At 43.0% G+C, this 70,844-nt stretch overlaps 4 protein-coding genes across 9 annotated transcripts in view; 1 reads left to right on the top strand and 3 right to left on the bottom strand.

The window, feature by feature from the left end:
• Positions 1–9,970, bottom strand: part of LOC124251413 (V-set and transmembrane domain-containing protein 1-like) — a 15,801-nt gene extending 5,831 nt beyond the window's left edge. The window contains exons 1-3 of one of the 2 annotated variants that reach the window (XM_046684184.1): positions 9,859–9,964; positions 2,570–2,605; positions 2,160–2,444 (exon numbers count right to left, since the gene is read on the bottom strand). In XM_046684184.1, coding sequence (XP_046540140.1) covers positions 2,160–2,444; positions 2,570–2,605; positions 9,859–9,892 — 355 coding nt within the window. In that variant the 5' untranslated portion in view covers positions 9,893–9,964. Of the gene's footprint in view, positions 1–2,159; positions 2,445–2,569; positions 2,606–9,858 lie in introns of both variants that reach the window. The other variant, XM_046684185.1, reaches the window with a different exon arrangement.
• Positions 9,971–14,401: 4,431 nt separating this feature from the next.
• LOC124251476 (T-cell-interacting, activating receptor on myeloid cells protein 1-like) lies at positions 14,402–20,273 on the top strand. The gene is made up of 7 exons (XM_046684300.1): positions 14,402–14,435; positions 16,438–16,473; positions 16,608–16,898; positions 17,224–17,520; positions 19,315–19,444; positions 19,840–19,938; positions 20,117–20,273. Exons 1-6 carry the CDS (start codon positions 14,402–14,404, stop codon positions 19,889–19,891), a joined length of 840 nt encoding a protein of 279 aa, XP_046540256.1. The 3' UTR covers positions 19,892–19,938; positions 20,117–20,273.
• Positions 20,274–28,628: 8,355 nt separating this feature from the next.
• On the bottom strand, positions 28,629–37,613 carry LOC124251009 (T-cell-interacting, activating receptor on myeloid cells protein 1-like). Of its 3 annotated transcripts, XM_046683407.1 has the most exons (7): positions 33,228–33,324; positions 32,108–32,143; positions 31,682–31,972; positions 31,059–31,355; positions 29,703–29,832; positions 29,464–29,504; positions 29,178–29,312 (listed from the first exon to the last, which is right to left on the bottom strand). In XM_046683407.1, exons 1-6 carry the CDS (start codon positions 33,277–33,279, stop codon positions 29,498–29,500), a joined length of 813 nt encoding a protein of 270 aa, XP_046539363.1. In that variant the 5' UTR covers positions 33,280–33,324; the 3' UTR covers positions 29,178–29,312; positions 29,464–29,497. The 3 variants fall into 3 exon arrangements, with proteins under 3 accessions (XP_046539362.1, XP_046539361.1, XP_046539363.1); XM_046683406.1 differs by lacking the exons at positions 29,464–29,504; positions 33,228–33,324 and adding an exon at positions 37,499–37,613 and having other exon boundaries at positions 28,629–29,312; XM_046683405.1 differs by lacking the exon at positions 29,464–29,504 and having other exon boundaries at positions 28,629–29,312.
• Positions 37,614–39,605: 1,992 nt separating this feature from the next.
• LOC124249550 (T-cell-interacting, activating receptor on myeloid cells protein 1-like) lies at positions 39,606–64,277 on the bottom strand. Of its 3 annotated transcripts, none has more exons than XM_046680569.1 (10): positions 63,955–64,273; positions 59,120–59,155; positions 58,695–58,985; positions 58,074–58,370; positions 50,478–50,537; positions 49,768–49,851; positions 49,631–49,658; positions 49,140–49,204; positions 48,598–48,635; positions 39,606–40,322 (listed from the first exon to the last, which is right to left on the bottom strand). In XM_046680569.1, exons 1-10 carry the CDS (start codon positions 63,986–63,988, stop codon positions 40,179–40,181), a joined length of 1,077 nt encoding a protein of 358 aa, XP_046536525.1. In that variant the 5' UTR covers positions 63,989–64,273; the 3' UTR covers positions 39,606–40,178. The 3 variants fall into 3 exon arrangements, with proteins under 3 accessions (XP_046536525.1, XP_046536526.1, XP_046536527.1); XM_046680570.1 differs by having other exon boundaries at positions 50,478–50,522; positions 63,955–64,271; XM_046680571.1 differs by lacking the exon at positions 49,140–49,204 and having other exon boundaries at positions 40,194–40,322; positions 63,955–64,277.
• Between the last annotated feature and the right edge of the window lie 6,567 nt (positions 64,278–70,844).

Below are 70,844 nucleotides of genomic sequence, written 5' to 3'. Positions count from 1 at the left end.
ATATGTTGATTTTATATCCTGAAACTTTACTGAATTTGTTGGTTAGTTCTCACAGTTTTTTGGTTGAGTCTTGAGGATTTTTTTATATGTAAGGTCATATCATCTGCAAAGGCAGCTTTACTTCTTTCTTTCCAATTTGGATGGCTTGTATTTCTTTGTCCTGCCTGACTGCTTTGGTTAGGAATTCCGGTATTATGTTTATTAGGAGTGGTGGAGAGTGGGTATCCTTGTCTTCTTCCTGATCTTAGAGGAAAAGCTTTTAGCTATTCACCATCAAGTATGATTATAACATTGGGCTTGTTGTATATGGCCTTTGTTGTGTTAAGGTATGTTCCCTCTTTACCCAATTTGTTAAGAGTTTTTATGTTGAAAGGATGTTGTATTTCATCAAATGCTTTTTCTGCATCTGTTGAGATAATCACACGATTTTTATTTTTCATTCTATTGATATGATGTATCATATTTTTTGATTTGTGTATATTGAACCATACTTTCATCCCAAAGATAAATCTGAGTTGATCATGTTGTATGATTCTTTTAAGGTATCGTTGAATTTGGCTTGCTAACATTTTGTTGAGGATTTTTGCATCTATTTTCATCAAGATATTGGCTGTAGTTTTCTTTCCTTTTAGTATCCTTATCTGGGCTTGGTGTCAGGGTAGTACTGGCCTTGTAAGATGAGTATGGGAGTGTTCCCTCCTCATCAGTTTTTTGGAAGAATTTGAGAAGGATTGGATTTATTTCTTCTTGAAACATTTGGTAGAATTCACCAGTGAAACCATCTAGTCTTGGGCTTTTCTTTCTTGGGAGGTTTTTGATTACTGATTTGATCTCCTTATCCATCATTGATCTGGTCAGATTTTCTATTTCTTCCTGATCCAGTCTTGGTTTGTAGACTTCCACAAAGGCTTTCTCATCCATAGATGATTACCCAAGTCCGTGTTCTCCAGATGCTTGTGGACCACAGCCAAGAGAGGCCAGAACTGGTTTACGGTCTCCTACAGGTTCCACAGCCGACGTCTGTTGCCCATTACCCAGTGCACAGCTGGGCAAGACTCCTAGTTGCCTTGGTGTATGGTGCTGGATCCCACAACTCCCAAAGAGGCACTTTTGTTCGTGGATGGATGCCGAATTTTTGTTGCTGGAGTGGAGGACAAAAACAAGGGATGTCTTATGCTGCCATGATGCTCAGTTTGGTTTCTTCCTATGTTCTTGACTTGTAATGGTTCTGGGATCCCCATTTTCAGCAGAGCAATAATGATGCATTCAGTTCCATTGTGTGGAATCAGACATCAGAGTGTGATACTGCAAACTGGAGTCATCTCAGCCTCTACGTTGACTGAGAGGGAAGGTTTTCGGACTGATCCTGAAGAGGAAAAGGCACTAAGGATAAAGGGAAGGGCAGAGCTTCTAGTATTCCACTGCACCTGGGGAAGTTCTCACCCACCTCTCTGTATTAACCCTGTCTTTTATTTTCTGCATTCGATGCTTTGATATCTTGGAACTTTGCTGAGCTTGAAGGGATTCCCCTTCCGGGGTTATCCAATTCCCAGAGATGGGAAATAATTCTCCCTGGAGCACACCTTTCAAATGCAGACCAACCCATCCAGAGCCCACACTCCCAACCACCTCCTTCACTGGGCTCTCACACTCAGGGCCACTATTCCCCTGGCCTAATCACTCCAGGGTCATGTTCTGGACAACCAGGGACAGCCTCTATAGCCAAGAGCCAATCTTAAGCCTCTTTCTTCTCACAGAAACCACAATAAAGGCTTCTTGCCCCCTGCCTTCTGCTTCCTGACCGACCCTGGTGCTTCTCTGTGTGGTCCTGCGTGGCACAGCATGTCCCCTCTTCTTGGAAACTGTAACAAACTATCTTTTCAATGACAAGCATCTCTCCATCTTTGGCCGTACTGTATGTCAAATTTTCTATTAATGCCTCTCTTCTAAAACATTCTCCCACATCTACATCATTGAGACCTACTCAGAATCCCCAATAAGAGCCTTATCCCCACACTCGGTCTCTATTCCCCAGTTCCCTACACTGAAAGTGTTGCGTCTGTCCTTTTGTTTCCTGAATTCCTTCTTCCCCAGCCAGATCTCGTCACAAGAAAAGAAACATGTGCATCAAAGAGTAAACCTGAGTCTGCCCTTCTCACCTGTGACCATCAGCTGCAGGTGTTCACTCTTCTCTGAACACTCATGGGAGGCCATTGTTTTGTAGGAACAAAAGTAAGTTCCAGCATCCTTAAGCTTCAGGTCAGTGAGGAGGAATTCAACATGGTGTCCTGCTGATCTCTGCTCCCGCTTGTACCCAGAATCCTGCAACTTCTCCAATATGAATGTCACATTCTGGATGCGAGACTGGCACTTCAGGGTCACGTTACTACTGCGTTCAACCATTGAGCTGGGCAAGGCGATGAGGGAGGGTTTAGGAAGCTTCTCTGGAAAGAATTCAGAGTTAGTTTGACTCTTCACCACGCCCTCCTAGAATTCAATGGTTTAAAGGGAATAGGTCATGAAACTTGGGATGCGGAAACAAATAGAGTTTACGTAGGAGACAACTCACCATTCTTTTTCTCATCTTCATGGCCCAGACAAAGTCCTGGAAGAGAAAACCTCATGACAGATGAATGATGTGCTTGTCTTTGAGTACAAGTCAGCAGAGAACACATGACAAATTTGTTAAAGATCTGTCCTAATCCTTCTAGCTATTTCCCTGGGTTTATTTTTTACCTTTGATTTTCGTCCCATTGTATGTCCTTCAGAAGTCATGTTTATGTAGAAAAAAAACAGCAATCTTTTCTGATTTATTGCGTTGCTTTCATGATTAGTCCTTCTTTTGCCATCTAGCAATTGTTGAATGTTTACCTATATTTTCCTCGAATGCAGTTTTTACTCTTATCACTTAAATAATGCAAGGGTTATTTTACTGTGGAGAGTCGAGGGAATATTTCCTCCCTCATTGAAACAGAGAGAACTTGCTCTCCCTGACCAGGTCATTCTCTTCACAAAGAATTCAAGACGTTTTCTCGTCTCAAAGGCTCTCCTCACGTGTGGCTTAGCTCTTTACATATTTTATCCCCTATGTCTTCTGTGCTCTGTTCTATATATTTCTTTCTATGGGATGAGAACATCATCCCATAGATGGGAATATGGGATCCCAGCCTCATTTTGTGGGGGAAATGGGACACTGGTCTCGGAGTCTGTTTATAAGTGAAGTTAGAATTTCTTTAGACACAAGAAATTTGATTCAGGAATCAACTCACAGCACAGACCCCTAAGCTTCACTGAGAAGGAAAGAGTGGAGGCTTGACAATGGACCGAGGCTGCATTGACAGTGAGAATGGTTGGGATGAACAGGTAAGGAATTGGCCTCTGAGTGGTCAAAGGGTCTTAGGTCTCATGGTCTCTTTTCAGTCCCTTCCCAAATCCTGCCCTCAGACTCATGTCATCTCAGCTCTGTGATCAGTCAATCTTCTGTTCAAATAGTGATTCCTATTTCTTTTTTTTTTTAAATAAGCACACAGTTGCCTTTAGCTCGTTTTACATCATGAAACCCTATGGGGCCATAGGCTGTAAGAATTGGGGGAGTGGTTCTATTTTTTGACAAATAAAATTGTAATATATTTAAAGTGTACAACGTGATGATTTGATATACATATACGTGGTGAAATGATTATTGCAATCAAGCTGTTTAACACATCCATCGCCTCGCATAGTTACCTTTTTTGTGTGTGAGAATGCTGAAAATCTACTCTCTTAGCATATTTCAAGTGTACGATACAGAATTATTAACTCTAGTCACCATGCTGTACACTGTGCTGATCCTCAGAACTTATTCACCTTTCTTAGTAAGGGGCCACACTTGATTAAGACAGAGAATTGGCTGCAATGGAGAAGTCTGTCATTAATGAGAAGAGATCCATTGTCATCCAGGATAACTTGAAAAAGTGAAGAATAAAGGTAGGTGTATGGATAGTTTTTGGAGTATTACTAGAATTCCCAGGAAGGGAGGAATGGGCAACATCAGAAAGCACATTTTTCGGGAGATAATTACAATAAAAAATTACCAAAGCGGAGGTCAAGATGGCCACATGGGAAGATCCTGAGTTCACCTCCTCCCCCGGACACAACAAATCTACAACTACATTTGGAATAATTCCCTCTGAAAGGGACCTAAAAATTGGAAGAACAGAGCTTCTATGACAAATAGTAAAAGGACAGCACTGAGAAGGGTCCAGAGGCAGAGTCATGGGCTCACCAAGAAAAAAACCACCCCTCAGCCACAGTGATCCACAGTTGGGAGTGATCTCAAAGGAACGAAACCCTTCCCTGAGGAGCGAAAGATTCGAGCTCCACATCAGGTACCCAGACCCTTAGATTCTGCACAGGAAAGATGAGCCCTCAAAACACAGTTGGAGGCATCACACTTCTTGAATTCAAAATATACTACAAAGCTCTAGTAACCAAAGCAGTATGGTACTGGCACAAAAACAGACTCCCAGATCAATGGAACAGAATTGAGAGGCCAGAAATAAACCCACACATCTGCGGACAGCTAATTTTCGACAAAGGAGCCAAGAACACACAACGGAGAAAGGAATGTCTCTTCAATAAATAGTGTTGGGAAAACTGGACAGCCATACCCAAAAGAATGAAAGTAGACCAATATCTTACAACATACACAAAAATTAATTCAAATTGGATTAAAAACTTGGATGTAAGACCTGAAACCATAAAACTCCTAGAAGAACAGATAAGCAGTACACTCTTTGACACCAGTCTTAGCAGCATCTTTTTGAGTATCACGTCTCATCAAGCACAGGAAACAGAAGAAAAAATAAACAAATGGAACTACATCAGACTAAAAAGCATTTGCACAGTGAAGGAAACCAGCAAAATGAAACGGCAATCTACTGAATGAGAGAAGATATTTTCAAATCATATATCCAATAAGGGGTCAATATCCAAAGTATATAAAGAACCCATACAACTCAATATAAAAAAATAAACAATCTGATTAAAAAGTGGACAGAGGATCTGAACAGACATATTTCCAAAGAAGACATATGGATGGCCAATAGGCACATGATAAGATGCTCAACATCACTAATCACCAGGGAAATGAAAATTAAAACCACAATGAAATATCACCTCCCACTTGTTAGAATGGTTATTACCAAAGAGGCAAAAAATAAGTGTTGGTAAGGGTGTGGAGAAAAGAGAATTCTCACACACTGTTGGTAGGAATGTAAATTTGTACAGCCACCATGGAAAACAGTATGGAGGCTGCTCAAAAAAATTAAAAATAGAAATACTACATGATCCAGCAATTCTACTTCTGCATATTTACCTGAAGAAAATGAAAACACTAATTTGAACAGATATCTGCATCCCTGTGTTCATTGCAGCATTATTTACAAAAGTCAAGCTATGGAAGCAACCTAAGTGTCCGTCTGTAGACGAATGGATAAAAAGATTGTGGTATACTGTATATATACAATGGAATATTACTCAGCCATAAAAGAGAATGAAATATTGCTGTTTGCTACAACATGGATGGACCTAGAGGGTATATAATGCTAAGTGAAATAATCAGACAGAGAAAGACAAATACTGTCTGATTTCACTTATATGTAGAATCTAAAAAATGAAACAAACAAAACAAAGCAGAAACAGACTCATAGATACAGAGAACAAACTGGTGGTTGCCAGATGGAAGAGGAGTGGGGGGTTGGGTGAAATAGGTGAAGGGGATTAGAGGTGCCAGTTATAAAATAAATAAGCCATAAAGATGTGATATACAGCATAGGAAATATAGTCAATAATATTGTAACAATTTTATAGGGAGACAGATGGTATCTAGGTTTATCATGGTGATCACTTCATAACGTTTATAAATATTGAAATGTTGTACACCTGAAACTAACATAATGTATGGGAATAATGTAACAGCAGGCCCTCCAGGACCGGTTCAACTAACCCCATCTCTTATCAGCAGAGTGGCTAAGAATTGCCTTTCAGAAAATCTGCAAAGTCACGTAGCCAGAGCATGCGCAAATGAAGAAATCTTGACTTGAAATGACCGTGGAACCAAAGATCCTCCTTCCCATAGAACCCAAGGACTGGACGTGACCAGAACTTGAGAGTTGGACTCTGATCAGAAGGAAGGAGTCCCTCAGTCAGGGAGACCTGGTGTTAAAATTCCTTCCTTCCCTCATCAGAAATGTTTAGAACTCTACTATAAAAGTTTAGAATCTCATCATCAATGTTTAGAACCCTGTCATAAATGTTTAAAACCTTGTCATAAATGCTTGAAGCCCACCAATTAAAACGTGTCTCACCAGCATCTCTCCATGTCAGCCTGTTCTCCCTAACCTCTTAAATTTAACCTCAAATCCCGAATCAGGGAGACAGATCTGAGGGTGCATGCCCCCTGTTCTCCATGCAGATTGATCTCACAGAATAAAGCTGATCTCTTTTCCCAAAGGCTGATGCTGTACTTGTTTATGCACGTCAAGCAGAGCACCCCAATTTTCTGCAGTAGCAGTAGTAGTTCAATTGGAAAAAGTAAAAAGAAAAAAAATACCAGATATCCAGTATCTATTATTTGGCAGACTCTTTATGTACATCCACCATTTGCACGCACATTATTTAGCAGGTCCTTTACAGACAGCTATCATTTATGGTGCAGCTACCATCTTTGCTTTTCTCTGCCACTTGTCATACATCTAACATTTAGTAAGGTCTTTACATGCATCAAATGGAGATGTGTACAATCTCCATGCTGGTTAGATGCTATTACCTTCAACTGAGATAGGGAGGAGTGGGAGAGAACAGAAATCACATTCCCCTAGAAAAGATGACAATAAAAACTGCTGTGATATTGTGATTTGTAATAAGAAATATATATTTGGTGTTAGTCCCCATTCCTGGCACAGAGCTCCTAAAACCCTCGGAAATTCCTAAGAGATGAGAGCAGTAAAGGTGTGTTTTGCTATGTTAATGAGTTGACTGTTGGAAAGCACCTAAGGATGGGGCCTGGTTGACATTGGAGCCAATCACGTGATTAGCGGCTGTAAACTTTCAGTCCCACCACCTCATCCTAGGTGGCGAGAGCGGCTGGAAATTGAGTTCAATTACCAACGGCCAATGATTTAATCAATTATGCCTATGTAATGAAGCCTCCATAAAAACCCAAAAGGACGGCTTTTCGGTTGGTGAACATGTGGAGATTTGGGGAGAGTGGTACTCCCAGAGAGGGCGTGGAAGCTCCTTGCCCTTCCCCCATGCCTTGTCCTATGCATTGCTTCCTTTTGGCTGTTCCCTGAGTTATACCCTTTTATGATAAACTGATAACCTGGTAAGTAAAATGTTTCTCTGAGTTCTGAGAACTGCTCTAGCAAATTAATTAAACCCAAGGAGAGGGTCAGTGGAACCTTCCATCTGTAGCCAGTTGGTCAGAAACACAGATGACAACCTGGGCTTGAGATTGGTGTTAGAAGGGAGAGTAGTCTGGTGGGACTGAGCCCTCAACCTGTGGGATCTGACACTATCTTCAGGTAAATATTGTCAGAATTGAGCTGAACTGTAAGATACCCAGTTTGTCTCAGACAATTGCTTGGTGGTGTGGGAATGCCCCTCTCTCTCCACATCAGAATTGGGTGCAGAACCCTGCTTGATGTCAAGATTGGAACTACTAATAACTGGATACCTACAATTTCACAGATCCTTTGAATACTTTATCAGAAAGCTTAAAATTTTTGTGTAGAATATTATTCAGCCATGGAAAAGAACATAGCACTGATAAGTGCTACATCAGGGGTGAACCTTGAAAGCATTATGCTAAGGGAAAGAAGTCAGACACAAAAGGTCACATATTATACAATTCCATTCATAGGACATATCCAGAATAGATAAATCTAGAGAGACAGAAAGCAGAGGAGTGGTTTCCAGGGGAGGGGGGAAGGGGGCATGGAGAGTGACTGCTTAGTGGGTACAGCGTTTCCTTTAGGGGGGATGAAAACATTTTAGGACTATGTAGTGGTGATGGTTGCACAACATTGTGAATGTACTAAATGCCTCTGAATTGTATACTTTAAAATTGTTAATCTTATGTGAAGTTTACCTCAATACATTTTTTAAATTTTATGTAAGCTGGGTATTTTTACCATCTCTAATAAAGATTCATACAAATTCAAATATCATAAGTCCACCCAAAATAAGATTAAGTCTAAGAATAATTAGTTGTTTTAGTTCATGCAAGCAACCTCAATAAGGACAGTGGTGGATGTGGTGTCCAGAACAGCCTGATCCAGAGGTTCGATTCTGTTAGGCTCTTTTCTCTTAGCTCTCATCTCTAGCTCCCTCTGGATATTGTCTGGATAGGACCAAGAGCCTGGAAGCAGGACCATGGGCTGCTACAGTCTTGCATCTTTGGAAAGTTGCTCTTGTAGAGGAAAGAAGTTCAAATCTCAATGCCAATTTGAGAAATTCCTGACAGAATTGGACTGGCTTGTCTTGCATCATAGACCCATCCCTGGAAAGTGATTATAGCCAGAAGGAAGGTGTTATGGGTTGATTTGTGCCCCTTCAAAAGATCTGTTCAAGTCCTAACCCCCAGTACCTGTGAATATGATCTTATTTGGAAATAGCATTATTTGATCTTCATAGATGTAATTAGTTAAGTTAACATGAGGTCACAGTGGAGTAGGCTGGGCATCTAATCCAATATGACTGATGTCCTTATATAAAGAGGAGAAGAGACATGGAGAGAGAACACACAGAGGGAAGATGGGCATGTGAAGATGTGAGGGACTGGAGTGATGCATCTACAAGCCAAGGAACGCCAAGGATTGCCTACTGTCCCCTAGAATTGAGGAGAAAGGCTTGGAACAGACTCTCCGTCAGAGACCTCTGGAGGAACCAATCCTGCTGGCACCTTAATTTTGGATTTGTGGCCTCCAGAACTGTGAGAGAATAGATTTCTGTTGTTTTAAGCATCCCAGTTTGTGGTAATTTTTTACCGCAGCCCTCAGAAATGACTACGGCAAGGATGAAGTCAGTCTCTTCACTTCCTGGCTTATACTCCCTTGAAGCTGGAGGTTTGGGGTATGGTGACCGACAGCCACCTCTAAAGCTCAAATGTGTGTGGAAGAGGTGCATACCCCAAAGAGAAGGGCTGTACCCAGAAGAAGGAGGAAGGAACTGGGGCAGATGGTGAGTCCTGATGTCCTCCACAACCCCCACTCATGAAGGAGGAACTGGGGGCTTAGTGAGGTGGAACTGAGTCAACCCTGGAGCTCTTATGAGACTGAGCCAAGAATATAATCCAGGTCTTCCTTTTTACAGGCTGAGGTCTGTTTGATTACATGACGTTCAAGTTGAGGATGGTAAAAATTAGGCTAAGGATAGCGCTGGCCAGAAAATTTTCTTCTTACTTATCATCCCCATGCATAGGACTCTTCTATATTCTTCATTTATACCTAAACTCACAGCTTTTCACACCCTGTAGACCCCGCCCCCTTATATGCCAATGGAACATGCATGACAAGACTGAGGTATTTAGACGATACAGACGAGGAGATCCCATCTGAGCTCTGCATTTCTCAGCCGAGTAAACGGAGGGTATTATTACACATCTCTGAACTTCAGGTTCCTCATCTCTTATGCGCCAGCACCAGAAGGGAGGCATGTTGATACAATAGCCCACAAAACTCTGACAGTTAGCATGTATCCAACAAACAAAGCCATCATATCTGTATTTTCCATGTTTCCCCTGTTCACCCCCACTCCACCGTGAATTTTTCTCACCCATCCTAACCCATCTGCCACAGTCCCAGTCTGGAGACTCACCGAGGCAAAACAGGGACAGAAATTCTACGATCATAGCGTCCCTTCTGCCAGGACCAAGATCCCGTCTTCAGTTTTACAGTTCAGAGGAAGAAGTGAGCCGGGGACAATTGCAGCTCCCTCCTGCCTGCTTTGTCCCCAAGATGTGTGAGGTGAGGTTTTGTCCTGACACTTTGGTTCACCATCACCTGGTGTAATTTCCTTCTTGCAACCGACTCAGGAAACAAGAAGTCATCAATGATGACATCTTCCCCACAAATCCGGTGTGTGTGGCTCTGGCTCCAACCACCCTGAGATCCATCCTATCCCATCTGAAGTCTGGCCCAAGATATTTTCTTTGAAAAAGCTACTTTGAAATAGTTTTAGAGTCACAAAAAATAGTACAGAGTTCCCACGTACCCCTGAACCAACTTCCCCCAATGGTAATATAACTACAGTACATTATCAAAACCAAAAAATTGGCATTGGCACAACACAATGGCTGGGCAAGAACACAGTAACATCTAAAGTGCAGGGATCTCTGGTAAAAGCTGGACACTCATTGCCCCTGAGAGCGGGTAGGTCAACAAGGAAACAGAAATGGATGTTTCTGCCTTTGAGACTGAGTAAACTTGTCCCCCAGTAAACCTTGAAAAATAGGTCACAAAACAGTCAGATTTTTAATGTGCTTTCTTTTACAGGGGAGAAAGTGGTTAAGGGAAATTGGAAAGCTTCCACTCAACTATCTTCCCAAGTAGCCAGAGAGTAATCTCATCTTCTAGGAGCTAAGGAAGAAACATTGATGAATTAAGGGAGGAGATTCCTCTCTCAAACTACAACATCCATTCATCTTTCCTTCCCAGCTACTGATTGCTTCCTAAGTTAGTTGAGGCTTTTGTTGACTGATGATTGCCCCTCATAACTGAAAACACTAGAGTTGTATTGAGTTCAAGCATGGGTGGGCCCAGATGCTCAAATTATGGCATTGAGGATCTGTCTTTCTCCATGTCTAGGTGCCACTTTCTACTGTGTAGACTTTGTTCTCAAGTAGGTTCTCTTCCTGTGCTGGGAGGATACCCATCGGTATCTCCAGGAAGAAATAGTGTGCTTTTTCCAGACGCTTGCAACAAAATTCCTGAAGCCGATTCACATTGCTTGAGCTTGGTTTATGTGTCCATTCCTACATGGACAGATGTAGCCGGAGTGATGGATTACAGTGGGGTGCCTCTCTGGGGCACATGAGCACACTTGGAACTAGGAAGCTGGATCAGTCCCAGTTAGCCACAGAGAGTGGATGACAGATAGTTGGTTAATGTCCCAATCAAGATAGTCTTCCCAGGATACATGGGGTATTAGTAGGTGGATATACAAAAATCAATAGTGTTCACTATGTGCCTTTTTCTGCCCATATCGGGCTGTGGCCCAGCCAAGAGTTGTGCCTCATTTCAAGAACTAGTCTACAATTCTTCTATCCTTTAACCACAAGGGCACTGAAATCATGTGCAGGTGCCATCATGTTATAATACCTACACATGAATTTCCTAGAATTATTAGATCCCATGCCTGAAGATTTGAGGGGAGGAAATATGGTTCTCTACTGATACACAATGTTATAAGGCTTGAAAATCTTACAGCACATCTCAAAGCAGATGCCAACACTTCAGATGCACAATACCCTAAAAGAGGCAACACACAGCTGAGGAACAAGATTCTCATACACTCGATAAGAGCAAAATTGACTGAGTCCCCCTGATTGGAATGAAATTATTGAGGAGATTGAGATTGAAAGAGAAGACAGATAAGTGGATAAAATCCCCTATTCTAGGTCACTCCATGCCTATAAAAGACACTTTATTTGAGGCTCATATAGCCTCGTCACTCTCTGATTCAACCTCAACTTTGTCCTGCAATTGACATTTTTTTAAGTGCAATTTCTCTAGAGTTAAGCTTCCAATAAATTACCAATGAAAAATGAGTTCTGATTTTTACGAAGATTTGAAGTCACAAAGGTTCAGTCCTAACTAGTAATAGGAGTGTGAGAATGCACATATGCACCCATGCCCTCCATCTCTCTCAGATCAGCTTATTTCTGTCCAGCTCTACCTGCGTTTAGTTGGCACAACTTGGCTCTTGCTCACATGTCCCTCATCTTCCTCCTGGGAACAGTGTGCTAGCCCTTACATGTTCTTCTCATGGAAATGGAAGACGAACAAGAGGGTGAATCAAAATATTCGATGCATCTAAAGACCTACATGGGAACTAATATATTGCCGCTTGCACCTTATCCTATTGACTAAGGCAAATAACATGGATGAATCTATAGTCAAGGGCTATTAATGCAATCTATTGTACTATGACTTCTTGACCACAATTATTCATATCTGCCTCATGTACAAAATATGCTCATCCCCATCCCAGGACCCCCAAAATTTTTCACCCAATAATGGCATCAGTCTCTAAATTCAGGATCTAGTGATCATTATCAAGTCTGGCTGGGGGTCCTTTTGATCCAAGACTCATGAACTAAAAGGACAAGTTGGCTGCCCCATGCATCTGCCATGTCATGGTGAAACAGAGACAGGATAACCACAATACTCCCATTTGAAAGGGGGAAGAATGGGAGGCACAGAGCAATCACTGGTTCACAGCAATCTTGAAATCACGCTGTCTTAAATCTGAAGTGAGTGTCTTGTAGGTAGCATATATATGGTTCTTGTTTTTTTTATCTGTTCAGACACCCTATGTCTTTTGATTGGAACATTTACTCCTTTTACATTTAAAGTAATTACTGATGGGTAAGTACTTTTTGCCATTTTGTTAACTTTTCTGGTTGTTTTCATGGTTCTTCTCTGTTCCTTTCTTCTCTTGCTCTCTTCCCTTGTGGTTTGATGACTTTCCTCAGTGTTATGTTTGGATTCCTTTCCCTTTATTTTTTGTGCATCTGTTATAGGTTTTCATTTTGTGGTTACCTTGAGGTTCATAGATATCTACCTATGAATATAACAGTCTATTTTAAGTTGATGGTCTCTTAAGTTTGAGGGTGTCCTAAAAGCTCTACATTTTTACGCCCTCCCCCCAATGTTTTACATTTTTGACGTCATATTTTACATCTTTTTACTTTGTGTATCCCTTAACTAATTCTTGTAGATATAGATGACTTTGTTACTTTTGTATTTTAACCTTCAAACTAGCTGGATAGATGCTTGGCTCAGTACCTTGACTATATGTTTGCCATTGCCAGTGAGATTTTTTCTTTCATAATTTTATTTCAAGTTATAGCCTTTTCTTTTCCACTTAAAGATGGAACGTTAGTATTTCTTGTAAGGTCAGCTTAGTGGTAATCAACTCCTTTAGTTTTTCCTTGTCTGGGAAACTCTTTTATCTCTCCTTCCATTCTGAATGATAACCTTGCTGGCTGGAGTACTCTTGATTGTGAAATTTTTCCTTTCAGCACTTTGAATATATTGTTCCACTCCCTTCTGGCCTGTAAGGTTTCTGCTGAAATATCCACTGATGGTCTTATGGGGCTCCCTTGTATGTAACTAGCTGTTTTTCTCTTTCTGCTTTTAAGATTCTCTCTTTATCTTTCACTTTTGACATTTTAATCATAATGTGTTTTGGTGTAGGCCTGTTTGGGTTCATCTTATTACGGAATCTCTCTCTTCTCTGAACTTGGATGTCCCTTTTCTGCCCCAGGTTGGAGAAGTTTTCAGCCATTGTTTCTTCAAATCGTTTTTCTGTCCCTTTCACTCTGTCTTTTCCTTCTGGGACCCCTATAATGAGAATGTTAGTATGCTTGATGTCTTCCCAGAGGCTCCTTAAGCTACCCTCATGTTTTTTATTAAGATTATGATAGTTAACAACCTTGTGAAATTACAGTTGTATATCATTATTAGTCATATTGCAGTACCCTCATTTTTTTTATTAGCTTTCTTTCCGCTGTTCCAACTGGGGGATTTCTACCATCCTGTCTTCCACATGACTGATCCATTCTTGCGCATCATCTAGCCTGCTGTTGATTCCCTCTAGTGTATTTGTCACTCCAATTATTGTATTCTTCGTTTTTAATGAATTTTATTTTATTTTTTAATGATTTTTGGTGGGGAATATTGGCCCTCACTCACCTATGGCTGAGTGGTTAAGTTTGTGCACTCTACTTTGGCAGCCTGGGGTTCACCAGTTCGGATCCTGGGTGCGGACCTATGCACCGCTCATCAAACCATGCAGGGGCGGCATCTCATGTAGAAGATCTAGAATGACCTACAACTGGCATATACAACTATGTAGTGGGACTTTGAGGAGAAAAAAACAAAGAGGAAGACTGGCAACAGATGTTAGCTCAGGGGCAATCGTCCTCACCAAAAAGTGTAAAAAAAAAAAAAAAAGACTTAGTGGAACATTTTACGGCTTCTTGTTTCCTAAATGTAGTTGTGAGAAAAACCCCGTGGGTCACATATGAGGAAGGAAGGGAAGGGCTAGAGGAAAGACGTCATGGCTTACATCGAGTTTTCTTCCCTTCTGTGGTTGAAAATTGAAGAAGGTTCCTAGAGCAAGCTACAGGGCCGGTATGATCCTTGAACTCCTTTCCTTCATCTGCTTTGGTAAGTTTCTTGGGCCTGTATGTTAGGATTAGAGGTGAGGGTAGGTTGAGAGAAATGTGACTAATATAATTGGAAAGAGATATGACAGCATCAGCTTTTCATAATGACTGTTTCATGGGTGTTAGGGACCCTGCAGGAAGCTTTAGATACATCTTACCAATCAAGGGTTTTTCAGCATGCCAATATTTCCTTTCCATATCCATGATCTGTCCTACATGCCTGTACTCTATTTATTTCAATTTTCATTTTTATTGACTCAATATCTTTATTTTAAATAAGTATATTCATTTGAAGATAGAAACTGTATGCCAATAGCTTAAATAAAAAATAAACTTTAAAAGAAAATCCAATGTCGCTTACCAAAAATAGGAGGTTAATGTAAACATACATACAATGAAAAGGAAGAAAACATGACATTCTAATCAGGCACTGTTGCCCGTCAAGTTCCTGAGCCCTTGGCTGGCTGCTTCCTTATTACAAAGGGTGATAAGACAGACATAGCTGTGTGCAAACGCTGATCTTTAGTTTGAAAAATTCTCCTCGTTGTGATCAAAGAGATGAAAGTGATTTGAAAGGACAATAACTTGCTGATCCCTTGATCAATCCTATAGGATACTGGGTCACGGCATCATCTAAAATGATCCCATATAACACCTGTGGTTCATGTTCCACACTGTGAGAAATAGGACTCTGATCCTTCCAAACAACCCTGCCTGATGAGAATTAGGTCCAAATGGATAAATGAAGACTCTGACATGGAGAGCTGAGGATTTCTGCCCTGGGTCATACAGAGAATGAACAGAAAAGTCAAAATTCAAACCCATGCCTGCCTGGCTTCAAAGTCGTTGCTATTTCCACTTGGTCATAATAGTATATGAAGAGTGACACATGCACGGGATCTTCTGAATGGAAAGGTTGTGGGGGATAAGTGAGCAGATGCCAGGTTGGAGAAATTCTAAGGTGATAAATGAGGAAAGATTCAAAACGTCCCTGAGTGTGGAGCTGGGGGCATCTCAGGATGTCTGTTTGCAGGAGCCAAGAAAACCTGTTTTCCACACACAGGGACAGTGTGTGGGTCTTAGCTTGATGAGGTCACAGTGCTATAATTTAGTCTTCACCATATTTTCTAATCTCTAGATTCTAGGATATTCCATGGGGCTCTCAACCTCTTCATGCTGGTCTATCTGATGGGATGAAGAAAGGACATTATTATAAGTTTGCATCTTTTTTTCATCCTTGAAAATCTCTCTGAGTGATGCTTAAACCAGGGCATCTCATCAATTAGTCAAGGTGCATTTGTTGAATCTTACAATGTGCCAGGATATGTGTAGACACTGGAGATGCTGGGATGAATAACGCAGAGTAGCTCCTCCAAGATGTTCACAGGCTAGTGACATCTTGTGTGTCCCACGGCATGAGGTACATAAACTCTCTTAAGATTTTACAACCAAATGATTTGGTCTTAATTTATGTTATCCAGAGCACCAAGTAGCTTTTACTATGGGGGATGGTTCCTGGTTGCTCTATCCCAGATGACACTCTCAGGGGAAACTAACGGTCACTTAGGAGCTTAGACAACTTCAAGAGATAAGATAGGGTTACACCCAGTCACGGGCTTCCCCAATTCCCTCATGGTTAGTGCCTCCCACCCAAGATTGAGAGATCCAGAAAACACCACAGACTCTAATAGAAATGGTAAGACTGAATGGTTCAGGATGGAGGCTGAGAATGAGAGGGCCTGCGGGTTTTTCTGAAACCAAGAAAGGTCCTGGAGCCTTGGGAGGTGATAGCTGCACAGGAGAACCTCTGTGAAAAGTGACAGAGGAGCTGAGTGCAGAGCTGAAGCCAGAGTCTTGCATAGAGACAATGAGAACTCCCAAATGCATGACCTCCAAGGGTTCCTTCTCAGCAAGAGCCCCTGGGAGGGTCCCTCAGGGATGAGGGCAAGTGATGGTGTGGGCTCCAGGCTGATGCCTACGTGTCATGGACCGTTCTTTTGCAGGGCTTTGTGTTGGCCAAGGATACAGGAGAAGGGATGGTGAGTGTTTCTTCAATTAAACCCTCCTTGATCCTTCATCCCCAAAGGCCCCATTTTCCTTTCCCTTCTTTAAATGGGCTCCCTGAGAGCAGGTGAGAGAACCAAACCCAACCCTCCACTCTGCTTCCTTCCAGGCTCACTTCCCAAGCCCTCTCTCAGTGCCTGGCCTAGCTCAGTGGTACCGGCCAAAAGTAATGTGATGCTGCGATGCAGGACTCCTACCAAGGATGTAAACTTTGATCTCAGAAAGGGAGGACACCTCATTGAGTCCTCACAATCACCTGATTCTGCAGAGGGCCTGGCTGAATTTCACCTCACTGATCTGAAAATCAGTCACGCTGGAGAGTACACGTGTGAATACTACAGAAGATGGAGACCCTACATAAGTTCACAGCCCAGTGATGTCCTTCTGCTGCTGGTGACAGGTGAGGAGGGGGCCTCAGCATGGCACGTGGTCTTCCTAGAGACAGGGAATGGTGGAGGAACCAGAGCAAGAGAGGGCGGGGTGTCTCACCTCCAGTGCCGTTGGGGACGGGGAGATGGAGAAAGACAGGCAGGGAGCTGACAAACTTGGCTTTATTCAGGGCTGACAGGAGGGAGAATCTCCTTCCTGGAGTCAGAGCAGAAAGAGGGTGAGATGAGGCATCTGTCATTCTCCACACTCCATGGGAACCCCCAGTCAGAAGAACACAAGTGAGCGGGGGACCCCGGGCTTCTCCCCATGACCTCAGAGCCTCCCTTCTCTTACAGGAGGTTTACCTAAACCTTCCCTCCAAACCCACCAAAGGAGTAATGTGACCACAGGAGAAAAGGTGACCCTGCAGTGTCGGCTGCCAGGCATTTTTCAGGGGTCTGTAAAGTTTGCTCTGCTGAAGGCAGGAACTTCAATGCCCGTCCAGACCCGGGGTCCAAAATGGAAGGAGACAGACTTCTCCCTTCAGAATGTGACAGTCAACGACACTGGAAACTACAGCTGTGTGTACTACCGGACAGCGGGTCCTTTCCACGCCTCAGACCCCAGTGATCACCTTGTGATCTGGGTGACAGGTGAGGTTTTGCACAATTTTTAAGTGTTTTTTTTTAAATGAAAGAGTATTTGTTCTATTACTTTCTCTTTTTCTAAATTGTGACAGGTAAGGTTTTGCACAATTTTTAAGAAGTGTTTTTTTAAAATCAAAGAGTATTTGTTCTATTACTTTCTCTTTTTTTAAATAATTTTATTTATTTATTTATTTATTTATTTATTTATTTATTTATTTGAGGAAGATTAGCCCTGAGCTAACATCTGCCACCAATCCTCCTCTTTTTTTTTTAAAGATTTTATTTTTTTTATTTTTTCTCCCCAAAGCCCCCAAGTACACAGTTGTATATTCTTCATTGTGGGTCCTTGTAGTTGTAGCATGTGGGACGCTGCCTCAGCGTGGTTTGATGAGCAGTGCCATGTCCGCGCCCAGGATTCGAACTGACGAAACACTGGGCTGCCTGCAGTGGAGCACGCGAACTTAACCACTCGGCCACGGGGCCAGCCCCGCCAATCCTCCTCTTTTTGCAGAGGAAGACTGGCTCTGAGCTAACATCCATGCCCATCTTCGTCTGCTTTGTATGTGGGACACTTGGCAGGGCATGGCTTGACAAGCAGTGTGTAGGTCCTCACCCGGGATCTGAACCGGCGAGCCCCGGGCTGCCAAAGTGGAACGTGTGAACTTAACCACTGTGCCACCTGTTCCATTACTTTCTGAATCTTGTTTCTCCATCAATTTCACTACCACCTCCTTTTTAAATCTTTCGTTTCATAATTTCTACTCCTTTGCCTTTTTTGTTCTACACTCTAGGATAATTTCTCTAGCTGTTCTTCAAAATCATTAATCCTGCTGTCATCAGAATCCTTTCTACCATTCTCTGCATCTCCTAAAGTGTTGGTTTATCTTGGCGATATTGATTTCATTCCTAGTGGCTCTTTTTCTTCAACCGCGGTGTTTCCACAGCCTCTTGCTCTTGTGTCACAGATGCAGTTTCTTCTAAAATTATCTTCTGTTTTCTGCCAGAATTCTGCTTCATTGGATGCTATACCCTCTGCTTCCGCAGCGTTGTGAGTTTTCTTTAATGCTCTTCAGTCTTACTATGTAGTCAGCAAACGTTTTATAATTAGAATCAATGTCTGTATAGTCAGTGTTGAGAAGTGGAGAGAGCATCCTGGTCTGGGAGCATCCTTATAAAACTCTCCCTGTGGCTTTTGTCTCCAAGGAACATGGTTGGGTTCAGAGAGGATCTTTGCAGTAATTGGGATGCAAGAGGTAGGATGATGCAAATACGGGCTTCTCTTCAGGAACCAGGGCCAATGCCAAGCTTGAGCCCTTCTTGAGTGAAGCTGAAATGCACAGTGGCCCAAATGCTTAGCTGAGAAGCTCAAACTTTTGAAAAACTCACTGCCTGCATAAAATTAAGGTTTCCTTCGAGGATGCTAAGCCAGCCATTGAATTTCACCATTCTGTGGTGTTCCTTAGGTCTTTAATGTTGCTCCTAAGCCTGATTCCTAATATGCATTGGGAGACAGAGAAGAAGAAATACAGGAACGTGGAAATGAGATAAAGGGCAAATAAATGAAAGAAGAGCGATAAGGCAGAGTGAATACGAAGGGAAGAAGATGCAGGAAATCCCACTAGAACTCTCATGAAATCCCGTCTTATTTTCAGTGATTAAAACTTCAAGGAAGGTACAACTGACCACCAGCCAGGAAATACAAGTGGGAGTGTGAGAGTCGCATTTGGAAGATCCATTTGAGAAGGAGAGAGACTCTTTTATGGCTGGTGCTGACCCTCTTCTCTCTCTTATTTTCCCCAGATGCCACATCAAGAGACTATACCACGGGGAACCTCATCCGACTGGGCCTGGGTGCCATAATTATGGCTACTATGGGGGTTTTCCTGGTTGAAGCCTGGTATAGCCAGAAGGAGTCTCCAAGTGGATCCAGGTGAAACAACTGAGCACTCCTTCTTTTCGTGGGATGTTGTAGTGATGGGGTTCTTTAAACGCCAGGCTCTACCATGCGGACTTCTTATGCCTCTCAAAATGGGCACAAACGGCATTTTAGGTGGGATATTTCTTTCCCATATGGGACTGTCCTGTTCATTGCAGGGGCATTTAGCATCAATTTCCCTTTCCCATTAAATAGCCATCGAAGGCTCAATCATTGCGGAACAAGAAAAAAAGGAAGTACTATCATACTTTCTCAAACATGCCCTGATATAGAGGATGGGGCATGGGGGTGGTATTCTTCTGGGGGAGAACCTGTGTTTGGCAGCCAGCAGAAATATTCCTCCTCTTCCCCCCTCCCTTGATCTCAAGTCAGTCCTTCTCTACCCACAGGCCCACAGCTGCCCAAAGGAACGAGTCCTTGATTGAGTTAACAGCGTGTTAGATTTTCTGGTTCTCTTCCACCCCGGGAGTGAAGGTACCAAACATGGGGTAAGTTTGGGAGGCCTGGAGATGGAACGTGATCTCATTTATTTTCTTTAATTTTTGAGGAAGATTAGCCCTGAGCTAACTACTGCCAATCCTCCTCTTTTTGCTGAGGAAGACTGGCCCTGAGCTAACATGCATGCCCATCTTCCTCTACTTTTTATATGTGGGATGCCTACCACAGCATGGCTTGCCATGGACCCGGGATCCCAACCGACGAACCCCAGGCTGCCGAGAAGCAGAACGTGCCAACTTAAACGCTGCGCCACCGGGCCGGCCCCTCATTTATTTTCTGACGTTATCTAAGACCCAAAGTGGCCACTGAGGTCTCCTAAGAGAGTCATCTGGGATCAAGTGACCAGGAACTGCCCCCCATATTAAAGGCTTCTAGGTGATCTGGATGACAAAGTAAAATAGAATAAATTAAAATACAATCATTTGCTTGCAAAATCTTCTTTTTTGTCAAAATCAAAACTCATCAAACATATGGCACCAGCTATCCTTTACTGGTACTAGGATATGGAAAAGGGACTTTAACCCTCAGATTTTAGAATTAGTTAAGTGTGATATAGCATTATTTCACAGCGTTTTACGAAAAGCATCATGACTTGCAGGTGTTTCATTACCTGACAAGTTCAAAAATTAATACCTTTTACTTAACTATAATCTTATTTTCTGAAAGCAAAAAGTAGGCACAAGTGGGCTGACAAAGGATTTTCTGATCTTTGAATTTATATGAGACATATATATGTCTTACATGAAGACATATATGAAGTCGCATATGAAGACATATATTGAGGTCATATATATGTCTTTGAAAAGCATCAAACCGTCCAGTGCTCTCAGGACTAAGCCCCAAAGCATCATAACCTGCTCCTGTAGGTCAAGAAAATTGGAGTTCACTTCTCGTGAGACTTCTGCTTCATAAAAACTGAATAAGTGTAAAAACAGTTTAGAAAAACTGTAGTATGTTTTGAAAGTTTGTGTCTAACACATACACAATGCAATGTAATCGCGCTACTCACAAGTTAATTACAAGATTTACAAAAATGGATTCATGTAGCAACACAGGCCATGAGGTCCAGATACTGGACACAAGGAAGTCCTGTGATGTCTTTTATTTCTATCTGAAGATGTGTCTCCACACCTGTACTTATAGTTTCCATTGGAGAAAAACTCAAAACAGAGGCCCTTCTGAAACTGAGGCCAAAAGACCCTCGGGTCCACTTCCCCACCTGAGCCCTGCTCACCACGCTCCAACATAAACCTGCCACTGTAGCCAGATCAGACTCTTTATACTCCCTGCCACTTCCAATCCTTTCACTTTTGCAGTTTCCATCTAATCTAAGCATTTCACATTTCAAAGCCTGATTCAAGCCCCACATCTTCCAGGAAGTTTTTTCTGACCTCCAATAGTACATGTAATTCATAATTTTTGTTCACCACATTCTATCTTGCAAGTTCATCTGATTTTTTTTTTATTGAGGTCATATTGGTGTATAACATTGTGTCTATTGCAAGTTTACATTATTATATTTTGGCTTCTATATAGACTGCATCGTGTACAACATCAAAAGTCTAGTTTCCATCCATCACCATACATATGTGCTCCTTTCCTCCTTTCACCCTGCCCCCACTCCCATCCCCTCTGGTAACCACCCATCCATTCTCCATATCCACGTGTTATCTTCCACATATGAGTGAAATTATACCATAATTATGTTTCTCCATCTGACTTAGTTTACTTACCGTAACACCCTCAAGGTCCATCTATGTTGTCACAAATGGCACAATTTTGTCTTTTTTATGGCTGAGTAGTATTCCATTGTATATGTATATACACCACATCTTCTTTATCCAATCATCTGTTGATGGGCACTTGGGTTGCTTCCACATCTTGGTTATTGTGAATAACACTGCAAAGAACATAGGGGTGAATAAGTCACTTTGAGTTGTTGATTTCAAGTTCTTTGGATACACACACAGTAGTGGGATAGCTGGGTCATATAGTATTTGTATTTTTAGTTTTTTGAGAACTCTCCATACTGTTTTCTATAGTGGCTGCACCTGTTTGCATTCCCACCAGCAGTGTATAAGGGTTCCCTTTTCTCCATATCTTCTCCAACATTTGTTATTTTTCGTCCCAGTGACTATAGCCATTTTAACAGGTGTAAGGTAGTATCTTAGTATACTTTTGATTTGCATTTCCCTTTGATTAGTGATGTTGAGCCTCTTTTCATGTGTCTATTGGCCATCTGTATATCTTCTTTGGAGAAATGTCTGTTATTAACCCCTGCCCAGTTTTTGATCAGATTGTTTGTTTTTTTGTTGTTCAGTTCTGTGAGTTCTTTACATATAATGGAAATTAACCCCTTGTTGGATATCTGATTTGCAAATATTTTCTCCCAACTAGTGGGTTGTCTGTTTATTTTGATCCTGGTTTCCTTTGCGTTGCAGAAGCTCCTTAGTCTGATAACATCCCACTTGTTTATTTTTTCTTTTGTATCCCTTGTCTGAGTCGCCTCTTTCACATAAATTTCCATCTCCTTCTCCAGGATTGGGAAGTTCTCCACTATTATTTCTTTGGACATGCTTTCTGCTCCATTTTCCCTCCTTTCTTTCTCTGGAATACCTATAATCCTTATGTTGCATTTCCTAACTGAGTAGGATAATTTTCAGAGACTTTCTCCATTTCTTTTCAGTCTTACTTCTTTCTCCTCCTCCATCTGAAGCATTTCTATATTTCTGTCCTCAATCATGCTGATTCGTTCCTCTATATCAGCTCTACTGTTCAGAGAATCTATATTCTACTTTACCTCATCTATTGTGGTTTTCATCTCCAATATTTCTGATTGGTTCTTCTTTATAGTTTCAATCTCTTTTGTGAAGTACCTCCTGAACTCATTGTCTATCTGCATTCTCTTTTAACTTAGCGAGTTTTTTAATGACAGCTATTTCAAATTCTCTGTCATTTAGATTATAGATTTCCGTGTCTTCAGGATTGATTTCCGGGTACTTGCCATTTTCCTTCTGGTCTGGAGATTTAATATATTTTTTCATACTGTGATATAGCATGGATTTGTACTTCCGCATTGTGGTAGTATTTGATTGCCGCTTCTACCTTTCGCCACTGGGTGGGGGTCAAGAGCTCTGTATTCTGAGCCTGCTGCAAATCACTGGGACAGCTCCAAGGTGCTGGGCTGGGGCTGAGTCTGGGGCACCAGATGGTGGGGTGGGGCACTTTCTTCTCCTGTGCAATCTCAGAGGCTTCTCGCTCTGCCCTTGCTATCCGCTTTCCTGGTGTTGGCTTGAAGGAGACACCCCTGAGACAGCTGGTCCCCTCTGTGAGGGGCTTTCTCCTGGTCTGTGAGGGACCTCAGAGATCTATGGTGTTCCCTCCAAGGGCTGCTACTCCCTCTCTGCTTTCCTCCCTGAGGCTGCAGGTAATCCCTGGGTCGCTCCCCTTCAGGGAGGAAGAGAAACATTCTCTTATCTCGTTCCACCTACTGGGGTGGGAGGGGCGTACTCCAGCACCTCCACCTCCTGACCTATGTCTGTGTGGGTCTCTTAGACATCTTTTGTGTTGTGTGGACATCCTCTGTTGGAATATGAATGTCCTTTTCCTTGTATTTTTGGGGGGAGAGTTTACTGGGAGAGCTCACTCTGCCTTGCTGCTGACGTCACCAGCAAAGTTCATCTCATTCATGGTCATTACATTCTATCTTGCAAGTTCACCTTTCTGCTCAACCTGAAGTGAAGCTGACGATTGGAGCATGAACTCATCTACTGTCCCCAATCCTAGCAAGGTGTTCAGCATGCAGAAGGCACTCAATAAATAATGTGAACCTGGATTTGATGCAAATCAAGCACCGCTCTCCAATCCTGTAAAATGGAGTGTTTCTCAACCCTGTTAATTCACAAAGGGGATGACTAATAGGTCAACCAGGCCCTGGGGACTACAAGTCCCAGTGGCCCCTGCGGGTCTGGCCCTGGTTACTGGGGGGCGAGGGGACACGGGGGCTGGGGTACTGGATTTTTGCACAGAGCAGGGCTCCAACCAGCTCAAATACTGGGGTGCCTGAGAGGGACAGGTTGGGGGACCTTAACGGGCAGGACAACAGTCACCTGGATGGACAGTGCACTTTTGCTGTCTCTGGGCAGTGAAGGCAGGACGCATCATTTACTGTGCACTAGGAGAGGTCACCAACCAGCCCGCACTGATCCAGATGCTTGCACCCCACAACTGCCGCCTGCCTCATGCTCTCTCCCCAGGCTTGACCGCCAGGTGGTCCACAGGCCCGCACAATGTGCGCCTCAGCCAGTGGGTTCTGAGCATGCTCAGTGTGTGCCTTCGGGAAGCCGTGGGTTCCATCTGTATACTCGCAGCCTGGGTGAGCATCCCAGTGGCTGCAGTTGCCATGGCGTCTGTTCCGTATGAGGCTTTAGAGCAGAGTTCCTGGGTCATGGGATCCCCACGCCTCTCGTGTCACAGAAAGGAAGAACAGTATTCCCAATGGGTGAGTATCGGCTGCAAGCTCCCGGCTGGCGCGACCCCACGGCAACAACCACAGTCTCCAAATGACCACGTGTTCCGGGGGGAGATGCTCCCGTGGGCAGCCGCCTGGCGCAGAGGGGCGCGCAGGCCAGGGGGGCTGGAGGGGCTGGCAGTGTGGGTTGGGGCACTTGGTGCAACTGCTGGACCTGCCTCCGCTTTTCCACCACCTCTGCCTTGCCAGGAGGAGAGGGGATCTTTGATTTCTGGTGCTTTGGGTGTGGCATCCCAAAGAAGAGTCTAAATGTGCAAGGAGTTGTTTTTCTTTTCAGAGCTTGCTATTAGTTTAACCAATTTAATATTTTTTTTTTGAGGAAGATTAGCTGTGGCCTAACATCTGCTGCCAATCCTCCTCTTTTTGCTGAGGAAGACTGGCCCTGAGCTAACATCTGTGCCCGTCTTCCTCTACTTTATGTGTGAGACACCTGCCACAGCATGGCTTGCCAAGCAGTGCCGTGTCCGCACCTGGGATCTGAACTGGCGAACCCAGGGCTGCTGAAGCAGAATGTGGGAGCTTAACCACCATGCCACCCCAATTTAATACTTTTTGAAGACTTGAAATAGGGCATACTAGACATGCTTACTCATGTCATGTCATCTTTTTAAAAAAATTAATTTAAGGCGCTGGCCCCTTAGCGGAGTGGTTGTTTGGGTACTCTGCTTTGGGCCCAGGATTCCCCAGTTCGTATCCTGGATGGGCACCTACACACCACTCATCAAGCCATGCTGTGGCGCCTGCCCACACAGAAAAACTAGTATGATTTACAAGTAGGATATACAACTGTGTATTGGGGCTCTGAGGAGGAAAAAAAGAGAGAGAAAGATTGGCAATAGATGTTAGCTCAGGGCCAATTTTCCTCACCAAAAGAAAAGAAGAAAAAAGTGTACCTTTAAAAACAAATAAATAAATAAACTTGATATGTAGCATTATGTATATTTAGGATGTACAGCATGTCACTTTGACACATTTATATATCATAATATGATTGCCTTTGTAGCAATATTTATCACATTACATAATTACAGTATAATATTATCGTATATATTCATTATACTGTGGATTAGATCTCTATGGCTTATTTACTACTCGCTGTAAGTTTGTACCCTTAAACAACGTCAATTTTGTTCCCCATCCCCCATTCCCTGGTAACCACCATTTTACTCTCTGTTTTTTACAGATTTAGATTCCACATATAGGTGATATCATATAGTATTTGTCTTTCTCTATCTGACATCTCACTTAGCATAATGTGCTCAGGATCCATGCCTGTTGTTGTAAATGGTAAGATATACTCCTTTCTCTTGGCTGAATAATCTTCCATTGTATGTATGTACCACATCTTTTTTATCCACTCATCTGTTGATGGGCACTTAGGTTGACTCCACGTCTTGGCTATTGTGAATAATGCTGTGATAAACACGGGAGTGCATATATCTTGTCAAAATCCTGTTTTCATTTCCTTCAGGTATATACCCAGAATTGGAATTCCTGGGTCGTGTGGTAGATCTATTTTTAATTTTTTGAGGATCCTGCATATATTGTTTTCCATAGTGGATGGATCAATTTACATTCCCACCAACAATTTATAAGGGTTCTCTCTTTGCCAGCACCTGTGGTCTCCTGTCTTCTTAATGGTAAACATCCTAACAGGTGTGAGGCGATATCTCGTTGTGGTTTTGATTTGATGGTTAGTGATGTTGAACATCTGTTCATGTGCCTTTGGGCCATTTTGGTGTCCTCTTTGGAAAAATGTCTATTTAGTTCTTCTGCCCGTTTTCTAATGGGATTGCTTTGTCATTGCTGTTGTTGTCAAGTTTTATGAGCTCTTTATGTATTTTGGATATTAACCCCTTATCTGATATATGCTTTGCAAAAATATTCTGTCCTACAGGTTGTCTTTTCATTTTTTTATTCTTTCTTTTGCTGTGCAGAAGCTTTTGAGTTTGGTGTAGTCCCATCTGTTGATTTTTGCTTTTGTCGTTTGTGCTTTTGGCATCATGTCCAAAAACTCATTCCCAAGACCAATATTGATGAGCTTCTTCTGTTTTCTTCTAGGAGTTTTATGATGTCAGGTCTTATGTTTAAGTCTTAGATTCACAGCTTGGTGCCACCACAACTCCCTTGGCTCCATGGCCTTCTCCAAGGTCCTGGCCCCCCACCTTTGGATGCACAGATGGATGGACCTCTCAGGTGTCCTGGTGTGCTGTGCAGAGGAGCTAGTGTTTCGTTATGGATGCCCAACTAGTTGTAAATTGAAGGGGAGAGGAAAAAAAAGAATGACTCATGCCACCATGATTCTGATGTCAATCTGGTTGTAAAATCTTAAGAGAGTTTATGGATGTATATGTACCTCTAGCCATGGGAAACGCAAGAGGTAACCCACTACCTGTGAGCACCTGGAAGGCAGGGACTCTGTGCTATTCACCTCAGCATCCCCAGTGTCTACGCAGGTCCTGGCACATAGTAGGGCTTCTACAAATGCATGTTGACCAACTGCTGAGATGCCCCCTTTTAAGTATGACTGAGAAATTTTACCAGGATGTGAAATGATGCGGCCTTACAATATCGTCCTTCCTTCCTCCCAGCAGCTCGACCCATCCCTGCCTCGTACCGTAATGAGCCACACCCATTTGATGAGGTAAGGAATTGCTGAGACTGAGGAAGCCCTATCATGGGAAAGTACTAGCTGGACAACCTTAGCTTTAATCCTTAAAGGTTTCTGATCCAATCTTTGTTGTTATGTGTTTTCACCCCTTGATATCCAAATGGTACCAACTTCACTGCTTGGTGCTCTAAAACAAGTCTCAAAAAATCCAAATGGATATTTTAGAAAGGCGAAAACATACGTTAGCCCTTGTCCCACATACAGTTGCATTTATTGGATACTCCAACCACTTGTTCTCAATCTGCTGTTGGCAGATCAGGGCAGAGGGAAGCATTGAGGTGTGAAGATCCAGCTTAACGTATAAATTAAGCTTAGTTAAGAAAAGATAGTATCATGAAATGGAAACCTGGTGATGTCAAATAAGACATTCTGAAAATGACAAAATTATAGAGGTAGAGAACAAACGAGTGGTGGCCAGGGTCGAAGAATGGTGTTGGAAAGAGGTGGGTGTAAAGGAACAGCATGAGAAACGTCTTTACGGTGATAGACTAGATCAGTATGTAGATTGATTGTGCTTGAGGCTATATGACTCTAAACATGTGATAAAATAATGTCAAACTGTACACACACATTGTACTAATGTCTACTTCTTGGTTTTGATATTGTAATGGATGTAGAATGGAACCATTGGGAGAAACTGGCTGAAGGGCACAAGTATCTGACTATTTTTGCATCTTCTTGTGAATCTATAAGGATTTCAAAATAAGAAGTTTAAAAGTGGGATCCGATTAAAGAGGAAAAACACAATGTAAAATAGATGTGGACAGTCATGCATTACAGAGTGGGAACATCACCGAAGCTGTTCCATGAGTGGCCAAGGTGGAGACTGAGGCAAGAGGTCATTGTAGAGGGAGCAGTTGGTGTCCGTCTGATGTTCCACACCCATACTGGCTATAAATTCAGAGTTCTGTTCATTTGACTCCTCTTGACCAGATAGCAGCCAAAAGGGTCTATTCTCAGTAGGAAACATAGTTTTACTAATTGGGTGGGAGGGATAGAAAAATTCTCCTGGTATCTGAGGCTACCAGGAGCCACCACATTGAGAATGCCAGTCACAAGATACGCAGCCCAGTCTTCTCCCCCAACACCCTGAGGAGTGCAGAGGACAAAAACAGGCTGCCCTCACCTAATCTTATCCACAACTGCAGCGGCTATGAAAGGAAGATCTCAACTTCAATGATGAGAAAACAAGCAAAACTCATTCGTGGGGCCGGCTCCGTGGCCGAGTGGTTAAGTTCGCTCGCTCCGCTGTGGCGGCCCAGGGTTCGGATTCTGGGTGCGGTCATGGCACCGCTCATCAGGCCACGTTGAGGCGGCGTCCCACATCCCACAACTAGAGGGACCTGCAACTAAGATATACAACTATGTACGGGGGGAGGGTTGGGAAATAAAGCAGAAAAAAAAAACTCATCCATGATCTGATGAAAGTTGACACAATGAAAGGAAGCAGATGAAATGAAGAACTTAGATCTGAGACAATCTTTTCTATTACAATCAGAACTTGGTTTTCATAAGTATATCTCATGAACTATAATGGAGGAGATAATAGTTCTAAAATAAGAATGAGTATTAATGAAAAAAAAACCAAGATTATTAACAAGAAACAACCACAGATCTTGAAAGTAAAAATATAATGGATGACTTCTTACACCTGTGCCAGAAATACTGGATATAACTGGGCGGAACTGGATGCCAGGGAATACAGTGGAATTCTCCCAAAATGAGGTAAAATGTTGGGAATATATGAAATAAAATTTAAAAGACATCTGTGGTAAATACAGAAATTTCAATGGCTAATTGCTGGTCCAAAAGTACAAAACAGTGAGAATGGAGGGGAGCAATAATAAATATACAGGAAGCAATGTTTTCTTCACTTTTCAGTGGAAGAATGGTTCTTGCCCCTTCAACCAAACATGCCACCCAGCCTGACTCTGAAGTTTTCAGTATTTTTTCCAATCATCCACATCAAAACGTGTTAGGTGAGTCTTTATGCTCAGTCCTGTTGTTGGCCCCAGGTGAACAGTACAGGAAGAAGAAAGCCATCCTCTTGCCTTGCAGTGGCTCTCAAGAGAGCTGAGAATGCAGGATCCACAGAACTGTTAAGAATCAGCAGGTCTAGCTTGATCAAGCACTTGTCTTCCCCACCCCAGCAGTTGTGGGACCTATGGGTAGAGGACAGACTTAAGATCAAGGAAAGGAGGAAGAGGAAGAATATAATTTCTCAACAGCCTCCAAACACAGGTTCTCAACCAAGAACACCACCCCTCTCCCCATCCTCCATATCCAGGGATGTTTGAAGAGGTGTGGTAGTACCTGCATTTTTTCTTCTTCCACAGTGATTGAGGCTTCAACTGCTGTTTAATGGGAAAGGAAAAGAGATACTAAACGTTCCTACAGTGAACAGAAGAGTCATACGTGATGAAGAAAAATCCCACCTGAAACGCCGTTTGTGGCCATACTGCAAAACGTAAGGTCCCATGGTGAAGTATGATGTTTAAAGACCCCCGCTTCTACAACAGCCCGTGAAAAAGAGAAATGCTCAGTTGTTTTACCTGGATCCACTTTGAGACTCCTTCTGGCTACACCAGGCTTCAACCAAGAGAGCCCCCATAATAGCCAAAATTATGGCACCCAGACCCAGTCGGATGAGGTTCCCCGTGGTGTAATCTCTTGATGTGGCATCTGGGGAAAATGAAACAGAGAAGAGGGTCAGCACCAGCCATAAAAAGATATCCCTTCTTCTCAAATGGATCTGCCAAGTGCAACTCTCACACACCCACTTATATTTCCTGGCCAGTGGTCAGCTGTACCTTCACTGAAGTTTTAATCACTGAAAACAAGATATTGGATTTTGTGAGAATGGTACTGGCTCTTCCTTCATCTTCTTCCCTTCATATTCCTCCACATTATCACCCTTCTTTCATTTATTTGCTCTTTATCTCATTTCCATCTTCCTGCGTTTCCTTTTTCCTTTCTCCATCCATATATTAGGAATTCATCTTAGGGAGCTATGCAAAAAAATCAAAATTGCCCCACAGAGCCCTGAAATAATTCAGTGGCTCCATCTGCGTCTCTCTTCATAGAATGAAGCCTTTTTCAGGTAATGAGCTTAAGAAAGTTTGAGCTGAGGAGCTAAGCTCCTGGACCATTGTGCGTTTAATTGCAGCTTCACTCAACAGGGGCTGAAGGTTGGCATTGGCCCTGGTTCCTAAAGAGAAGCCCGCATTTATATCATCCCACCTCGTGCATCCCAATTAGTGCAAAAGTCATCTCCGAACCCATCAATAACAATGTTCCCTGAAGACAAAATCCAGAGGGAGAAATACATAATGAAACCACCGTGATCAGGAAACCCTCTCCACCTCACAGTACACACCACACTGACTTTTGTTTCTAACCATAAAACATTCACTGAAATCATGGGAACTCAACAGCATAAAAGAAAACGTACAAAGCTGAAAACGTAGAGTGTGTAGCAGCCAGTGGAGCAAAATTCTGGTAGGAAACAAGATAATGTCAGAAGAATTTTAACAGTAAGTGCTGTGAGATGTGAAAAGATATGGCATCCATCACCCCAAAGCAGGAGGCTGTGGGAATGCCACATTCTGGGAACAAAAAAGAGCTGTTGGGAATGAAATCACTATCACCAAGATCAACCAACACTGAGAGATGCAGAAAGTAGTAGAAGGGATTCTAATGAAGGCAGGATTGATCATTTTGAAGAACAGCTTGAGAAATTATCCAAACATGCGGAACACAAAAAGGCAGAAGAGTGAAAATTAGGAAACAAAAGATGTTAAAAAGAGATGATAGTGCAAGTGGTGTAGAAATGAGAATCCAAGGATAACAGATCAAGGATCTCTTGTTTAAATTTTTTTTTAATTCCTAAAAATCATGTAAAACTTTACCTGTCACCCAGATCACAAGGTGATCACTGGGATGTGAGGCCCAGAAAGGACCTGTTGTCTGGTAGTAGACACAGCTGTACTGCCCAGTGTCATTGACTGTCACATTCTGAAGAGAGAAGTTTGTCTCCCGCTCTGCTGGACCCTGGAGCAGGATGGGCATTGGACTTCCTGCCTTCAGTAGGGCAAACATTTTAGGCCCAGTCTCAGAGTCTGGCTTCTGGCACTGCAGGGTCACCTTTTCTCCTTCAGTCACCTTACCCCTTTGGTGGGCTTGGAGGGAAGGTTTAGGAAAATTTCCTGGAAGAAAAGGGAGGCTCCAAGGTCATGGGGAGAAGCCTGGCGTCCCCCACTCACTTATGTTCTTCTGGCTGGGGGTTCCCATGGAGTGTGGGGAATGACAGATGCCTCATCTCACCCTCTTTCTGCTCTGACTCCAGGAAGGAGATTCTCCCTCCTGTCAGCCCTGAATAAAGCCAAGTTTGTCAGCTCCCTGCCTGTCTTTCTCCATCTCCCCCTCCCCAACGGCACTGGAGGTGAGACCCCCCTGCCCTCTCTTGCTCTTGTTCCTCCACCATCCCCTGTCTCTAGGAAGACCACGTGTTATGCTGAGGCCCCGTCCTCACCTGTCACCAGCAGCAGAAGGACATCACTGGGCTGTGAACTTACATAGGGTCTCCCTCTTCTGTAGTATTCACACGTGTACTCTCCAGCATGACTGATTTTCAGATCAGTGAGGTGAAATTCAGCCAGGCCCTCTGCAGAATCAGGTGACTGTGAGGACTCAATGAGGTGTCCTCCCTTTCTGAGATCAAAGTTTACACCCTTGGTAGGAGTCCTGCATCGCAGTGTCACATTACTTTTAGCCGGTACCACCGAGCTAGGCCAGGCACTGAGAGAGGGCTTGGGAAGTGAGCCTGGAAGGAAGCAGAGTGGAGGGTTGGGTTTGGTTCTCTCACCTGCTCTCAGGGAGCCCATTTAAAGAAGGGAAAGGAAAATGGGGCCCTTGGGGGCTGAAGGATCAAGGAGGGTTTAATAGAAGAAACACTCACCATCTCTTCTCCTGTCTCCTTGGCCAACACACAGCCCTGCAAAAGAATGGTCCATGAGACATAGGCACCTACCTGGAGCCCACACCATCACCTGCCCTCATCCCTGAGGGACCCTCCCTGGGGCTCTTGTTGAGGATGGACCCCTGGAGGTCATGCATTTTGGAGTTCTCATTGTCTCTATGCAAGACTTTGGCTTCAGCTCTGCCCTCAGCTCCTCCATCACTTCTAACAGAACTTCTTCTGTGCAGCTGTCACCTCCCAAGGCCCCAGGACCTTTCTTGGTTCCACCAAATGCCACAAATCCTCCTAGTCTCATTTTCTCTCCTGAACCACTGTTAGTCTTACATTTCTATTAGAACCTGTCTTATACTTCCTAGATCTCTCAGTCTTGTATAAGAGGCATGAACCATGAGGGAGATTGGGGAAGCCAGGGACACGAGTGTGGCCTTCGCCCACTTCTGATGTTCTGAGGCTCTATGTAGGCCTAAGTATCTCCTGACAGTCTCATCTGTAGACAGAAGAACCACCATAAGAACGGATCCTTGGTGCCTTCAGTGACATAAATTAAGATAGAACCATTTTATTGTAATTTCTTAAAAGAGTTCATAGAAGTTTATGTAACTCATAATGTGGGTGACATAAGATGTCACTACAATGAGCACCTGGAGAGAAGCAACTCTGTGTTATTGGCCTCAACATTCCCCGTGTCTGTGCGTGTTCTGGCACATAGTAGGACTTCTACAAATGCACGTTGACTTACTGATGTGATGACCCCGTTTAAGCATGATTGAGAAATTTTACCAGGATGTGAAAAGTTGCAACCTCTCCATAGCTCCCTTTCTTCCTCCCACCAGATTAATTCCATTTCTGGACCTCACCATCATCACCAACATCCATTTGGTAAGTAGGGGTTTTCTCAGAGATGGAGCAAGTCCTATCACTGAGAAGAGCTAGTTAAGTCAATCTCAGTGTTTAATCTGAAAAGTTTCTGACCCAATCTTAGCCATTATCTCTTTTCATCTCTTGATACTCCAGATGGGACAAAGGTTACTGCTTGGTACCATGAAGCAAGCCTCAAAAAATCCAAATGGATGTTCCAGAAAGGAGAAAACATATGCACCTCTCCTCCCTTGTCCCATGTGCAGGTGCATTTGTAGGATACGCCAACTCATTTGTTCTTAATCTCAGCTACTCATTTTGCTCCCGTTGAGGGCAGGGCGTTGTTGAAAATTCCAGTGCACAGACCAAGCCACACACAGGCTTTGAGTCAGAATCACTTGCAATAGGACTCAGGCCCCAAACTTTCAAAATCTCCCCACATTGGGACCGGCCTGGTGGTGCAGTGGCTAAGTTCGCACGTTCCGCTTCTCAGTGGCCCAGGGTTTGCCGGTTCGGATCCCGGGTGCGAACATGGTACCACTTGGCAAAAAGCCATGCTGTGGCAGGCGTCCTGCATGTAAAGCAGAGGAAGATGGGCATGGATGTTAGCTCAGGGCCAGTCTTCCTCAGCAAAAAGAGGATGATTGGTAGTAGTTAGCTCAGGACTAATCTTCCTCAAAAAAAAAAAATCAAAATCTCCCCACAAATATTCAGCCACGGTGGAGAACCACTGCTGTATCTGAACCCGGAAAAACCTTTCTCAAGACTGAAACTTAGGTATTCAAAGTCAACCGGCTTAGAAAGAAACTTCCAAGTGAAAGTAATTACATGCATCTCTGACTGTTCACGACCATCCTGCCATTAATGCCCAGTGGTGGTAGATACAGTTTTGCCTGAGTGCCCAGATCTCTTTGAAATTAACATCATGCCTGTTTGTGAATATTATGGCAAGAAAGAGATTGATCTAACTCAACAGATGTTGGTTAGGCCTGTGTTTCTAAGCAATTTCCTCTTTTTCCCCCATGTGAACTAAACGGTTTTGTGTCTTCGTGAAAAGGAGAAGTTACCAGGCTTTTGCACTAAAATTGTGTGGGCCAATCAAAAATATTATATTTCACTTTTTGAAAACAGTGATAGTAAATTGCCAAAATTTGAAGAGATCCAGTGTCCAGCAAAGGATGAATGAATGAGCAAAAAGTGGGCTATACATACTATGGAATACTATTCAGCCATGAAAAAGAATTAAATTCTGATACATGCTACGAGGTCCAAGGATAGACCTTGAAAACATTATGCTCAGTGAAATTAGCCAGACACAAAAGGACAAATATTGTGTGATTCCACTTACACGACGTGGAATAGGCAAATTCATGGAGACAGAAAGTAGAATAGAGGTTACCAGGGGCTGAGGAGAAAGAGAGAAACTGGGTTATTGGTTCACGAGTACGGAGTTTATGTCTGGGATGATGAAAAAGTTTTGAGTGATGGTTGCACAGCATTGTGAACATATTTAATGCCGCTGAACTCTACATTTGCAAATAGTTAAAAGGATAAATAGTATTTATATATATTTTACCATAATAAAAAAAAGGAATATAATGGATATGTTTAAGGTATTGAAAAGGAAACTGTCTTACAGTCTGTGGATCCACAGAGAATGGAAAAAAGAAGGGTTGAGAGAGCAGACACCTGTGGACACCTGAACCCACTGGAAGCTACACCTGGGAAGCACATGACCGTGAGCTCTGGGTAGAGAGCCTGGTCTCTGAGCATCAAAATCCTGGGAGCTGCCCTGCTTTGCAAAGAAGTGGGACCCACAGCACAGACCCTCTCCCCTTCTAATGGATCATGCTGAGTGTGCAAGGTAGGCGCCACTCTGCATAACAGGTGGAAGATTATCAGTAAATATCAGCCTTGTGTCCTGGCAAAGCACTAAGGGAATGGAGAGAACTCCAGCACCTCTCTGCAAGAGGTTGTAAAGTCTCAGGGACTTAGAAAGTCTGTAGGCTGTATGTGATGCCCAGAGAAAGTGGGAGTCTAATCTGACAAAGTAAAATTAAGAAAAATAAATAAATTCTGGATGGTTTGGAGCAACTCATGAGGGAATTGTGATTGGGACTGAGAAGTCGGGATGTGCTGCTGTCTTGGCTCATGGGACATTCTGGGGTCTATGGAAATTTAGGGTCTTTGCAATCCTAGTCCCTTCTCCATCAACCCCCACCTGTACGCCTCAAGACACTCAGATCCTGAACACCTTTGAGGGAGGACAGGTACCTCTTCAGAGGCCTCCTGTGCTCTGTTAGCCTGGAAGGGTTGAGAGCTTTGTGGAGCTGGGTAGACAATGGTCGGACACTCCATCAGGTCGTGTGGGATTTACCATACACTCCCAGGCCCCAGAACATCTCATCTGATGTCATCTCTGTCTTCAGCAGGACATGCCTGAGTGACAGCAGGAAGACTGCTCAGAGGCCTCATTACTTGGAGAGCAGCAGGAAGTCCATTAAGAGAGACTCACTGTCTCTCAAAGACAAAATGGGAAGGAAAATGTTAACCTTCTCATTGAAGGAGGGAAGATAAGGAATAGCTGAAAGGTGGAAACAACCCAGGTGTCCATCAACAGATGGATGGATAAATAAAATGTGGTCTATATCGAAATAGAATGTATAGACACATGCATACCTAAGTGGAATACTATTCAGCCATAAAAAAGATTGAAGTGTTTCATACTTGCATCTAGGGAAGAACTCTGGAAGGAATTGCTGTGGAATCAATGTCTAACCAAGTAAGAGGAGAATGAATGATAAAAAAGAATAACAAACTTAAAAAAAATCATTTATCGATGGGGCCAGGCCCGTGGATAAGTAATGGTTAAGTGGATAAGTAGTGGTTAAGTTTGCACACTCTGCTTCAGTGGCCCAGGGTTCACTGGTTCGGATCCTGGGCACAGACGTATACACCACTTATCAAGCCATGCTGTGGCAGGTGTCCCACATATAAAGTGGAGGAAGATGGGCACGGATGTTAGCTCAGGGCCAGTCTTTCTCAGCAAAAAGAGGAGGATTGATGGCAGCAGGTGTTAGTTCAGGGCTAATCTTCCTCAAAAAAAAGAATTCTAAAAAATGTCATTTATTGAGCTTGAATAATGTGCCTCAAGTCATGCATACTTGAACCTAATTGTGAAGCTAACCCTCAAAGATGAGGAAACTTTTAAATATTGACATGTGTTTCCCAAGGCCCCACAAATAGTGTGTGCAGGAGCTGAGTCTCCAGAACATATGCTGTATTCACTACATCCATCCAGTTCCCTCCAAAAACACAACTAGATGTGTCTTCCTAAGACAAGCCTCTGATGTAAGGAGTGCTCTGGGGTGTAGCCTAAACTCTTGGGATCAGAGACTAGCGGCGATAGGAGAAAGCCAAGTGCAAATAATCACGCCAAGGCAAGTGCTCCTCCTCTGATATTTTGTGAATGTCAAGCTCTATTGGTTTCTGGAAACCAATTTGTTTTGAGTTTGCATTCTAGCTCCATAGCTGGGAACATTCTGAACCACTCGTCTTTGCCTCCTCAAGCTTTTTCCAATCCCAAGTCCTTTCATACTGTCCTAGATGCTTCCATACAAAGGATTCCATGCAAGTGACCCTCTTACGTTAACATCGTGGCTGAGAGGAACAGCATTTTTAGAGCTAAGAAGTTGTGGGTTAAAACTTTGGCTTCCTTGCGTACCACTTGCGCAATCTGAGGCAAGTCACTTCACTTTTCAAACTTAGATTAATTTCTAATCTGGAAAGGTGGACCGAATTTCCTCTTACTGGGTTTTGGGTTTTTTTTTTTTTTTTGAATGATCAGGGTGGTATTTTCCAAATGTGGAAATGTGGAATACATCCCATTGGTGTGATGTATGATGATTTTAGGTGGAAGGAAGGATGATTAAAGCATTGCATGACAGCGTGCAATCAACGCTCTCATAGCGCCTTGGATTAAATCAACAAGGAGGCCTATTTGAAGCTAGCCTCTGATGTATCTTGATCATGGCAATTGCCTGGATGGCAAAGAAATAGCAAGTTTCAGGCTCAGAAGCTTGACAAGGAACAGTATATTGTTAGACTATCCTAACATTGTTTCCCCATATTCCTCATATAAAGTAAATTGCATCTACTTTATAGTTACCTACGATTCAACACTGGATTTTTATTCATAGTATTGATACAAAGTTTCTATCTTAAATACTTTTATTTAAGAAAAAAGCCTGAGTCGCTATTAAGAAAAACATTAAGCCAATAAAGTACCGGTGGTAGAGGCATTCATCAAAAGTCGTGATGTTGGAAGAAGAATAATTGAAATTTGGAAAACATTGGTTTAGAGGTCACGTGTGTGCTGCAAGATTTCTGTTACATAATATGCACTCAATAAACCAAAGTTGATGTTACTCTTTCTCTTTCCATCCCCAATCCAAACCACACACCAGTTATATTATTTTCTATGGTCCCAGTGTACTGCCCCATGAGACTTACTGAAACAGAGGAGGAAAAGGAGTCTAGGGATCATAGTAGCATGTCCACCTGTTCAAGGGTCCTTCGGTTTTGCAGTCCACAGGAGGGAGAAAAGCCAGAATGGTCACAGCATCACCCCGGACTCCAGAGTGTGAGAAGTAACGACTTTTCTCTGAACTTCCAGTTCCCTCCTCCCACAGCCACTTTCCGTAAACGTGTTGATGCTGCTGATTACAACATGTTCCTGCCATGCCAGTCTTTAAGAACTTGCCTCACAGAAAATCTTCATCTGTCTCAGTCACATTTCAGCCATCAATCATGTAACCCCTCAAATGCTTACAGCTTGGATCTGAAGGATTCCTACTGAGAAGATGAAGGCACTCCAATGTTGAGAACATTGGAAATCCTGGGCAAACCTTCAGGTCACTCGACGTTGCCCACCGGCTATGAACTAAGGATGTTGCCAAATGGTTTCTTTACTAACTGTGGCAGTCAGAGTTCAATTGCTAAAGAAGACTCATAGAACCCAAAAGGGTAATGCTGATGAATCTACTGTGTGTTACAGGACAAAGATCAATGAATCAATAATATACATATAGCATTAAAATGAGGATACACATCTCTGGCAAAAAGGATCCCCAGACATAAGACATGAGCCCCAATTTTCTCCACTTTCCAAGGGCTGCATGGATGGGCTTTCTCTCTTGGATCAGAAACCACTGCTGTGTTCACAAAACACAGAAGCAGGAAACTGAAGCCTTGACTGGAGTTTCTTATTCCATGATGGTGATCTTGGTGTATTGTTGCTACATTGCCAGTCCCGATGGCACAACCCTCTGGGATCTCACAGGACCAAGTGTGAATTATCACTTTCACACATACCAATAAACAATGCCAACAAGCTGATAGAAACCTTGCCAGAACTCCTGGGACCCATGGTTACAAAGCAACACCATGAACCAGTATGTTCCAGTGCATGACCAGGGGTCAGCGTCATGGGGGTGCATTTTTACATCAGCGAAATATCTTAGACCAGTTCCTACTGGAATCAACCCTCACAGCACAGTCCTCAAATAACTGTCACGCATGGGAGTTGCGCTAAGTTCTTTGGGCTTTGCAGTGATTTTGTGAGACCCTGGTCTCCTCACTTAAAACCATTTTAGACTCCTAGAAAATCTGCGTGTGGCTCACAGGCTCTTACTGAGCCAGTGGGTCCCCCAGAACTGAAATTATCAGAAGGTCTGAAACTGCAAACTTTTGTTTCCTTTTTTTTCCTCTATGAGCTTATATGAGCCACCCTCACTGATTTTTGTCTCTAGGTTGAAAAATACTTGTGTCTCTGCAACTTAAAAATGTAAATCCCAATTTATCTACCTTTTGACCAATTTTCCAACTTCACCATACAGGTGAAATAGGGTGCCTCCTACCAAGTTGTATTTGGTAAAATTTCTTTGGGCCAAATTAACTGGAGAAATGTAAACTGAGCTGCAACAAGAAGAGATTCTCTTGCTCAAAGATACAGAAGTAGGAAAGACAGGTGCAGGAATTGGAACCCAGCTCTGTTTGTCTCAAAAGCCCCATTTTCTTTCCAGAGAATCTTTTGAAACTTCCCCCATCTCACCCCACAGTGGTGAAGACGTTTCCATCTCAGGCATCATTCTGTGGAAGGATACCCAGAAATGTCTAAGTGACGCCATTAGTTATCTGTTGCTGTGGTAGCAATATTACCACAAACTTAGTGGCTTAAGCAACACATATTTATTATCTTATAGTTTCTGTGGGCCAGGAATCCCGGCACAACCTAGCAGGATCCTCTAGGGGCTGTAATCAGGGTGTTGACCAGGGCTGGGGTCTCATCTGAAAGATCAATTTGGGAAGGATCCACTTCTGAGCTGCAATATAATTCTGACACTAACTACCCAGAGTTAGCACAGACTTCCCAGGTCAATGGCACAGTATCCGCAGGACTGTCCTCACTTTAGACACCAGCTGTGAGCACAGATGTTCCCAGGCCGCCTGCAGTTCTGAACAACTCCCTAAAAATTCGGAGCTTCCCACTACCCCCCTCAAATTCAATAATTTTTGCTAGAACAACTCAAAGAATTCAAGAAAGTGCCATACTCATTATTACAATTTTATTGTGAAGGATACAAACCAGAACCAGCTAAACAAAGAGACACATAGGGTGAGGTCTGGGCCAGCCCCCAAAGGGAAGCTTCCTATATTCTCAGACTGTGTCACCCACCCTTTCAGAACATCAATGTGTGTCACCACTCAGGGAACTCCCCCGAGCCTCAGTGTCCAGAGTTTTCATTGGGGTTTCATCACATAGGTGTAATTGATTGAACCACTGTCCACATGATTGAATCTATCTCCAGCCTCCCTTTTTCCCCCAGAGGTTGGGCTGATATCTCCTGGCTCAAAGTCCTAACCCTCTAATCACATGGTTGGTTTGCCTGGCTTGACCAGCACCCCCATCTTGAGTTATCTCATTGTCATATTACTCTAGGTAAATGGTACCTCTCACTTTAAAAAAATAAATTTTTTAGAGAGGGAAACCAAAAAAAAGAGAAATAAACAAGTCTTCGTTAGAGATTTGATGAAAGGGATCCCCATGTCCCTAGTCTTCCAAGAGACCTCTTCCCCATCATCCATTCCCTTTCCAGCAGTTCTTTCTTTCAGGCTCCAGATCTTCTCCTGGCTATGTCTTAAGGGCTGAGTACACACAGGTTTCCAGAGACTGCTTCTTCTTGCTGGAAGGGCCCTCGCGTAGGGCTCTGGTGTCTAGCTCAGCATAAGTCACTCCATGGAGCTCTTCAGCTCTTGAGACCTGAGATCCCTCATCCTGAAGGTAAGCAAGGAGAAAAGGATCAGGTATTCCAGGGAGGACTATTGGATTATGAAGATTTAACAATCATAATAACAATGTGGCAGACAGCTTTCCAAGATAACTCCCAAGAGCCTCCTACTCTTCGAGCCTTTGTGAGGTCCTCTCCCCTCTTTAGTGTTGGCTGGACCTAGTGACTTGTATCTGTCAAAAGAATACAGCAAGAAAATACAGAAGAGGAGATGGGATGTCATGCCCAAGACTAGGTTGTGAAAGACCATGACTTCCATCTTGCCTCACTTCTCTTCCTCTCCCTTGCTCACACTGATGAAGCCAGCTGACATGTTATGAGCTGCCCTATGAAGAGGCCCATATGGCCAGCATGGTTCTCATCCAACAGCCAGCAAGGAACTGAATCCTGCCAACAACCACCTGAGTGAGTGTGGAAGTAAATCCTCTTCTAGTCAAGCCCTAATCAGCCCTGGCCAACACCTTAATCACAGCTCTGTGAGGCCCAGAGTGAGAGGACTCACCTAAGGCACATCCAGATTCTTGACCTACAGACACTGTGAGATAATAAATGTTGCTTTAAGCTGATACATTTTAGGATGATGTGTTACGCAGTGTTATGAGGTATTATGCAATTCATACATACAGCTATCAAAATAAGTGTTAATATGAAAGGTCCAGAATAAGCAAATCCATAGGGACAGGAAGAAAATTACTTATTGCCAGGGACAAAGAACTGGAAGGAGTAGTTAATGGGGAGTGACTGCTACAAGGGTGTGGGATTTCCTTTGGGGGGCGATGAAAATGTTCTGGAACTAGATAATGGTGACTATTGCACAACATTGTGAATGGACCAAATGTTGCTGAATTGTCCACATTAAAATGGTAAAGTTTATGTTATGGCATGTTGCCACAATTTTTTAAAAATTGAGAGAATTCCTCATGAGTGACGTCAGTGTCATGGTGGAGTAAGCTATTCCCTTTGTCTCTCACCTCTAAGTTACAACCAGTGGGACATGCATTAACCAACAATGGACCCCCTGCACAGCACACAAGAATGCCTGAGAGATCCGTGGAGCTATACATCAGAAGGTGGGAGGACTGGATCCCTGGGAATTCCTGGAAGTAGGGAAGTGGCCCCACACCCCCTGGTGGCACCCATCCAGGTCCTGGATCCTCACACAGCAACCAGCACAACTGTGAGTGGAGGTGGGGGCAGCCTGGCCCACACATGAATGCTTTTGGAGTGGCAGCCTGGCCTGTGAGAGTGGGCAGCCCCACTCATGTCAATGCTTCCCATTGAGTGGTAGTAGCTCAGCCCCCATGAAGGCACCTTTCCCAGCAAGCAGAGTGCCAGCCCATGTGAAGTTGCCCTGACTGCTGAGCACAGCAGCCTGCAGGATCAAGCCATGGAGTGCAGTGACCAGCCCATAGGAAGATGCCCTGCCCATGCAAGCACAAACCACCAAGTAGCAGCAGCTCAGCCCACATGAAGGTGCCTTGCCCACCAAGCACAGCAGCCTGTGGGACCTGCCCACGAGTGCAGCACTGGCCCGTGTGACCCAACGAGCTGCTGTGGCCAGCCCATGGGAAGGCAGAACAGCTTGACCAGCACAACTACCAGCAGAGGGGGTGGGATTAGAAAACACAGCTGTGGCAGGTGAAATCTGAGACCTGATACTAACACAAATGCTCTGGCAGAGGATCTATTAATCAAACACCATGAAGAACTACAGTAACACTGCAGAACAGAAGGAAAATGACAAGTCTCCAGGAACCAAACCTGAAGTCATGGGAGATTACAATCTAAATGACAGGGAATTCAAAATAATTGTCATAAAGAAATTCAACAAGTTATGAGAAAACACAGAAAGACAGTTCAACGAGCCCAGGAACAAAATTAATAAACAGAAGGAATACTTCACCAAAGAGACTGAAGCCCTTAAAAAATACCAAACAGAAATTCTGGGTATGAAGAACAAAATTAGTGAGATAAAAAAATAATGTAGAAACCATAAAAAATAGAGCATATTTTATGGAGGACAGAATTAGTGAATTAGAAGACAAAAATATGAAACTGCTTCGGGTGGAGGAGGAGAGAGAACTAAGATTTTTTTAAAATGAAGAAATCTTTTGCGAACTCTCTGACTCAATTAGGAAAAGTGATGTAATGATTATAGGTATTCCAGAGAGAGAAGAGAGGGAGAAAGGAGCAGAGAGCTTGTTCAAAGAAATAGTAGCTGCAGAGTTCCCAAACCTGAGGAAAGAGCTGGACTTACCATTACATGAAGCCAATACAACTCCTACTTACATCAATGCAAAAAGGCCTTCTCTAAGGCATATAATATTAAAAGTGTCAAAAGTAAATGACAGGGGCCAGCCCCATGGCCAAGTGGTTGTTTACATGCTCCACTTCAGCTGCCCAGAATTTTGCCAGTTCGGATCCCTGGTGCAGACATGGCATCACTCATCAGGCCATGCTGAGGTGGCGTCCCACGTAACACGACTAGAAGGACCTACAACTAGAATATACAACTATGTACTGGGGGGTTTTGGGGAAAAGTAGGAGGAGGAGGGGAGGGGGAGGGGAGAGGAGAAGAAGAAAAGAAGAATAAAAAGAAAAGAAGAAGAAGAAAAGAGATTAGCAACAGATGTTAGCTCAGGTGCCAATCTTTAAAAAAAAAAGTAGGGGCCAGCTCCATGGCTGAGTGGTTGAGTTTGTGCACTCTGCTTTGGCAGTCCAGAGTTTCACTGGTTCGAACCCTGGGTGCAGACATGGCACTGGTCGTCAAACCATGCTGAGGTAGCATCCCACATGCCACAACTGTAAGGACCCACAACTAAAAATACACAACTATGTACCTGGGGGCTTTGGGAGAAAAAGGAAAAATAAAATCTTAAAAATAAATTAAAAAGTAAATGACAAAGAAAAAATATTAAGGGCAGCAAGGCAGAAGAAAATAACCTACAAAGGAATCCCTGTGAGGCTTTAGCTGATTTCTCAGCAGAAACCTTACAGGCTAGGAGAGAATGGAATGATATATTCAAAATATGGAAAACAAAATTTTTCGCCAAGAATACTCTATCCAGAGAAGTTATCCCTCAGATTTGACAGAGAAAGAAAAGCTTTCCCAGATAAACAAAAGCTGAGGGGGTTCATCACCACTAGACCTGCCTTACAAGAAATGAGGAAGGGAGCTCTCCTACCTGAAACAAAAAGACAAAGGCTTACAAAGCTTTGAGCAAGGAGATAAATAGACAGACAAAATAGGAAAATTGCAGCTATCAAAATAGGTTATCAAACATTTAATTATAACATAAAAGATAAAGGGAAGGAAAGTATCAAAAGCAATTCTAAACACTTCAATTTAGTCACAAACTTACAAAACAAAAAAGAATAATTTGTGACAACAATAACTCAGAAGGGGAAGAGGAAATGGATAGAACCTGCTTAGGCTAGTAGAGATAAGAGGCTATCTTGGAAAATGGAGTATCTCATCTATGAGATCTTTTATACAAACCTCATGGTAACCACTAAACAAAAAATCAGGGCAGAGCCATATATCATAAATAAATACAAAATTGAGAAAATCATCACAGAAGATGACCAAACTGAAATGGCAGTCAGAAATACAAGGGAAGAGAAACAATGGAAATATAGAACAACTGGAAAACAAGAGATAATATGGCAGTATTAGGCCCTCATATATCAATCACTCTAAATGTAAATAGATTGAATTCTCTGATCAAAAGACACAGAGTGGCTTAATGGATCAAAAAACAAGACCCAAAAATATGCTGCCTCCAGGAAACACATGTCAACACTAAAGACAAACATAGACTCAGAGTGAAGGGATGGAAGATGATATTCCAAGCAAAGGGCAAACAAAAGAAAGCAGATGTTGCCATACTTATATCAGACAAAGTAGGCTTCAAGATAAAAAAAGATAATGAGAGACAAAGAGGGACAGTATATAATGATAAAAGGGGCTTTCCACCAAGAGAACATAACACATGAATATATGTACACTTAAAACACAAGCAACAAAGCATATAAAGCAACTATTAACAGACCTAAAGGGAGAAATTGACAGCAACGCAATAATAGTAGGGGACCTCAACACCCCCCCCCCACACACACACACACACTTACGTCAATGGATAGATCATCCAGATAGAAAGTCAGCAAGGAAACAGTGGCCTTAAATGCAACACTAGACCAGATGGACTTAACAGGCATATATAGAACATTCCATCCAAAAACAGCAGAATGTTTATTCTTCTCAAGTGTGCATGGAACATTCTCAAAGATAGACCATATGTTGGGAAACAAGGCAAGCCTCAATAAATTTAAGAAGATTGAAATCATATCAAACATCTTTTCTGACCACAATGCTATGAAACTAGAAATCAACTAGGAAAAAAGCTGGGAAAGACCCAGATAAGTGGAGACTAAACAACATGCTACTGAACAACCATTGGCTCAATGAAGAAGTCAAAGGAGACATCAAAAAATACCCAGAGACAAATGAAAATGAAAACACAACATACCAAAACATATGGGATGCAGCAAAAGTGGTACTAAGAGGGAAGTATGTAGTAGTACAGGCCTACCTCAAGAAACAAGAAGAATATCAAATAAACAATCTAACGCTATACCTAAAAGAACTAGGAAAAGAAGAACAAATGAAGCTCAAAGTCAGTAGATGGAAGGAAATAATAAAAAGCAGAGCAGAAATAAATCAAATAGAGACTAAAAAAAAAAAAAAAAAAAAACAATGGAAAGGATCAAAGAAACCAAGAGCTGGTTCTTTGAAAAGATAAACAAAATTGACAAACCCTCAGCTAGACTCACTAAGAAAAAAAGAGAGAAGACTCAAGTAAATAAAATTGAAATGAAAAAAGGAGAAACCACAATGGATACCACAGAAATACAAATGATTATAAGAATACTGTGACAGGCTATACACCAACAAATTGGATAATTTAGAAGAAATGGATAAATTCTTAGAATCATACAACCTTCCAAAACTGAATCAAGAAGAAACAGAGATTTTAAATAGACAAATCACAAGTAAAGAGATTGAAACAGTAATCAAAAACCTCCCAAAAAACAAAAATCCAGGACCAGATGGCTTCTCTGGTAAATTCTACCAAACATTCATTTCATGCCTATCCTTCTCAAACTTTTCTGAAAAACTTAAGAGGATGGAACACTTCCAAACTCATTTTACAAGACCAACATTACCCTGATATGAAAACCAGAAAAGCACAACACAAAAAAAGGGGCAAATTACAGGCTAATAATGCTGATGAACATAGACGCAGAAAGACTCAACAAAATATTAACAAATCGAATACAAGAATACATTAAAAGCATCATACACCATGATCAAGTGGGATTTATCCCAGGAATGCAGGGGTGGTTAAACATCTGCAAATCAATCAATGAGATATACCTCATTAACAAAATGAAGAGTAAAAATCACATGATCACCCCTCAATAGGCATAGAGAAAGCATTTGACAAGATTCAGCATCTGTTTATGATAAAAAAAAAAACCTCTCAATAAAATGGGAATAGAAGGAAAGTACCTCAATGTAATAAAGGCCAGATATGACAAACCCACAGCCAACATCATACTCAATGGGGAAAAACTGAAAGCTATTTCTCTAAGAACAGGAACAAGACAAGAATGCCCAGTCTCGCCTATCTTAGGCAACATAGTATTTGAAATCCTAGCTAGAACAATTGGCAAGAAAAAGAAACAAAAGAGATCCAAATTGGAAAAGAAGAAGTAAAATTGTTGCTGTTTGTGGATGACATGATTCTATATAGAAAACCCTGAAGAATCCACCAAAAATCTATTAGAAAAAATTAACGAATACAGTAGAGTTGCAGGGTACAAAATCAACATACAAATATTCACATTTCTATACACTAACAATGAACCAGCAGAAAGAGAACTCAAGAATACAATCCCATTTACAATCACAACAAAAAGAATAAAATATCTAGGAATAAGTTTAACCAAGGAGGTGAAAGAGCAATACACTGAACAATATAAGACATTATTGAAAGAAATCGAAGACAACATAAAGAAATGGAAAGACATTTCATGCTCATAAATTAGAAGAATAAATAGAGTTAAAACGTCCATATTACCTAAAGCAATCTACAGGTTCAATGCAATGTCAATCAGAATCCCAATGACATTCTTCACAGAAATAGAACAAAGAATCCTAAAATTTATATGGAACAACAAATAGCCAAAGCAATCTTGAGAAAAAAGAAGAAAGCTGGAGGCATCACAATCCATGACTTAAAAATATACTACAGAGCTATAGTAATCAAAAGAGCATGGCTGGCACAAAAGCAGACACACAGCTCAACGGAACAGAGTTGAAACCCCAGAAACAAACCCACACATCTATGGACAGTTAATTTTCAACAAGGGAGTCAAGAACACACAGTGGAGAAAGGAAAGTCTCTTCAATAAATGGTGTTGGGAAAACTGAACAGACACATGCAAAAGAATGTATTGAATGTAAGACCTGAAACTATAAAACAGCTAGATGAGAACATAGGCAGTATGCTCTTTGAAATCAGTCTTAGCAGCATCTTTTTGAATACCATGTCTCCTCAGGCAAGAGAAACAAAGGCAAAAATAAACAAATGGGACTACATCAGATTAAAACCCTTCTGCACAGCAAAGGAAACTATCAACAAAAGAAAAAGACAGCCCACCAACTGGGAGAAAATTTTGCAAATCATATATCCGATAACATCTAAATATATAAATGATATATCCATTAACATCCAAAATATATAAAGTTATAACTCATACAACTCAACAACAAAAAAAACAAACAACCCGATCAAAAAATGGGCAGAGGATATGAACAGACATTTTCCCAAAGAAGATTTACAAGTGGCCAATAAGCGCATGAAAAGATGTTCAACATGACTAATTATTAAGGAAATGTAAATCAAAACTACAATGAGATAGCACCTCACACCCATCAGAATGACTGTTATTAAAAGGATAAGAAACAACAAGTGTCAGAGAGGATGTGGAGAAAAGGGAACCCTCATACACTGCTGTGGGAATGAAAAGTGGTGCAGCCACTATGGAAAACAGAATGGAGATTTCTCAAAAAAATAAAAATAGAAATACCATATGTTCCAGCTATTCCACTTCTGGGTATATATCCAAAGAACATGAACTCAATAATTTGAAAAGATATATACAACCCTATATTCACTGGAGCAATATTCACAATAGTCAAGACTTGGAAACAACCTAAGAACTCATCAACACATGAATGGTTAAGGAAGATGTGGTATACATATACAATGGAATACTACTCAGCCGTAAGAAAGACAAAATCGTGCCATTTGCAGCAACATGGATGGACCTTGAGGGTATTATGCTGAGCAAAATAAGTCAGATGGTAAAAGACAAATACCGTGTGATCTCACTCATATGTGGAAGATAAACGCACACGTAGATACAGAGAACAGATTGGTAGTTACCATAGGGGAAGGGAGTGTGTAGAGGGTAAAAGGGGTAAAGGGACACACATATATGGTAACAGGTGGAAACTAAACTTTTGGTGGTGAACCCAATGTAGTCTATACAGAAGCTGAAATATAAAGATGTACACCTGAAATATACATAACGTAATAAACCAATGTGACCTCAATAAAATTTTTAAAAATTGAATTGTAAAAGAAAAAAAGTATGACTATTAATAACTGTTACCAATAACTGATGCAGGATCTACTACGTGGTGTACATTGTGGCAGTTGCTTTACAAAGGGGTCTTTCCATACTTTCACAATGACACCAGGAGATGGGATATATTATCCCCATTGCCTAGATAAAGAAACTGAGGTTCAGGGTGGGAAAGTCACTTGCCCAAGGTCACACAGACGTTTATAATAATAATAGCTTCGAGGTACTGAATGCTTACGTCATCCTGGAATCCTACTGATCATTCTCTGAGCTCATTAAACCTTCCTTTTAATCCCATGAGGAAGGCGGTGTAACATCCCATTGTAGAGACAGAGAAATGTCCTCTGAATGGACAAGCCATGGGATGAAGATCCCATAGCCAGAGAAGGCATAGAAGAGTTCAGACCATGTGTTCCTGAAATGCAGAGGAAGTGTTGGAGATGGATGAAAGCAAGGGCCAAAACCATTGACAAAACCAGAGAGGGAGTGATGGAGAGCTTGGAACAAGGGAGGGGCTGAGGAGAAGTCACCAAAATGGAAACTCACCAAGTCAGGAGAGCAGCTCTTCATAGCTGTAGATGTGTCTGGGAGGGAAAAGATTCTTCCATTGCTTCACACCCAGGCTCCAGGAGTCAGGTCTACACACACACACACACACACACACGCACCCACTCTCATGCACATTCACCATACACACACCCACACATGAACATACCCACATGCACACAGACTCACACACGTGTGTACATACTAACACACGCGATATTCACATGCATACTCATATATACTCATGTCCACACACATGCAAACCGCACACACGCATATATGACACATACTCATATACACGTCATATACACACATTCATACTCACACATGCACACATATTTGTGCAGTGCTACAATCATACACATGTTCACATGTATAGGACATACCAGCACACCTACATGTGCAGACTCACATAGGTACATTCAAATACCCAGGCTCACATGCACACAAACAGCACCCAGGTGTGCACACACCACACATAGGCATGCATCATATGTATCACATACTCATACACACACAAACACACACACACATGTACCCACCACCACTTTCTTTCCCGGGTTGATTACTTGTCATCAATTCTTCAGGTTCATTAGAAGAGAAGGAGCTGAGAGAGAAACAGTGAAGCATTGAAAATAAAGAAAATTTGAGAGAGAAATCAAGATCATTGTGGGTAGGTGGAGGTGAGAAAAAAAAGCAGGGTCATCCGTAAACTAGTCTCTCCACCTGCTCTCAGCTTGCACAGCCCACTCTAGGGTCTCCAAGTCATTTGGATGCTCAGGGAAGTCTAGAGAGGTGAGGGGTGGGAGGTGTTTGGGGGCAATGTGGTCCAAGAGGAAAGAGTCCAAGGAAAGAACATTGAATGAGAAGCGGAGGATGATTGTAAGAAGAGAGAGCATGGAGAGAAGCTTGAGATGATCATTGGAGCTGGTCTGGGGCACATAAAAGGTTGAGGTAAGAAGGAAGGGTAAGCAGTCCAGGAAATGATGGAAGAGTTAAGTATTGGCTGGTGGGATTCCCTGAGTGGATCTACCTTGTGGTCATCTGGTTAGGAGCTGCCCCTGGGGATAAAAAAAGAGAAGGGGGAGGATTAACCCTGTGGTGTTAGCATCCTCATTCTGTTTCTCCCATTCCCCATAGAAGATTTTGCCATTATTTTCCTGAACTCACCACAGCCGGTGTATTTGTAGATGAGGAAGGATCCGAGAAGGAAGAGGAAGACGAAGATGACAATGAAGATGATCCCAAAGGTCTCTGGTGAGAGGAGAGCAGGTAAGAGGGCCAGCGGGTTTCCTGAGACATGTCCTGATGCCTAAATATGTCTACTGTTGGTTGAGTTCCTATTACATGTTAGACATTTCACTACATTTCTCTCACACTTAAAAACATCCTGACAGATGGGGCCGGCCCCGTGGCCAAGTGGTTAAGTTTCCGCGCTCCACTTTGGTGGCCCAGGGTTTCGCCGGTTCGGATCCTGGGCACAGACATGGCACCGCTCATCAGGCCATGCTGAGGCAGCATCCTACATGCCACAACTAGAAGGACCCACAAGTAAAAATATACAACTATGTACCGGGGGGCTTTGGGGAGAAAAAGGAAAAATTAAAAAATCTTTAAAAAGAAAAATATCCTGAGAGAGAGAGAGAATGATGCCCATTTTGCAGAGGATATGAGCATCAGAGAGTTGAAGCAAGATTTCCAAAGTCATGCAGTCGATGAGTATGCAGAGCTGTGACTCAAACCCTACCCATCTCAAAAGACCTTGCCTTGAACCACAACCTTCGGGCATCATCAAAATATAGACAAATATCTCACTACCTCACAAAGAAGCCACATCCCATGTTTGAATGACTCTGTGTCCCGAGAAGCTCTTTTCTTACCTTGTCCTGTTTCTGCTTTCTCAGAAGACTTCCTTTCAGTTTTATCTAGAAGATGGAGTTCTTGAGTTAAAAAAAAATCAAGTTGCAGACAACAATCACAATATTATACCACTGATGTACAGTTTTTAAAACTCTATGTATTGTTTACAAAGTTGTACCCACATAGTAAAAGTGTAAAAACATGCACGGAAATGATAACACCAACTTCAGGGTAGAAGTTTCTACTGGGAAGAGGCAAAATGATGGAAATAGTGTTGGGAGGAAAAGAGGACTTTCTTTTTATCTTTATTTAGGGAAAGAAAACAACTCGGGGCAAAAATGGCTAAATGTGAACAAGTGTGATTCTTGGTGATGGATGCATGACTGTTTGTTATTTTATTATTATTATTTCTATCAGGTAGTTGTTTTCAGATTTCTCAAAAAAGGAAATTATTATCATATACATGATATTTACTATATGTTTTATATATATTATATCATACATATGATATATGTACATATAGGATATTATACTTGGAGATATATATATATGTATATATTTCCTATTGGTTGTGTTTCTCTGGAGAACCTTGGCTAATACAACTGGGCAGCAGAATTCTCTTAAATCAGATATGGCTGTGGTTCCCAAGATAAATGGGCTATCTTAACCATTTTCTGTAGTGCTTCTGGGGACAAAATAGTAATAACTCAAACTAATGTGTAGTGAGCGCCTACTCACATACCTAATCTTTAATCTTCCCCATAGTCACACAGCTGTTTTGCATAGAGAGGTCAAGACAGAGCAAGAGTCGGGATTTTTCTTACAGATAAGATAACTAAAACTCAAAGAGGTTATGTGAGTTGCCCAAGGTCATACAGTTGGTGAGTAGCAGAGCCAGAGGTTGCAAAGACAGCCAGGCTTCATTAAGCGCTGCTGATGCGATGTGCTCACCACATCGCTCCTCAATGCCTTTCCCACCCAAAACGGTGTTGGCCCTGTCTCTTGGAGTTGACCAGAGCAGAAGAAGCAGACCCTTGAGGAGAAGACCCCTTCCTTCAGCTCTGTCCTTCAAAGAAGGCAGCAGACCTGCCTGTGAAGTTCAGTTTGCTCCCAACCACTTATTTCCTCTGTTCCCTGTGGCACCACCTTCAGTTCTTCACTTTCTGTCCTCCTATCTTAGTTTCCATCTCACAGCCACCATCAGGAAGGGGGGTGCTATTTATCACAGCTGCCACCTGTCAGCTCAGCCCTCCCTGCCAGCTGCATGCTGCTTTCTGCAGAACCAGAGACCACAGGGATCTTGTACAAAGTTCAGAAATGATGAAGAAACCCCATGAACCATCAGATTCCTAGGGCATGGCTCTGAAGAAATCAGAGTGGGAAACTGAAGACAGATCACACTTTGGAATAAAGGGGGGGGAAAACCCACACAGGTGACCTTAAAAGAAAACAGATGATGCCAAGTTAGGTAACCAGTATCATTATTAAAGATTTCTTGAATAGCCACTGGTTTGGGGCACCAAATATTTTAAGTAATTAGAAGGTTCAGCGATTGGAGGAGAGTATGGTCTCCATCTTTAAGGTCCCTACCAAGAAGTTTGGTATCTAACCAGAAACTAGACAAGGGGTCTACAGTAGGATTTCTCAACTTTGGTACTATTGACATTTGGGGCTGGATAATTCTCTGTCGAGGAGAGGATCCTGTGCATTGTAGAATGTTTTGTGGTACCCCCCCATCTCTACCTCCTAGATGCCCCCACCTCCAATTGTGACCACCAAAAATGTCTCCATACATTGCCACATGTTGGCAAAATGGCCCCAGGTTGAGAACCAACAGTCTAAGGAAAATAAGAGATGAGACTAAGATCAGTTACTTCTCTTCCCTTTTCTTCTGTCAGGATTACTCACACATACTTTGTCTCTGCCTCCTGTCCCCTGCCTTGGCCAGTCAGATGACCCTCACATCTCCACGTGGTAAGCACACTGGTGTAACAACAGGTTCAGAGTTCTGGTCCAGCAATAGCTTCATACAACTAAGAGGTTGATAAAAGGCTCTGGGGAATCCCAAAGGGAAGCTCTTGGCCTCAGTTTTCAATAATCCATCAATGCACCTGCACCCAGTCATCTACTCTCCAAACATACCCGCCAAATGCCATCCTCCTCTCTTCCTCAGCCTGTCGCCCTTGGCAACAGTTGCCAGGATTTGAGCAGTGGCCAATGGAAGACGGGAAAGGTCAAGGTGGAGCTTAACAACACCTTCCTGGGTTATTCCAGTCACCCATTATATTAGCATATTGGTGTCAGAAGCCATAGTATTGATCGCCATCAGGAAAGAAACTCAGAATGTTCCTCATATGTCAAGAATAAATAGAGGAAGGGAAAAAAACCCACAATTATTCATCAGATGTTGAATAACTCGAAACCACTTTAAAGTTCCCCCTTCTACGGAAAGCAAATCCAACTTACTATACTTTTCTTCTTCCCATTTTGTCTCCCTATTTTATCAACATTTTTTTTAAAAGACCACCTTATCTGTGTTTAACCTTGTCACATACAATTGAACTGAGTTAAAGGCACAGACACACCCCTGGCCTTTTTAGAAGCTGGAAAACCTTGAGTGGTCATATAATTTTCCACCAATGTTCATAATTAATAATAATGATGGGGGCCGGCCCTGTGGCCGAGTGGTTAAGTTCACGTGCTCCACTTTGAAGGCCCAGGGTTTCGCTGGTTCGGATCCTGGGCATGGACATGGCATCAGGCCATGCTGAGGTGGCGTCCCACATAGCACAACCAGAGGCACTTACAACTAGAATATACAACTATGCACTGGGGGGCTTTGGGGAGAAGAAGAAGGAAAAAAAAGAAAATTGGCAACAGATGTTAGCCCAGGTGCCAATCTTAAAATTAAAGAAATAATAATAATGATAAGAATATTTACCACTATCATTAGAGGGCTACGCATGTTCTCTAGTGTCCTATTTCCTGGAAAGTCTTCCTATAGGACTGTAGCTCTTGAGAAATGTATTTTGGAATTCGGAGGGAGAAGTTTGGGTCTTCCTAATGATGATGATAGCAGGTACTTATATGGTATTTGCTATGCACTAGACACTGTTTGGAAAGGATTTAGGTAAAATAATTCTTCAAAATCTCAGCCACCTCCATCGTGTAGGTACTATTTTCAACCTCGTTTATTTATTTATTTACTTTTGTGAGGAAGATTGGCCCTGAGCTAACATCTGTGCCAATCTTCCTCTATTTTGCATGTGGGATGCCACTGCAGCATGGCTTGATGGGTGGTGTATAGGTCCTCATCCAAGATCGGAACCTGTGAACCCTGAGCCCCCAAAGCAGAGTGCTCGAACTTAAACACTATGCCACCAGGCCAGCCCCTCAACCCCATTTAACAGATGAGAAAACTGAGACAGACAGAGGCTAAGTAATCTGTGGGGAAAGAGGTTATTAGTCATTGGGTCCAACTTAGATCCAAGCAGTTGTAATTATTTGCAGAACAAGAGTCCCTTTACACCCTTCCAGACAATGGGGCCGTCTACCCAAGTGATGAGTGCCCATTCCCTGTTCAAATGTTTGTGGTGGTTTGAATGTTCTCTTTCTTTCAAGTTATTTTACCTCTCCCTGAGGAGACACAAATATCCTTCACATTGACCTAGAAAACACACTGGGGTAAATGGATCATAAATGCAGGAAAGGTGTCCCTAGGCTCACGGACTCCCTGCCTAACTCATGGGCTCCATGGTCCCAGCGTGGGGTAGAGAGAAAAATTTCCCTTTGCTCCATGTGGTCATTGGTCTACAAACCAGCATCAGTACCTTGGAATTTTCCTCCTATGGCTAGGGGTCCGTAATCCTGCAGCAAACACCTTTGCTGAGCATACCTCCCCCCTCATTAGGTGCCTTAGTCCATTCTGGCTGCTGTAAAAAAAATACCACAAGCTGGCCAGGTGGCTTATAAACAAGAGAAATTTTTTCTCTCTGTTCTAGAGGCTGGAAGTCTGAGATCAGGGTGCCAGCACTATCGGGTGAGGGCCCTTTTCCGGGTTGCAGACTTCTCGCCTTGTCCTCCCGTGATGGAAGGGGGCAAGGAAGATCTCTGGAGCCTCTTTTGTAAGGGCGCTAATCCTATTCATGAGGTTTCTACTCTCATGACCTAATCACTTCCCAGAGGCCTCACCTCCTAAAACCATCACATTGGATATTAGCATCTCAACATATGAATTTGGGGGGGACAAACATTCAGACCGTAGCAGCAAAGAGTAGCGCCCCTCCTTCTTTTAGGAACTGCTCGTTCTCTGCCTACGTTCATGTCACTCTGGACGGAGCTGGGTTTTTCTTGCGTTACACTCCAGTGGGCACTTCCCATGATCGAGCCAGAGGCTGAATTGACCAGGACTGTCCACAGTGCCGCCCCGGTCTTTTTGCTTGTTTGTTTTGAACTGAGTCTGGGAAAGAGGGTCAGTGCCCTCTCCAGGAGTGGAATTTACGAAATGCAAAACTCAGCTTTTGAAAGCCAGGCTCTCTGCCCAATAGTGGAAGCCAGTCCAGGCTAAAAGAGATGGAAACGGATACAAGAAGAACACGAACAGGTGTCAGAGAGGAAAAGAATCCGGGCAGAATTCCAGCCCTGGTTCCAGTTTCTGACACCAGCGGCATCCATGGCCTTCCCACCGTGTACGAGTCTGTCATCCCAGTGGTTTCCAGCTGGTCTGGCCTCCCAGCGAATATTTTGCAACATCTAGGGACAATTTTGGTTGTCACAGCTGGAAAAAGGATAGGTAGAAGGTAGAGGTCAGAGATGCCGCTCAACATCTTATGATGCACAGGATGCATTTTCCTTCCTCCGAAAAAAGAATCTTCCAGTTCAAAATGTCAATAGTGCCTGGTTTGGAAACTGTGAATGATTCCTTTAATTCATTAATTCATGATCCAATATATTCCCCCACTTTTTCTAGGCTACTTCAAGGTAGATTTTTGTTACTTGCAATCAAGTGTCTTGACTAATACAGATCCTCTCCTTAAAAAAACTAGTTACATTGATTACTTATGTTATCTTTAGTTCCCACAGAAGTTGTATGGGTTGCATATAGGAACTGCAATTCCCCACTTTACAGAAAAAAAAAGGCATACAAAGGAATAACTTGCATAATACCTCACAGACAGCAAAAGCCACAGCTGTGGTTTTTAACTGGGGTCCATCCGACTTCAGAACCTGTTTTCGCACGTTACACTGCCTTCAAGATCACAGCGTTTCTCAGAGGCCTCAAATCTCTGTCCTGTGTGCTTTTTTGGGAAATTCTTGGATCTTTGGTTCCTGCCCTTGAGTTATGGTTGGTCCTCAGATCAGTATTGGGGGATTCAGCCCCCATCCAGGATGATACCTGGTTCCTCCTGGCACCTCTTCCTCTCCTTGTCCTCAACAAACTCAGTCCTCAAGAATAACACTTGCAGGGGCTGGCCCCATGGCCAAGTGGTTAAGTTCGCCTGCTCGATTTTGGAGGCCCAGGGTTTTGCTGGTTTGGATCCTGGGCATGGACCTACCACAGCTCATCACGCCATGCTGAGGTGGCGTCACACATAGCACAACCAGAAAGACCCACAACTAGAATATACAACTATGTACTGGGGGGCTTCAGGGAAAAGAAGGGAAAAAAAAAGAAGATTGGCAACTGATGTTAGCTCAGGTGCCGATCTTTAGGAAAAATAAAAAGAGCCATTGCATACAAGGGTCAAAAAATATCCCTTTAAGAACCCTCATACACTGCTGGTGGGAATGCAAACTGGGGCAGCCACTATGGGAAACAGTATGGAGATTCCTCAAAAAACTAAAAATAGAAATACCATATGACCCAGCTATCCCACTACTGGGTATCTACCCAAACAACTTGAAATCAACAATCCAAAGTGACATACGTACCCCTGTGTTCATTGCAGCACTATTCACAATAGCCAAGACATGTGCCCATCGATTGATGATTGGATAAAGAAGATGTGGTATATATATACAATGGAATACTACTCAGTCATAAAAAAGACAAAATCGTCCCATTTGCAATAACATGGAAGGACTAGAGGGAATTATGCTAAGCAAAATAAGCCAGACTGAGAGAGACAAACACCAGATGATTTCACTCATATATGGAACATAAACAAACACATGAACAAAGAAAACAGTTCAGTGGTTACCAGGGGGAGGGAAGTGGGGGGTGGGCACAGGGGGTGAAGGGGAGCACTTGTGTGGTGACAGTCAAGAAATAATGTACAACTGAAATCTCACAATGACTTAAACTATTATGAACTCAATTTTTAAAAATCCTTTTCAGAAACAAACAGAACCCTTGTGCACCGTTGGTGGGAATGTAGAATGCTGCAGCCACTGTGAAAAATGGTACGGAGGCTTCTGAAAAAAGTAAAAATAGAACTAGCATACAATCCAGCAATTCCACTTCTGGGTGTACATCCAAAAGACTTGAAAGCAGGGTCTGTAAGAAATATGTGTCCATCCACATTCATAGCAGTATTATTCACAAAAGCTGAAAGACGGAAGCAAGCCTAGTGTCCATCAACAAATGAATGGATAAAGAAAATGTGGTGCACACAGGCACTGGAATAGTACTCAGTCTTAAGAAAGAAGTCCAGTCCATGCTGCAACATGGATGAACCTTGAACATTATTCTCAGTGAAAGAAGCCAGACACAGAACAACAAGTACCTCATGATCCTGCTTATATGAGGTATCTAGAGAAGACAAATTCCTAGAGACGGGAAGTAGAATGGTGGTTGCCAGAGACTAGGGGAGGGGGAAGGAGAAGCTGTTGTTTAATGGGGATGGAGTTTCAGTTCTGCAAGATAAAGAGAGTTCTGGAGATGGATGGTAGTAATAGTTGCACAACAATAGGAATGTACATAACACTACTGAACTGTGCACTTAAAAATAGTTAAGATGCTACATTTTCTGTGATGCATTTTTAACACAATTTAAAAATATTATCCTTTTCAAAAAAAGAAAGAAAAGGCTAGGCAGGAAATGGAAAGCTCCACTCCGTGGAGCTAAAAGGCAAGGACAGTGGTGCATGAATGACAGTGAAACGCAGATCTTTCTGGAAGTCTCTGAGTCTGTCGGGAAAGGTATTCCCTGGGCCTTTTCTTATTCTCTCTCCTCCTTTGCCTTCTTGCTGGAACCTCCTTCTGCATGACTCCAAGAGGAGTCATTCACACTTTAGTCTAAATGAATGCCCCCGCCCCCCCACCCCAGAAGATATGCATGACGTTGTGGCTATATCTTATTTTCCTAGTGGGGTTCAGGTATTATAAATCTTTCCCACAAGCGTGGCCCCCTCAGAACATATCTGGTCACCTGTTTGGGGGAGCCCCCTGCCCTGCATCCTTTTATGTGATTCTCCACCATCCACATTCCCTCTCTTAGCCGAAGATCCTGTTCACTATTCCGCAGGATCCTGGACCTGACTCAGTTGTTCTCAAAGGTTTTTTCCAAGCCCTGGAGTCTCGTATGGACAGAATCTCTCTCAAAGTGCACTCCAGGTCCCAGAACCTTAGCTGGCATACAATCCAGCTATAGTTCTCCCGATGGTAGAAACCTCACCTGTCACCCAGATCGCAAGGTGATCACTGGGGTCTGAGGCCTGGAAAGGATCCTCTGTCCAGTAGTACACACAGCTGTAGTTTCCAGTGTCGTTGACTGTCACATTCTGAAGGGAGAAGTCTGTCTCCTTCCATTTTGGACCCCGGGTCTGGACGGGCACTGAAGTTCCTGCCTTCAGCAGAGCAAACTTTACAGACCCCTGAAAAATATCTGGCAGCCGGCACTGCAGGGTCACCTTTTCTCCTGTGGTCACATTACCACTTTGGTGGGTTTGGAGGGAAGGTTTAGATAAACCACCTGTAAGAGAAGGGAGGCTCTGAGGTTGTGGGGAGAAGCCTGAGGTCCCCCATTCACCCGTGCTCTCCTGGCTGGGGGTTCCCATGGAGTGTGGGGAATGACAGATGCCTCATCTCACCTTCTTTCTGCTCTGACTCCAGGAAGGAGATTCTCCCTCCTGTCAGCCCTGGATAAAGCCAAGTTTGTCAGCTCCCTTCCTGTCTGTCTCCATCTCCTCCTCCCCAACTGCACTAGAGGTGAGACCCCCGCCCCCTCTTGCTCTGGTTCCTCCACCATCCTCTGTCTCTAGGAAGACCACGTGCCATGCTGAGGCCCCGTCCTCACCTGTCACCAGCAGTAGAAGGACATCACTGGACTGTGAACTTACGTAGGGTCTCCGTCTTCTGTAGTATTGACACGTGTACTCTCCAGCATCACTGATTTCCAGATCAGTGAGGTGAAATTCAGCCAGGCCCTCTGCAGAATCAGGTGATTGTGAGGACTCAATGAGGTGTCCTCCCTTTCTGAGATCAAAGTTTACACCCTTGGTAGGAGTCCAGCATCGCAGCGTCACATTACTTTTGGCCGGTACCACCGAGCTAGGCCAGGCACTGAGAGAGGGCTTGGGAAGTGAGCCTGGAAGGAAGCAGAGTGGAGGGTTGGGTTTGGTTCTCTCACCTGCTCTCAGGGAGCCCATTTAAAGAAGGGAAAGGAAAATGGGGCCCTTGGGGCTGAAGGATCAAGGAGGGTTTAATAGAAGAAACACTCACCATCCCTTCTCCTGTCTCCTTGGCCAACACACAGCCCTGCAAAAGAACGACCCATGAGACATAGGCACCTACCTGGAGCCCACACCATCACCTGCCCTCATCCCTGAGGGACCCTCCCCAGGGCTCTTGCTGAGGATGGACCCCTTATCATCATATTCGCCAGCAGTCCCACCCTCCTCTCCAGGAACCCATTTGTCATCAGCGTCTGTTTACAGCTTATGTTAGTTCCCTATGGCTGCTACAAACGCAGTGGCTTTTAACACCACAAACTTATTGTCTTATAGTTCTGTGGGTTAGAGAAATCCAACAATACGGGTCTCACTGGCTGAGATGAAGATGTTGGCAGGGCTGAGTTCCTTCTGGAGGGTCCAGGGGAGAATCCATTTCTTTACCTCTTCCAGCTTCTGAGACCACCTGCATCCCTTGGCTTGTGGGCCCTTCCTCCCTCTTGAAAACCAGCACTGGTGGGTCGAGTCTGACCTCCTCTTCTACCTCTTTTTACTGCTTTCAGGACCCTTGTGATTACATTGGGACCACCCAGATAATCCAGGATAAGTTCCCTAGTTTAACGTCAATTGGTTAGCAACTTTAACTCCATCCTTTGCCATGTAAAGGAACGTGCCCACAGCTTCCAGGAATCAGGACATGGACATCTCTGGGGTCTGCCACACGGTCTCCCTATCACTTCTCATAGTGTCCCACTTCACCACCATGTTCCTCTCCCTGCACAATGCCCCCAGGATTTTGGGTGGCCCTGCCATTTTGCCCCAGAACCTACCCATTTCTCCCCAGCATCCATCTTTTATCCACTTTATTCTTCTATCGTATCCTGTGATGTCACCTCTAGATTTCATGGTAGAGGAGAGGAGAAGGACCTGCCTCCTGATCACCTCTGTCACCCTAAGTGTGTCACCTTGGATATCTCTGGAGTGTGTCAACATTATAGAGGTCATAGGACCCATCCCTTCCCCTGGTGCCATGGCTTCTAGAGTGTGACAGACATCAATGATGACAGAAACCATCTGGCTGGGAAAAAAACACTTAGATTTTAATGACACCTATTATGCGTGATGCTCTTGGGTTCATAAGATATCTGGAGTCACTAGAACTTAATCCTTGAGGGCAGAGATGACATCCTCCATGCTTAGAACAGTGCCTGGGTTTTGGCAAATGCTCAATAAATACATGTTGACTGACTGAGCCTTATGTAAAGAGAATTGTTTGCAAAGATTTTGGAAGCTCCAGAGATGATGATTTCCCAAATTCCCTCCCATGTGTGGCCGTCCCCTCCCAACCCAACATCATCACATCCACATCAACTGAGAGGTGGGGACAGAGTGAGGGAGATCCCTACCTTATGATAAGGGGCATCCAACTGCTGAAAACTTACCCCTGAGATATTTCCTTTGCCCTGAGATATTTCTTTCTGCCATGATAGAACAGCCTAAATGCATCTCTGACATTCCACTTGGCCATAAGGAATCTCCTTGGTACTCCAGAATAAATCTCCAACATCTAAAATTGATATTACTTGGAAAGGTGAAGCCTATGTTCCCCACCTTTCTCGTACTTACAGATCTAGATGAGACTGACCCTAAGAAATGTGTTCCTAGACATCAATATAGGTATTCTAGCTCAATTAGCTTATAATAGTGGTTCTCTACTGGAGACAATTTTGTCCCCCAGGGGACATTGGGAAATATATGAGGCCTTTTTTTGGGCAACCTTCAAGTACATGATACCATATTGTTAACTACAGTCATCACACTGTACATTAGATCCCAAGAACTTATTTAGCTTAGAACTGGAAATTTGTTTGACCAACATCTCCCCATTTCCCCCTCCCCTCAAGCCCCTGGTAAGCGCCATTCTACTCTCTGTTTCTATGAGGTGGCTTTTTTAGATTCCACATATAAGTGAGATCATGCAGTATTTGTCTTTCTCTGTCTGACTTATCTCACTTAGCATAGTGCCATCAAAGTCCATCCACATCATTGCAAATGGCAGGATTTCCTTCTTTTACGTTGCTGAATAATATTCCAGCGTGTGTGTGTGTGTGTGTGTGTGTGTGTGTGTACCACATTTTCTTTATCCGTTCATCCATTGATGGACACTTAGGAGGTTTCCATGTCTTGGCTACTGTGAATGATGCTACAACGAACATAAGAGTACAGATATGTCTTTTGAGATAGTGATTTCATTTCCTTCAGATATGTGGCCAGAAGTAGAATTGCTGGATCATATGGTAGTTCTGTTTTTAATTCTTTGAGGAACTTCCATACTGTTTCCATAATGGCTGCGCTAATTTACATTCCCACCAACAGTGCGCAAGGGTTCCCTTTTCTCCACATCCTTGCCAACACTTACCTCTTATCTTTTTGATGACAGCCATTCTAACAGGCATTGAGTACTTGCAACAGAGACTGTGTGGCCACAAAGCCTATTTGACTATCTGGCCCTTTACATAAAAAGATTGCCAACATCATCGCAATCCCTGACTTCGAAATATATTACAAAGCTATAGTAATCAAAACATCATGGTACTGGTACAAAAACAGACACACAGATCAATGGAACAGAATTGAAAGCCCAAAAATAAAACCACACATCTATGAACAGCTAATCTTTGACAAAGGAGCCAAGAACATACAACAGAGAAAGGCAAACCTCTTCAATAAATGATGTTGGGAAAACTGGACAGTCACATGCAAAAGAATCAACGTAGACCATTATCTTTCTCCATACACAAAAATAGACTCAAAATGGACCAAACACTTGAAGGTAAGACCTGAAACCATAAAACTTCTGGAAGAAAATATAGGCAGTACACTCTTTGACATCAGCCTTAAAATACCATGTCTACTCAGACAAGGGAAACAAAAGAAAAAATAAACCAATGAGACTTCATCAGACTAAAGAGCTTCTGGAAGGCAAAAGAAACCAAGATCAAAATGAAAAAAGCAACCCACCAAATGGGAGAAAATATTTGCAAATAATATATCCAATAAGGGATTACTCTCCATAATATATAAAGAACTCACAAATGAACTACAAAAAAACAAACAACCCAATCAAAAAGTGGGCAGAGGATATGAACAGACATTTTCCAAAGAAGACATGCAGATGGCCAATAGGCACATGAAAAGATGCTCAACATCACTAATCGTCAGGGAGATGCAAATCAAAACTACACTTAGATACCATCTTATGCCTGTTAGAATGCCTGTACTCACCAAGACAAAAAACAACAAATGTTGGAGAGGTTGTGGTGAAAAGGGAACCCTCATCCATTGCAGGTGGGGATGCAAGCTGGTGCGGCCACTATGGAAAACAGTATGGAGATTTCTCAAAAAATTAAAAATAGAAATAACATACGACCCACCTATCCCACTACTGGGTATCTATCCAAAGAACTTGAAATCAACAATTCAAAGTGACACGCACCTCTAGGTTCATTGCAGCATCATTCACAATAGCCAAGACGTGGAAACCATCTAAGTGCCCATCGACCAATGATTAGATAAAGAAGATGTGGTAGATGCAGACAACAGAACACTACTCGGCCATAAAAAAAAAATCATCCCATTCACAACCACATGGATGGCCCTTAAGGGCATTATGTTAAGCAAAATAAGCCAGACGGAGAAAGACAAACACCACATGATTTCACTCATATGTGGAATATAAACAAACTTATGGACAAACAAAACAATTTAGTGGTTGCCAGGGGGAAGGGGGATGGATGGTGGGCACAAGGGGTGAAGGGGCAGACTTGTATGGTGTCTGACAAATATTAGTGTACAACTGAAATTTCACAATGTTATAAACTATTGTGACCACAATAAAATAAAAATAAAGATTGCCAACATCTACTAAGATCATTGGATTCGCTGTTCACTTACCTTCCTGAGGTTTTCCCACCAGGATTCCCCTCGGTCCCATTCCAAACATTTCCACCCCAAAGCCCCCAGATGATGACCTTTCTAATTTCCTAGTATGGCTCAGTGGAAAATTACAGTCTTTGGAACCATGCAGACCAGAATTTGAATTCAGCATCTCCACTCAGTATCTGAGTGGCCTTGGCATGTCTGTCACTTCCGCCGTCAATCTCAGATTCCTCGCATGCAATACAGGGATGAGGACTATTTTGCAGAATTTTTCTAAGAGATGTAAAATTATTTCAGGTCATTCAATGACACGAGATTAAGTAACATTGAATCTGTGTGAGAAAGTCATTCTCTTCTCAGTTCTTCGTTTTGACCACATAGAAGAATATCACAGCTAGGTGCTGGTCTCTGACTCATTTCTTGCATTCACTCATATCTCTTAGAAATAAGACTAGGAAGAAATGTGGCTCAGTGTCAACAGATAGGCAGCCACATCTAGTTAGAGCTTAATTCGTATTACTTTCTCTCTCCACTGGCTAGGTACTGACCATTACCTTCTATTTTTGGTAAGGGATACTGGTTTTACCTTCATAGAGCTGTTTTACAGATTTTCTTTTAAAATAGAGTTAAGTATAAAAGTAATGATGTAAAAACCCAAGCCAATTTGAAGAAGAAGATCAGGTAGGAAAGAATACCAATGTCACATACATAGGGCAGAATGTCATTGGGAAATTTGGGAATGATTGAATTTTGAAAAACAGAGGAAAATGTGTGTGAAGCACCCAACACATTCCTCGTATTAATGTACATTCGGGAAATGGAAGTTTCTATTTTTCCTTATTGATCTGATCTTATCACCCACCGCGCAAGTCACACCAACTCCAGGAGCGTCCATAGCCAACTCACTGCCAACTGCAGTGCCCTCCCCTCCCCTCTCCCCAGACTTACCAACGCAAAACAGGATCAATATTTGGGGGATCATGGTGGCCCCCCCAAACCTCTCTCTTCTAAAGATCTTTCTTCAGTTTTGCTGTTTGTGGTAGGTCAAAATGTTCTCTTGATTCCAGAAGATGCAGTGAACAGCTTTGCTCCAGAGTTTTAAACCTCTATTCTTTTGTACCCACAGTTTCTTCCTTCTGATTGCAATCAGGAAACGATGACTATTTATTGCAACACGCCCACAGGCTTGACTCACAGAGTCCTTCTTCGAAGAGTTCAGAGCACCCAATTTTAAGGGATAGTCATGAATCAGAGCAAAATATGTGAGAAGTTGCTAGTCGGGTCACAGGAGCCATTGCCCCTTCTACACAGTGACAGAATATAGCTGGACCCATGGCAATCCAGAGGAGCAGTTACATTTCTTCCACACAAAGAATTGTTGGTCTTTCTGGTCAACAGGACATAAGAGGAAGTGATACGGACAACTTCTGGGTTATACTCCAGGGAACATTTGAGGCTGGAGCTGGGACAGAGCTGATGACAAGTTCTCAGAGATGAGAAGTTGTAGAGGCATCAAGGGAGGAAGGAGGGGCCGGCCCCGAGGCCAAGTCGTTCAGTTTGCGAACTCCTCTTCGGTGGCCCAGGGTTTCGCCGGTTCGGATCCTGGGCACAGACCTAGCACCGCTCATCAAGCCATGTGTGAGGCAATGTCCCACATGGCAGAACTAGAAGGATCCACAACTAGAATATACAACTATGTACTAGAAGGCTTTGGGGAAAAGAAGAAGAAGAAAAAAGATTGGCAACAGATGTTAGCTCAGGGCCAGTCTTAAAAAAAAAGGAGGAAGGAGAATCTAGGAGAGTGAGATAACAGACCCTGTAAAGAAAAGATAAGAAAAACGAATCATTTGGCAGTTTTGGGGCCCAGGGCAGGGTGCCTCAAAATATCCCACAATGGCAAATTGATTACTTTGAATTAAAGCTACTTATTTTGACTTAAAATTTTGACCCTGCTCTCTGTTTCCCCTGAAAGCAGGAAATAATCTCCCATGTGAAAGGTACCCTCCCCACACCAGGAGATAGAGACGTCCTTATCACCAAAGCCAGGAAATTCAAGGTCGAGAAGCCTGTATAAACAAATCTTGTTACTTTTACTAATTTACTACCTCAAGCCTAAACTCTGCTCACATTCCTCACTAATTATGTACCACAAACCTACGTTTCTTTTTTTTTTGTTTAAAGATAGGCACCTGAGCTAACATCTGTTGCCAATCTTCTTTTTTTTCTTCATCTTCTTCTTCTTCCCAAAGTCCCCTAGTACATAGTTGTATATTTTAGTTGTGGGTCCCTCTAGTTGTGGCATGTGGGACACCGCCCCAGCGTGGCCTGATGAGCGGTGCTAGGTCTGCACCCAGGATCCGAACCGACAGAACCCTGGGCCACCAAAGCAGAGTGAGTGAACTTAACCACTCGGCCACGGAGCCAGCCCCCTTTGTCTTGTCAAATCCTCACAAATTTATTGTTTCTTTTCTTTTTTTCTTTTTTTTTTTTGAGGAAAATTAGCCCTGAGCTAACATCCATGCCCATCTTCCTCTACTTTATATGTGGGATGCCTGCCACAGCATAGCTTGACAAGCGGTGCCTTGTCCGCACCCGGATTCGAACTGGCGAACCCCAGGCCAGCGAAGCGGAACGCGCGAACTTAACTGCTGTGCCACGGGGCTGGCCCCTATTGTTTCTTTATGTAAAAAGATATATATACTGCCTGCTTTGTTCTCTCTCTGGGCATCATTTTTATGCTCTCCCATACGTATGTATTAAATTGGTTTTTCTCCTGTTAACCTGGTCTTGTATCTGGTTTATTATTAGTCCAGCCACAAGAACTCAAGAGGGATAAAGGGGGAAATTTCTGCTTCCCCCTCAGCAGTATGGCAGAAAAGGAATTTGAAGAAGAGTAATGTCTGTGATGGATTTATAAGTTGCTTCCTGTGGAGGACATCATGTAGACTGTCTCTTCAATATCGTCTATGAAATCTTCAGTAAAATCACCCTCTTTATTAAATCTCTGGTGGAAAGGAATTCCTTAGGAGAACCCGGGGAGCCGTGTTCCACATCTGGTTGAGGTGTAGAGGGAATGTACAGATAACCTAGGTGGTGGTTTCAGATGATGGCCAAGAGCTGACATGCACATGGAAAAATCTGGAAAGTTATAATCTAGTATTTTTAAAGTACTATTCTCTGAGTAGTGGAACTGGGGTCAATAATTTTTTTTCCATTTTGCTTATGTGTGTTTTATAAATTTGCTGCAATTGCTATGTTAATTTTATCACTTTAAATGTCTTTAAATTTTTAAGCTTTTAGAAATTTTAAGTGAGGTGCTGTGGGATGAGAAAAAGTAAGTTTAAAGAAAGAGTGAACTCTTGTAAAGCTTAGAGTTTGGGAGGGATGAATTTAAGGACAAATATAAAGATTTTCACATAGACGTGCAGATGGAACAAACACTTTCTTTTCAAACCTCAATAAGGGGCCGGCTCCGTGGCAGAGTGGTTAAGTTGGCGTGCTCCGCTGCAGCAGCCCAGGGTTTGGATCCTGGGCGCGGACATGCCACCGCTCATCAGGCCACGTTCAGGTGGCGTCCCACATCCCACAGCTAGAAGGACCAGCAACTAAGATATACAACTATGTAGAGGGGGGGTTTGGGAAGATAAAGCAGGAAAAAAAAAAAAAAAGATTGACAACAGTTGTTAGCCCAGGTGCCAATCTTTAAAAAAAACCTCAGTAAAAGACAGTAAGGTGATTTATGAAGAGGAGATAAAATTCGAAGGAATAAAAGTATGAGAGAGGAGGGCCCAGCTCCGTGGCCGAATGGTTAAAGTTCCGTGTGCTCCACTTTGGCAGCCCAGGTTTGCTGGTTCAGATCCCGGGTATGGACCTATTCCACTCACTAGCCACGCTGTGGAGGTGACCCACATACAAAAACATAGAGGAGGGTTGGCACAGATGTTAGCTCAGCGAGAATCTTCCTCAGGAAAAAAAAAAAGTGTGAGAGAGGCACTAATAGAAGGCAAGAAATGTCGATAAAGTTGGAAACTGGAGAACAAACAGATGTGTTCCTACAGCACAGGTGGCCAAGAAGCAAACTAATTCACATCCGCCTGCCCCTGGAACTGCACAGAAACCAAAAATCAGATTAAATTAATTATTATCCAGCAATTCCTCTTCTGTGTATATATTCAAAAGAGTTGAAATGAGAGTCTCCAAGAAATATTTGTACACCCATGTTTATAGCAGCATTATTCACAATAGATAAGAAGTGGAAGCACCCCAGGTGTCCATCGGCAGGTGAATGGATAAACAAAATGTGGTAAATACATACAGTGAAATATTGTTGAGCAATAAAAGGAAGTGAAGTACTGATAGACGCTACAACATGGAGGAACCTTGCGGGTTTTATGGACGTTCCATTACATGGGCATGATTGACTAAATTATTGGCTGTTGATGATCAGTTCAATTTCCTCCCCTCTCCCTTCTCTGGAGGTTGGGGTGAGGGGTGCTGACAGTTCCAAGTTTCTAATCAAGGCTTGGTCTTTCTGATGACCAGCCCCCATCCTGAAGCTACCAAGAGCAGGCTAGTTAGAGCCAAAGATGCTCCTATCATTCTTATCACTCAGGAAATTACAAGGGTTTTAAGAGCTCTGTGCTGGGACCAGAGACAAAGATCATATATCTTTCCACCATACAACAAGAGTCAAATCTAAATTGCAGCTAAGCGTTTTTATACTCTGCAGCTCCAATCTGATGGGAGCAAGGCAGGAAGCCTCACACCTTATCAGAACCCAAGAGGTGACAAGAAACTGTCTCATGACAGCCTCCCAGGGGAGATAGCAATGTGAGTGGGAGATGGCCTCATAGCAGCTCCTCGGGAGCCCCTCATGTTCTCGTGTTCCAGGAGGATCAGAAGGCATTCTGCCGAGACTCAGATTAGCTGCAGTTGAAGCCTCTGACTGTGGATATGTGAAAGGGTTCCAGAATGCCATAGCAGAGCCACCCCCTTACGATGGCATGAACTTTCCATAGCTCTTGAAAAATAAGCAATGGCTACAAGATCTCCAGAAGGATGCTGTTATGGGCTGAATGTCAGTTTCTCCACAAAATTCTTATGTTGAAGCTGTAACCCCCAGTGTGCTGGTATTGGGAGGTGGGGCCTTTGGGAGGTAATAAGGTTTAGATGAGGTCATGAAGGCGTAGCCCCCATCATGGGATTAGCACCCTTATAAAAAGTGACCAGAGATCTCCCTCTGCCTTCCTCTCTCTCTCTCTCCTTCCCCCATGAGGATACAGCAAGGGGGCAGCTGTCTGCAAGCCAGGAAGAGGGCTTTCTCCAGAACGATGCTGGCCCTCTGATCTCAGACTGCCCAGCCTCCAGAACTGTGAAAAATAGGGTCTGTTGTTCAATACTCCCAGTCTATGATACTTTGTTATAAAAGCCGGAGTTGACTGAGACAGGTGCACAAAAGGATGGTAACATTGATTGGCTCCTAGGAGGGGTCCTGGAGCCAGGTACGGTTGAGACAGCTGGCAGGGTGCTCCGTTCATCTTTGCCACTCAGGCATCCAGACCAATGGAGCAGCCACGCTCTCACACATTGCTGGTCACTGTGTCAGGGGAAAGAGAGAGGTCAGGCCGGGGAGGAAGGAGTTCTTAGAATCCAATGCTCCATCCTGGAAGTGACACTCGTCACTCCCATTCACAACTCATCATCCAGCCAGAATAGACAACAAAAGCTAGCAAATGCAGTCCTGTTGTGCCTGTGGTGAGTTCAGGGATTTCGGTGCAGATCAAGGAAGATGGTCGATCATAAGGTGGCAGCATCACACAACGAGTGTTATTCGGCGTCCAGTTTGACAGGTCTGCCCGTGAGGAAGTCCATAGCGGCATGGAACCTTCCAAAGGCAAAGAAGGGGAGGAGGGCAAGGGAACAAGAGGAGGGAGGGGTATTGCAACAGCTAGATCTTAAGTTAACATGAGGGAAGCCATCTTGGCGAAAGGAAGCAATATTGTAACTATGACCCTGACTCCCTATGACTTGCTAGTCTCTGTGAATACATTCTAGCCTGCACATAGCCTAAATGATTAAGCACCTCTCACTTTCACAAAATACACGATCTGCTGGTTCTATGACTCTTGCTTATGTTTATCTCCCAGCTGTGAAAAGACAACTTTGTTCTCTGAGTTCCCCGGGAACATGATGACCTCCAGAAAGAAAAAATTCTGTATTGGTACCCATCACGAATGACAAAAGAAAGAAATGAGGTGGCGCCTTGAAGTTTGTCACACCGGATGGGTGACATCCCTAAACCCCCTCCTTCCCTGCCCATTTGCCCTGTAGAACTGCCTCAAGATTCTGTAGGATTTTAAGACGGTTCTTTAGGACACTAGTCTGCCATCTTCCGATTATGCTGGCTAATCGTATAAATTTTCCTTTCTCCACCACCGGCTTGTTTGCAATTGATTGGCACCCGATTGCAGTGAGCAGAGGGAGCCCCTTTTCGCTCAGTTACGGCATCGGAGAGGGGGGCTGATGTAATAGGCAAAGTTGCAGCACAGCACAGCAGGGAGTATCCAGGTCAGAGAGCGCCAATGGGCGGCAGCAGCTTGGGGTCATTTATAGGTACAGGGTTTACCTATGGCTAACGTATGTTGGGTGCAATTTTGTGGGGTATGCAAAACAGGCAAGCTCTAACTAGTCTAAAAATCCAGTTATTTGGGCTATGTTTAAAATAATTGAATGTGTAAAAATTTGAGTTTGGAGCCCATGGGCTTTCAAGCTAATGGACTCAGCCTCCTGTGAAGTCCACAAGCCACAGAAGCTATCTTTGGCTCTTTTATATAACAGCTCCCCCAATAGGAGACATTGGGAGACCTTTGGCGAAGAACAGAGATGACCACCACACATTGTCTTTCCAAGAAAGGGGCACACTGATTTTCATGGGACTTATTTAAGAACAGAGTTCACAATGTTTTATTGCCCTATGTCCCCCTAGAGAGAAGAAAAATAAATCAATGTTTAATGCCTGTTAAGGAAGATACAGGCTTACAGAATTTCATCTAAGACGTTTCCAGAAAATCCATCGTAGACTCTAATCTCCATGAGGGCCGGGATCACGTTTGTCAAATTCCCCTTCAAATAACAAACGCCCACATAGTTCTTATTGTAGCTCACAAAGCCCAGCATAGGACAGCCAGAGTGACACTCCAACCTTACCTCTACTCTCTTTGTCTCATCCTTACTCTGTCTATTTCAGCCACCTTGACCATCTTTCAACTGCAGTCCTATCATGTGCCTGTAGTGAGTTCAGGGATTTCAGCCCTAAGCAAGGAAAAAGATGTAACTGCAAGGTAGCAGTAGCACACAACTTTCAGTCCCTCACCAAAGTCACTGTGCTTCCTTCCGCCACAGGGCCTTTGCACATGCTGTTCCCTCTGCCTAGAACACCCTTCCAGCTCCTCTTTACATAGTTAACAACTGCTCAACTTTCAGATCTCACATCACTTCTTCAAGCAAAGCCATCAGAGATCTCCATGATTAGATCAAATTCTCCTATTACAGGCTTTCAAAACCCCCTCTTCTTTTCACTATAATTGTAATGATGGAGATGCCTAATGGTTTCCCAGCACCCGAATTTCCCTTCTTCCTTTTGTCGATGAAAATAATCCATAACCAATCTATAAATGAAAATTTGGGTGAGTTTATTCTGAGCTGAAATCTGAGGACCATGGCCCAGGGCCTTTCTTCCCAAAGGAAGAAAGGGCACCAAAGAAGTGGGGTGCACAGAGTGGTTATATACCCCCAAACAGGACGTTTCACATATGATTGAAATCTCCCTCCCACAATAG

The sequence above is a fragment of the Equus quagga genome, chromosome 13, assembly GCF_021613505.1.
Source record: "Equus quagga isolate Etosha38 chromosome 13, UCLA_HA_Equagga_1.0, whole genome shotgun sequence".
Taxonomy (NCBI): domain Eukaryota; kingdom Metazoa; phylum Chordata; class Mammalia; order Perissodactyla; family Equidae; genus Equus; species Equus quagga.
The sequence above is the reverse complement of the archived record's forward strand: the minus strand, read 5'-3'. Positions and strand labels throughout refer to the sequence as shown.

Excerpts from the sequence above, each read along its gene's own strand:
- LOC124249550 (XM_046680569.1), bottom strand. The coding sequence starts at position 63,988 with ATGATCCCCCAAATATTGATCCTGTTTTGCGTTG. Across the intron at positions 58,371-58,694 it reads CCTTCTACTGCTGGTGACAG|GTGGTTTATCTAAACCTTCC; the intron begins GTGAGGACGGGG and ends CTTCTCTTACAG. Across the intron at positions 49,852-50,477 it reads GAAAGCAGAAACAGGACAAG|AGACCTTTGGGATCATCTTC; the intron begins GTAAGAAAAGAG and ends TCCTCTCACCAG.
- LOC124251476 (XM_046684300.1), top strand. The coding sequence starts at position 14,402 with ATGATCCTTGAACTCCTTTCCTTCATCTGCTTTG. Across the intron at positions 16,899-17,223 it reads CCTTCTGCTGCTGGTGACAG|GAGGTTTACCTAAACCTTCC; the intron begins GTGAGGAGGGGG and ends CTTCTCTTACAG. Across the intron at positions 19,445-19,839 it reads GAGTCTCCAAGTGGATCCAG|GCCCACAGCTGCCCAAAGGA; the intron begins GTGAAACAACTG and ends CTCTACCCACAG.
- LOC124251009 (XM_046683405.1), bottom strand. The coding sequence starts at position 33,279 with ATGAGTTGGCGTATCCTACAAATGCACCTGCACATGGGACAAGGGAGG. Across the intron at positions 31,973-32,107 it reads AGGAGACAGGAGAAGAGATG|GCTCACTTCCCAAGCCCTCT; the intron begins GTGAGTGTTTCT and ends GCTTCCTTCCAG. Across the intron at positions 29,313-29,702 it reads GAGTCTCAAAGTGGATCCAG|GTCCCACAACTGCTGGGGTG; the intron begins GTAAAACAACTG and ends CTCTACCCATAG.